The sequence below is a fragment of the Rattus norvegicus genome, chromosome 2 (assembly GCF_036323735.1).
Source record: "Rattus norvegicus strain BN/NHsdMcwi chromosome 2, GRCr8, whole genome shotgun sequence".
NCBI lineage: Eukaryota > Metazoa > Chordata > Mammalia > Rodentia > Muridae > Rattus > Rattus norvegicus.
This window is the reverse complement of record NC_086020.1, coordinates 10640072-10712160: the sequence shown is the minus strand read 5'-3', so window position 1 is coordinate 10712160 and position 72089 is coordinate 10640072.

Below are 72089 nucleotides of genomic sequence, written 5' to 3'. Positions count from 1 at the left end.
AGAAACACTTAAAGAAATGTTCAACATCATTAGTCATAAGGGAAATGCAAATCAAAACAACCCTGAGATTCCACCTCACACCAGTGAGGATGGCTAAGATCAAAAACACAGGTGACAGCAGATGCTGGCTAAGAAGTGGAGAAAGAGGAATACTCCTCCATTGTTGGTGGGATTGCAGACTGGTACAACCATTCTGGAAATCAGTCTGGAGGTTCCTCAGAAAATTGGACATTGAACTACCTGAGGACCCAGTTATACCTCTCTTGGGCATATACCCAATAGATGCTCCAACATATAACAAAGACACATGCTCCACTATGTTCATAGCAGCCTTATTTATAATAGCCAGAAGCTGGAAAGAACCCAGATGCCCTTCAACAGAGGAATGGATACAGAAAATGTGGTACATCTACACAATGGAATATTACTCAGCTATTAAAGACAATGACTTTATGAAATTCAGAGGCAAATGGATGGAACTGGAAAATATCATCCTGAGTGAGGTAACCGAATCACAGAAAAACACACATGATATGCACTCATTGATAAATGGCTATTAGCCCAAATGCTCGAATAACCCTAGATGCACAGAACACATGAAACTCAAGAAGGCTGACCAAAATTGGAATGCTTCACTCCTTCTTTAAAAGGAGAACAAGAATACCCTTAGGAATGTATCAGGAGGCAAATTTTAGAACAGAGGCTGAGGCAATGCCCATTCCGAGCCTGCCCCACATGTGGTCCATACATATACAGCCACCAAACTAAATAAGATGGATGAAGCAAGGAATTGCAGGCCGACAGGAACTGGATGTAGATCTCTCCTGAGAGACACAGCCATAATACAGCAAATACAGAGGCGAATGCCAGCAGCAATCCACTGAACTGAGAACGGGACCCCCATTTTAGGAATCTTAGAAAGGACTGAAAGAGCTTGAAGTGGCTCGAGACCCCATATGAACAACAATGCCAACCAACCAGAGCTTCCAGGGACTAAGCCACTACCCAAAGACTGTACATGGAGTGACCCTGGGCTCCAACCTCATAGGTAGCAATGAATATCCTAGTAAGAGCACCAGTGGAAGGGGAAGCCCTTGGTTCTGCCAAGACTGAACTCCAGTGGTCATGATTGTTTGGGAGAGGGTGGTAATGTGGGTAGGATGGGGAGGGAACACCCTTAGAGAAGGGGAGGTGGAGGGGGTTAGGGGATGTTGGCCCAGAAATTGGGAAAGGGAATAACAATTAAAATGTAAATTAGAAGGGTTGGGGATTTAGCTCAGTGGTAGAGAGCTTGCCTAGCAAGTGCAAGGCCCTGGGTTCGATCCCCAGCCCCAAAAAAAGAAAAAGAAAAAAAATGTAAATAAGAAATACCTAAGGTAATAAAGATGAAAAAAAATGTGCTTGGCCTTGTTTTTACTATTATCATTAAGTTACAATATATTCTCTTTTTTGCTAGATACAATCTAGAGGAAATAATTAAAAACAAACAAATTTTCCAACTCAATTATACTTAATAGATACTAATTCTTAATCGTGCCAGAGATCTGCTAAATATAATATCAAATGCTTAAGCTTATTATAACAGACTCCTGAACCCTAACAGTGGCCTCATGAGGTCTCCAAGAAGATATGAGCACAGCAACAAAGGACCCTACCTAGATTGTGGTATGATAACCACTGAAGAAAGACAGTTTCATTGTCTTGCCCACTGCCAGGGCATGACCTATTCTGTGGACAAAGAGAGGACACCTAGAGAATTAAATTCTCATATTGCCTATGAGAAGATAAGTCATTTCTCCTATGTTCTTTCTTCACAGGAAAACAACACCAACAACAACATGAATAACAATCAACCAACCAACCAAACAAACAAACAAAAACAATCTCGTCTTCTAGACCTCATGGCTAAACTGCCTCTTCTCCAGTCTCGAAGGAAACCACAGGGACCTAGGAAATCTTTTTGGGTAGTGGAATATAGAGCAACCTCTGTTATTTTAACTAATTTATGACATCTAGGTTATAACTTATTCTTCACAGATTTCTGATTTTTTTGACAGTCAATGGCAGTTTGATTGCTAGAAAACAAGACTACTAGCTCCTTACCATAAGGTAATCCCTGGTCATGTTAACTCACTAGTCAATCCATTAACTAGTTAAGACAGCAAGATCTTTTATTAAAAAGAAAGACAGGTTTGCCTTGCTCACAAGTGTCATGATAAAGGATAGACAAGTTCAGACATAACCTTTCACAGATGTAACTTTCTGCTACCTGCTCATCTAAACTCAATTCATAATGACTTTATGTTTCATATTTTTGCCCTTGCTATGCGACTATTACATTTGAGACTTCAAAGGTTCAAAATCCTAACATTATCCAACAGAATTCTTTTTTTTTTCTTTTCTTTTTTTTTTTTTATTAACTTGAGTATTTCTTATATACATTTCAAGTGTTATTCCCTTTCCCGGTTTCCGGACAAACATCACCCTCCCCCCTCCCCTTCCTTATGGGTGTTCCCCTCCCAAACCTCCCCCCATTGCCACCCTCCCCGCATAGTCTAGTTCACTGGGGGTTCAGTCTTAGCAGGACCCAGGGCTTCCCCTTCCACTGGTGCTCTTACTAGGATATTCATTGCTACCTATGGGGACAGAGTCCAGGGTCAGTCCATGTATAGTCTTTAGGTAGTGGCTTAGTCCCTGGAAGCTCTGGTTGCTTGACATTGTTGTACTTTTGGGGTCTCGAGCACCTTCAAGCTCTTCCAGTTCTTTCTCTGATTCCTTCAATAGGGGACCTATTCTCAGTTCAGTGGTTTGCTGCTGGCATTCGCCTCTGTATTTGCTGTATTCTGGCTGTGTCTCTAAGGAGCGATCTACATCCGGCTCCTGTCAGTCTGCACTTCTTTGCTTCATCCATCTTGTCTAATTGGGTGGCTGTATATGTATGGGCCACCTGTGGGGCAGGCTCTGAATGGGTGTTCCTTCAGTCTCTGTTTGAATCTTTGCCTCTCCCTTCCCTGCCAAGGGTATTCTTTTTCCTCATTTAAAGAAGGAGTGAAGCATTCACATTTTGATCATCCGTCTTGAGTTTCGTTTGTTCTAGGGATCTAGGGTAATTCAAGCATTTGGGCTAATAGCCACTTATCAATGAGTGCATACCATGTATGTCTTTCTGTGATTGGGTTAGCTCACTCAGGATGATATTTTCCAGTTCCAACCATTTGCCTACGAATTTCATAAAGTCGTTGTTTTTGATAGCTGAGTAATATTCCATTGTGTAGATGTACAACATTTTCTGTATCCATTCCTCTGTTGAAGGGCATCTGGGTTCTTTCCAGCTTCTGGCTATTATAAATAAGGCTGCGATGAACATAGTGGAGCACGTGTCTCTTTTATATGTTGAGGCATCTTTTGGGTATATGCCCAAGAGAGGTATGGCTGGATCCTCAGGCAGTTCAATGTCCAATTTTCTGAGGAACCTCCAGACTGATTTCCAGAATGGTTTTACCAGTCTGCAATCCCACCAACAATGGAGGAGTGTTCCTCTTTCTCCACATCCTCGCCAGCATCTGCTGTCACATGAGTTTTTGATCTAAGCCATTCTCACTGGTGTGAGGTGAAATCTCAGGGTTGTTTTGATTTGCATTTCCCTTATGACTAAAGATGTTGAACATTTCTTTAGGTGTTTCTCAGCCATTCGGCATTCCTCAGCTGTGAATTCTTTGTTTAGCTCTGAACCCCATTTTTTAATAGGGTTATTTGTTTCCCTGCGGTCTAACTTCTTGAGTTCTTTGTATATTTTGGATATAAGGCCTCTATCTGTTATAGCATTGGTAAAGATCTTTTCCCAATCTGTTGGTTGCCATTTTGTCCTAACCACAGTGTCCTTTGCCTTACAGAAGCTTTGCAGTTTTATGAGATCCCATTTGTCGATTCTTGATCTTAGAGCATAAGCCATTGGTGTTTTGTTCAGGAAATTTTTTCCAGTGCCCATGTGTTCCAGATGCTTCCCTAGTTTTTCTTCTATTAGTTTGAGTGTGTCTGGTTTGATGTGGAGGTCCTTGATCCACTTGGACTTAAGCTTTGTACAGGGTGATAAGTATGGATCGATCTGCATTCTTCTACATGTTGCCCTCCAGTTGAACCAGCACCATTTGCTGAAAATGCTATCTTTTTTCCATTGGATGGTTTTGGCTCCTTTGTCAAAAATCAAGTGACCATAGGTGTGTGGGTTCATTTCTGGGTCTTCAATTCTATTCCATTGGTCTATCTGTCTGTCTCTGTACCAATACCATGCAGTTTTTATCACTATTGCTCTGTAATACTGCTTGAGTTCAGGGATAGTGATTCCCCCTGAAGTCCTCTTATTGTTGAGGATAGCTTTAGCTATCCTGGGTTTTTTGTTATTCCAGATGAATTTGCAAATTGTTCTGTCTAACTCTTTGAAGAATTGGATTGGTATTTTGATGGGGATTGCATTGAATCTGTAGATTGCTTTTGGTAAAATGGCCATTTTTACTATATTAATCCTGCCAATCCATGAGCATGGGAGATCTTTCCATCTTCTGAGGTCTTCTTCAATTTCTTTCCTCAGTGTCTTGAAGTTCTTATTGTACAGATCTTTTACTTGCTTGGTTAAAGTCACACCGAGGTACTTTATATTATTTGGGTCTATTATGAAGGGTGTCGTTTCCCTAATTTCTTTCTCGGCTTGTTTCTCTTTTATAGAGGAAGGCAACTGATTTATTTGAGTTAATTTTATACCCAGCCACTTTGCTGAAGTTGTTTTTCAGCTTTAGTAGTTCTCTGGTGGAACTTTTGGGATCACTTAAATATACTATCATATCATCTGCAAATAGTGATATTTTGACCTCTTCTTTTCCGATCTGTATCCCCTTGATCTCCTTTTGTTGTCTGATTGCTCTGGCTAGAACTTCAAGAACTATATTGAATAAGTAGGGAGAGAGTGGGCAGCCTTGTCTAGTCCCTGATTTTAGTGGGATTGCTTCAAGTTTCTCTCCATTTAGTTTAATGTTAGCAACTGGTTTGCTGTATATGGCTTTTACTATGTTTAGGTATGGGCCTTGAATACCTATTCTTTCCAGGACTTTTATCATGAAGGGGTGTTGAATTTTGTCAAATGCTTTCTCAGCATCTAATGAAATGATCATGTGGTTCTGTTCTTTCAGTTTGTTTATATGATGGATCACGTTGATGGTTTTCCTTATATTAAACCATCCCTGCATGCCTGGGATGAAGCCTACTTGATCATGGTGGATGATTGTTTTGATGTGCTCTTGAATTCGGTTTGCCAGAATTTTATTGAGTATTTTTGCGTCGATATTCATAAGGGAAATTGGTCTGAAGTTCTCTTTCTTTGTTGGGTCTTTGTGTGGTTTAGGTATAAGAGTAATTGTGGCTTCGTAGCAGGAATTCGGTAGGGCTCCATCTGTTTCAATTTTGCGGAATAGTTTGGATAATATTGGTATAAGGTCTTCTATGAAGGTTTGATAGAATTCTGCACTAAACCCGTCTGGACCTGGGCTCTTTTTGGTTGGGAGACCTTTAATGACTGCTTCTATTTCCTTAGGAGTTATGGGGTTGTTTAACTGGTTTATCTGTTCCTGATTTAACTTCGATACCTGGTATCTGTCTAGGAAATTGTCCATTTCCTGAAGATTTTCAAGTTTTGTTGAATATAGGTTCTTATAGTAAGATCTGATGATTTTTTGAATTTCCTCTGAATCTGTAGTTATGTCTCCCTTTTCATTTTTGATTTTGTTAATTTGGACGCACTCTCTGTGTCCTCTCGTTAGTCTGGCTAAGGGTTTATCTATCTTGTTGATTTTCTCAAAGAACCAACTTTTGGTTCTGTTGATTCTTTCTATGGTCCTTTTTGTTTCTACTTGGTTGATTTCAGCTCTGAGTTTGATTATTTCCTGCCTTCTACTCCTCCTGGGTGTATTTGCTTCTTTTTGTTCTAGAGCTTTTAGGTGTGCTGTCAAGCTGCTGACATATGCTCTTTCCTGTTTCTTTCTGCAGGCACTCAGCGCTATGAGTTTTCCTCTTAGCACAGTTTTCATTGTGTCCCATAAGTTTGGGTATGTTGTACCTTCATTTTCATTAAATTCTAAAAAGTTTTTCATTTCTTTCTTTATTTCTTCCTTGACCAGGTTATCATTGAGTAGAGCATTGTTCAATTTCCACGTATATGTGGGCATTCTTCCCTTATTGTTATTGAAGACCAGTTTTAGGCCGTGGTGGTCCGATAGCACGCATGGGATTATTTCTATCTTTCTGTACCTGTTGAGGCCCGTTTTTTGACCAATTATATGGTCAATTTTGGAGAAAGTACCATGAGGAGCTGAGAAGAAGGTATATCCTTTTGCTTTAGGATAGAATGTTCTATAAATATCCGTTAAGTCCATTTGGCTCATGACTTCTCTTAGTCTGTCTACTTCTCTGTTTAATTTCTGTTTCCATGATCTGTCCATTGATGAGAGTGGGGTGTTGAAATCTCCCACTATTATTGTGTGAGGTGCAATGTGTGTTTTGAGCTTTAGTAAGGTTTCTTTTACATATGTAGGCGCCCTTGTATTTGGGGCATAGATATTTAGGATTGAGACTTCATCTTGGTGGATTTTTCCTTTGATCAATATGAAGTGTCCTTCCTTATCTTTTTTGATGACTTTTAGTTGAAAATTGATTTTATTTGATATTAGAATGGCTACTCCAGCTTGCTTCTTCTGACCATTTGCTTGGAAAATTGTTTTCCAGCCTTTCACTCTGAGGTAATGTCTGTCTTTGTCTCTGAGGTGTGTTTCCTGTAGGCAGCAGAATGCAGGGTCCTCATTGCGTATCCAGTTTGTTAATCTATGTCTTTTTATTGGGGAGTTGAGGCCATTGATATTGAGAGATATTAAGGAATAGTGATTATTGCTTCCCGTTATATTCATATTTGGAAGTGAGGTTATGTTTGTGTGCTTTCATTCTCTTTGTTTTGTTGCCAAGATGATTAGTTTCTTGCTTCTAGGGTATAGCTTGCCTCCTTATGTTGGGCTTTACCCTTTATTATCCTTTGTAGTGCTGGACTTGTAGAAAGATATTGTGTAAATTTGGTTTTGTCATGGAATATCTTGGTTTCTCCATCTATGTTAATTGAGAGTTTTGCAGGATACAGTAACCTGGGCTGGCATTTGTGTTCTCTTAGGGTCTGTATGACATCTGTCCAGGATCTTCTGGCCTTCATAGTTTCTGGCGAAAATTCTGGTGTGATTCTGATAGGTCTGCCTTTATATGTTACTTGACCTTTTTCCCTTACTGCTTTTAATATTCTTTCTTTATTTTGTGCGTTTGGTGTTTTGACAATTATGTGACGGGAGGTGTTTCTTTTCTGGTCCAATCTATTTGGAGTTCTGTAGGCTTCTTGTATGCCTATGGGTATCTCTTTTTTTAGGTTAGGGAAGTTTTCTTCTATGCTTTTGTTGAAGATATTTACTGGTCCTTTGAGCTGGGAGTCTTCACTCTCTTCTATACCTATTTTCCTTAGGTTTGATCTTCTCATTGAGTCCTGGATATCCTGTATGTTTTGGACCAGTAGCTTTTTCCGCTTTACATTATCTTTGACAGTTGAGTCAATGATTTCTATGGAATCTTCTGCTCCCGAGATTCTCTCTTCCATCTCTTGAATTCTGTTGGTGAAGCTTGTATCTACAGCTCCTTGTCTTTTCTTTTGATTTTCTATGTCCAGGGTTGTTTCCATGTGTTCTTTCTTGATTGCTTCTATTTCCATTTTTAATTCCTTCAACTGTTTGATTGTGTTTTCCTGGAATTCTTTCAGGGATTTTTGCGATTCCTCTCTGTAGGCTTCTACTTGTTCTCTAAGGGAGTTCTTTATGTCTTTCTTGAAGTCCTCCAGCATCATGATCAAATATGATTTTGAAACTAGGTCTTGCTTTTCTGGTGTGTTTGGATATTCCGTGTTTGCTTTGGTGGGAGAATTGGGCTCCGATGATGCCATGTAGTCTTGGTTTCTGTTGCTTGGGTTCCTGTGCTTGCCTCTCGCCATCAGATTATCTCTAGTGTTACTTTGTTCTGCTATTTCTGACAGTGGCTAGACTGTCCTATAACCTGTGTGTCAGGAGTGCTGTAGACCTGTTTTCCTGTTTTCTTTCAGCCAGTTATGGGGACAGAGTGTTCTGCTTTCGGGAGTGTAGTTTTTCCTCTCTACAGGTCTTCAGCTGTTCCTGTGGGCCTGTGTCTTGAGTTCACCAGGCAGGTTTCTTGCAGGGGAAAAATTGGTCCTACCTGTGGTTCTAATGCTCAAGTTTGCTCGTGGTGTACTGCCTAAGTCCTCTCCGCTGTGGCAGCAACCGGGAAGATCTGCGCCGCTCTTTCCGGGAGCCTCCGTGCACCAGGGTTCCAGATGGCGTTTGGTGTTTTCCTCTGGCACCTGGATGTGCACAGAGTGCAGTCTCTTCTGGTTTCCCAGGCGTGTCCGCCTCTCTGAAGGTTCAGCTCTCCCTCCCACGGGATTTGGGTGCAGAGAACTGTTTATCCGGTCTGTTTCCTTCAGGTTCTGGCAGTGTCTCAGGCGCAGGGGTCCTGCCGCTCCCGGGCCCTCCCCCACGGGAGCCCAGAGGCCTTATACAGTTTCCTCTTGGGCCAGGGATGTGGGCAGGGGTGGGCAGTGTTGGTGGTCTCCTCCGCTCTGCAGCCTCAGGAGTGCCCACCTGATCAGGCGGTGGGGTCTCTCTCCCACGGGGTTTGGGAGCAGAGAGCTGCTGCGGTCCGGGATCCGCCGGTGTGGGACTTCCCAACAGAATTCTTATAAATTAGCCTAACCCTAATCAAGAATTCCATTATATGATTCATTTTTATAATCACAAGTTCAAATGTTATTTCCTTTGATTGTCTTTTAAATAAATGTGAACCTAGAACTGTTTCTCACTTTGCTAAATTAATGCACTTTTAGGTAGAGGGAAAATTTCCTCTTGCCCCTTCTTCCATAAGCTTGCCTTAAAGGCTATTTATGCTGTTAAGAAATTTATCTCCTTTGTAAACCTACAAGCTTCAGGAAACCCACTCACATCTACCTCTCATGGAACAAATAGTCACCATCTAGATCTAACAATCAAAAGTCTAAGTTCCCACTTGCTCCCTATTCCAGGGGATGTGATTTCTCCCTTGTTCCCTGGTTTTAGGAAAACCGCAACCACCAAGACCTAAGGATTTCAAGTGTGTATGTGTGTGTGTGTGTGTGTGTGTGTGTGTGTGTGTGTGTGCGCGCGCGCGCCCGCGTATGCTCCTTAGACTTGCCCAACATTCCCTTTGCCATTTTTTTTAGGTTTCCCAGAGATATGTGGTCCCCAAAGTCAGCAGAAAGCAGCTAAAGATAATAGTGACCCTCTTCTTGCTCTACCATCACCACTTTCTAGTTTCTCATTTTTAAATTAAACCAAAATGGAGGAATACTAGTAGGTTAGCATTTCCTCTAGGCTCTGCCCATCAGTTACCTAAGCAATAGCTAGGTAGGAGCTTGGCTTGCTATAAAAAGACTTGTCTCTCCTGTGCTCTCTGACCCTTTTCTCTCTCTTCGACCTCTCTCATTCTCTGTGTTCTTTCTCTCTCCCTCTGACCTCCTCTCTTCTTCTTCTCCTTCTCCTTCTCCTTCTCCTCCTCCTCCTCTCCCCTCCTTCTCCTCCTCCTCTCCCCTTCTCCTCCTCCTTCTTCCTTTTCTTCAACCCCTTCTCTCTTTCTCTGCCTCTACTCCTTTCTCAACCCCCTTTCCTACGCCTCTAAATAAACTTCATTTTATACTAAACCTATCATATGACAAGTACCTCAAGGGGAGAATGCCTCAGTATTTGCTACTAAGGCATCCCCTCCCACTGTACCATACCATGATTTACAAAAACATATCAGTGACCCCTTTCTTGTGTGTCATTGTTGAAGAGCATCATTTGACTTAAGTTTCCTGGTACATTATTTAAGCACAGTGTATAAGAATTGTTGTACTGATTAGCAAGAATTGGGTATTTAAGTATTTAAAGATTCCATTGAAAAACCAGTTTCAATATTGCTCTCAGAAAGTCTAGGATAACTATAAAAAGATAAAAAGTCATTTCCATTTAGAAATAACACACATGAACAGATAGTATCAAGTTCTTACTGCAAATAACTTCTATGAGCACAATCCTATACATTAATAATGATGTCAATCAAAATTGTTCTTTCTTCAAACCAAGAACACTATGAGCAAGCTAAAGTCATTGAAGGCTACATGATTCCTACTCCTAGTTCTAAAACTGACTGGAGTCCTTTTAAAGCTTGGTTTATGTAAATGAAGAAAAATTTAGATTAAAAAGCATCCAAAGTCAGAAATGAAAGGGAGTCAATGAATCTTCTTGTCTTGGACAAAAAGAAAAAAAAAAGAGTTGAACTGAGTCAATGTTGACAATTATGCAGAAACAGGATGTTAGAATTATGAAAATAGTAACATGAAAGATAAACAAAGAACAAGTCAAATAATGCACAACAGGAAGGGATATAACCCAATACAAACAACTGTGAGGGGTCTTATTGGCAGACTTTCAGACATGGAATTTAAAAAGAATAGAAACATTTAATTGTTGAGTAATATTTCTAAAATGATGTTTTACCTCAAAGAAATCATCATATCAGGGAAGAATGTGCAAATGGCTGGGCAGCTGCGTCCACCCTGTCTAGCTGAAGCCCAGCTGCAGGAAGAAAAGCCAGAAACAAGGAGGAGACAAAGAATAATGAGTGAGAGAATGGCATCTAGAAAAGAGAAAGAAATTAAAATGAGACAGTGAAAAATTAAGCTGCAACTCAGAAAGATAGGCCAGGAAACAAAAAAAAAAAAGGATTTAAACAAACTGTAGTAAATGTAATTTAGAATGTTTTTAAACTCAACTATTGAAAACAAGGCTTTCTGAAACTCATTTGTAAAATTGGCAGATCTTTGAAGTTCTTGTCCCAGTGGTATAATGACTGAAAGATGCCGCTGTAGCCTCACCATGTGCCCCCCTGGACAGCAGAGATGGCTGGGAAGAGGACATAACATAAAATGGAGAGTATTCAGTTATTTCTTTTCCTCTGATTACTAACAGAGACAAAGTGCAAGATTTTGTGGGTCTCAGAAACAGCAAAAGAAAGAAAGAGAGAGAGAGAGAGAGAGAGAGAGAGAGAGAGAGAGAGAGAGAGAGAGAGAGAGGAGGGAGGGAGGGAGGGAAGGAAGAAAGGAAGGAAGGAAGGAAGGAAGGAAGGAAGGGAGGGAGGGAGGGAAGGAAGAAAGGAAGGAAGGGAGGGAGGGAGGGAGGGAGGAGACATGTGGACTGAGATCATGGACATGATATAGCACCTAAAAATTCTTACAGTAAACAAATCTAGACTATAAAACAGTTTTGCTCAGTAAATGGGCTGAGACTTGAGACTTTATTTGAAACCCATTGTATATATTTCCTTGGTGCCCTAAGGAAATTCCTTTGATCTTGGTCTGCTCATAACCAAAGAACTTCTCTTGGAAATGAAACTTGTTTCCCTGTATAAATCCTTATGTTGGTGTATTTGGCAAGTACCTAATGAATGACTGTGACTTTTGAATGAGAATGGTCTCCATAGAGTCATATACTTAAATATTTGGTTTTGAGTTGATGAAACTGGTTGGGATGGATTAGGAGGTGTGGCCTTCTTGGAGGAGGTATGTTACTGAGGGCCGGTTTGAGCTTTCAAAGCCCACATAATTCCCAACATGTTATCTCTGCCTTGTGCTTTAGACTGTAAGCTCTTAACTACTGCTCTAGCACAATGTCTACCTGCCTGCCACATGCTCCCCTCAATGCTGGTCATGAACTAATCCTCTGAAACTGTAAGGCTAATAAACTGTTCTATAAATTTCCTTTTCATAGTGTCTTAGCACAGCAATAGAAAAGTAACTAAGACAATGACTCTCATTACTCTAGGTAGCTTGAAAGTTCTTTCTGGAACCACTTCAAAAATATCTATTTTGCTTTCTTGAATACTCAGTGGTTTGTTGGTAGCACAAAGATTATGTTTAATAAATCACTGTCTAATCATAACCTGAGATCTTGTTTATCATTAGTCAACAAATACATGTGTATTAAACTATTTTCTGGGCTTAAATTGCAATGGAAAACCTAAAGAAAATGAGTGGTAACAGTTCAATATGTATTTGCTATGTGAAATGATCTGTGACCAATTTACTTTTAATTTTGAATGAGAACTTCAGAAGCCAGAAAGGGTGATACATGCCTGTATTTCCAACACTCTGTAACTGGAGGAATGTGGATCATGAGTATGAGGTCAGCTTGGGATACATAGGAAGTTCAAAGCTACCCCAAGTTATAAATGAGATCTTGTTTCTAAATAACAAGACCTATGGATGTATCTCAATGACTGAATGCTTCTCTATAGTATAGAGGCAATATTCGTTCCCATAAACACAAACACTCAAAAAACAGCATGAATATAGCCTAGGAACATTCGTGAATGAAAGGACAGTAAACTGAGTGGGTTAAATATTGTTTAAAGGTATTAAAAAACATGATCAAAGTACTCTTTATACATGAAAATATTACAATAGATAGAAATTATTTTGTACCATAAATGTACAGTAATAAAAATACATCATTAAGTAGTCCAAAAATATAAGTTGTGACAATTTTATACTGTAGATAAATCTGTGAGAAGTGACATTCAGAGAAGACTTTGGGGAACAGTTAGGATGTGTGATGCAACTGAAAACAGATTATTAAGAACCACTAAATTAAAACAAATCTTTCGAGCAGAGATAAGAGTAGATACGGAGACAAACACGAACAAAATTTGGAGAGAAATAAAAGCGGCTGGCCACAGCTCTCTCTCTCTCTCTCTCTCTCTCTCTCTCTCTCTCTCTCTCTCTCTCTCTCTCTCTCTCTGCAGTTGAGCTAGACTATGGCAGCCATGAGACAGTGGGAAGATTTTCACTTAAGTAGTTCTAAATGAAAGCTCAGTGTATTAGGTGTATTAGGTAGTGAAGCAGTGGAAAGGTGCTTCATAAATAGCGACTTGGCTTATGAAGAGGCAGACCAAGCTTGGGAGAGCGATTTAGGGAGGCTTGCAGGACACGGCAGTTACCTAGGCGTGGAGTGATGTGTTAACTGGGGATTCAAGAGGGAAACAATTATCACCAGAAATGAAACAATGTGTATACAAAAAGAGACTTTGATTTATTCTCCAATAGGTGGATCTAACTACTGGAGTATGTGAAGAAATGCAAAGGAATAACAGAATTAAAGCTTCACTCCTTCTTTAAAAGGGGAACAAGAATACCCTTGGCAGGGAAGAGAGAGGCAAAGATTAAAACAGAGACTGAAGGAACACCCATTCAGAGCCTGCCCCACATGTGGCCCATACATATACAGCCACCCAATTAGACAAGATGGATGAAGCAAAGAAGTGCAGGCCGACAGGAGTCGGAAATAGATCGCTCCTGAGAGACACAGCCAGAATACAGCAAACACAGAGGCGAATGCCAGCAGCAAACCACTGAACTGAGAACGGGACCCCCGTTGAAGGAATCAGAGAATGAACTGGAAGAGCTTGAAGGGGCTCGAGACCCCATATGTACAACAATGCCAAGCAACCAGAGCTTCCAGGGACTAAGCCACTACCTACAGACTATACATGGACTGACCCTGGACTCTGACCTCATAGGTAGCAATGAATATCCTAGTAAGAGCACCAGTGGAAGGGGAAGCCCTGGGTCCTGCTAAGACTGAACCCCCAGTGAACTAGATTGTTGGGGGGAGGGCGACAATGAGGGGAGGGTGGGGAGGGGAACACCCATAAAGAAGGGGAGGGGGGAGGGGGATGTTTGCCCGGAAACCGGGAAAGGGAATAACACTCGAAATGTATATAAGAAATACTAAAGTTAATAAAAATAAAAAAGAGAAACCTACTGAAACATCAGTCACAAGAATTCCAGAAGGTAATGATACTGATATTGGATGCTTGGATAGAAGAAGAGGTGACATATATGGGATTTAAAATTTTTAATTAAGATAGTGCAAAAGCAAAAGTTGTTCACCAGAAGCCCTATTTCACATTCTGATTGATTATTTTTCGCTGAGCTACTGATGACTTGTATGATATGCTTCAAAATTTTGGCAATCAAGGACAACAGGAAAAACAATGATCCTCAGCTCCCAATAAGCCCCAGTGAGCATTTCTGCAGTGTACTATGGGCCTAAGCTACAGAGCACTGTGGGTCTAAGTTTAGTATTCTGAGTGCATCAAATGCACTTTTCTTTATAATATGGTTGAGTTATAAGAAAGTCAAGTTGATATCCACAATGAGTATATTGGGAAGCCGAGCCAAAGGGAGATAATTTATTCAGTTTCTACCTTAATCTCATAACCTTGGAAGTCTTAACAATTTTGAATAAATGGCCATATCTTTCATTTTACACCATATTATATATATATATAAATATAAATATATATATATATATATATATATATATTAGACGACGTAGGAGAGAAGAGAGAAGGAGAGAAGTCTGATTACTCTTAGGTAGTTAGCCTAAACATTTAAAATAATTGATTTAGTAATATGTAAAAGAATTTATGTAATATGTAAAACAATAGAAACTATAGAATTATGGAGGTGGACACTCAACTTTTTGTCATATAAAATTTGATATGTCTATTAGGTATTCAAACAGAAATGTCTGGGGTTTAAAATGGCATTTCAGGCTGGAGATATAAATCTGAGGTCTTCAATATTTGAATGGTTTTCAAAGGCAAGAAGCTAAAACTGTTCTTCTATAAGATATGAATATGACATTGAGAAGTCTAATCATTTCGTCCAGTGGCATGCCAATGTATAGACATCATGCAGAAAACTGCCAACAAGAATAGGTAAGTAGGATCAAAAAAGATGCCAGAATATTTTTATTCTGTCATAGAGAAAACCAAAGAAACAAAATGTCCCAAGAAACTGATGATAAATAGTTCAAATAAAAATGAAAATTATTATTTGAGCACTGAATTTAGCATTCCTGAAGTTGTTTGTAAAAACCACTGTTTTTGTCCAGGAGTTATGGCAAAGCTCCATTACTTTAGATTCAAGAGAGACAGAAAGGAGACTGTTGGTCACAAAAGACAGAAAAAGCTGTCCTGTTGGTGAGACTTCATGGAGTAGTTTCTAACGTTACTAGGGGACATAATCCTACAGCACACTTCCTGATTCTCTGTCTCTTACAGTTATTCTGCTCCCTCTTCCACATTATTCCTGGAATTGTACTTACAAGAATGTTTTGTAGATGTAACTACTGGGATTGGGCTCCACACTTTGCACTGGTTCTTGATGATTTGTGTACTGGTCTTTTGTTGCAAGGAGAAATTTCCTCAATAAGGAGGGAAGACTACACTTATTTGTGAGTATAGGGAAAATTTGTATTGATTGTTGTTAGGGACTATGATGGTTTAGTAAATTGGTGGCTATAGATTTTTCCTTCAATAAACAGGATTACACTAGCACTGAGTAGCTAGCTAGGTTTCCAGTACAAGTCATAGTTTTCTTCTTGTTGAGCAAGTCAAAGTCCAATTAAAGAGCTATTGCTTATCTCCAAGGTATGCCTGCTTTCTTAGCATTATCGAGCCATGTTAATCATGGATGTTACATGTGACATAGTTGAATAGGACTTCCTTCCTTTAGAAGTTTGCACAAATCTGAGCTGAATAAGGGAATCAATGAGCATGCCAAAGCGGTTGGGGGAAAGTCTATAAGACCTCAATCATATGCAAAGTAAATAAAGCAACTTAGGAAATGTGGGAAGAAGTGGCCTTCTAGACAGAAGAACATAATTGGTTACACAACACTAAATGATCAGCCCTGAAAACATGCATACAATAACATTACACAACCTGAGAATGCTATATTTAGAAGTATATATGTACATATTTACATGCAATAACAATTAATGAAAAGGAGAATGAAGGGAAGTTGAAGAAGAATGGGGAGGGTTATGTGGAAGGTATTAGGTAGAAGAAAGACAAGGAAAAATGTTATGATTATATTAGAATGCATGTTTTAAAAATATTGGAAACTAGATGTATGAATAATTATTTGAATATTTTCCTTCAAATGTTGGAGACAAGGAAAAAAAGAGTAAAACTTGATACCACAGAGAGGGCAGGAAGGCTAGATGGCATCCAGTCCAAAAATAGTGTGTGATTTTTAAATTGCCAATTTGATTTTACATACATGCAATTTGAGATTGCAATGAGCCATGTAAAAGGAAATGTCCAGTAGGCATCTAGAAGAATGGGAATTGATATCTGAGAAGATAGAGTTGAAATTGTCCATACTTTAGAGTTTATTCACACCCAGGTGCAATTTGGGGTTGTAAAAATAAATTAGCCTGGAAGAAAAGTGTAGTGAGAACAGTAGAAGATTGAACAAGCCAATGTTCTGAGCAAGGTAGTAAAACAAAATCAAAAGCACTGGGCTATATTCTCAACCTGCACTTTGTTTAGGTGGCTGTATTTTCACTGGTAAGTTAAGGTAAGTATCTGAATAATTGAATAACTGCACAGAGTTTTAGTCCAAATTAAGTAGATATTTTTCACAAAAGACGTTCTATTATATATGAGATAGTCTACTATTGGGCTCAAGTCATCATCATGTCTCAGGCCACAGACTGGTTACAGGTGATTTACCGTCTTCAAAGCAGGTTCTTAAGGCTATTTAAGAAGTAAAACAAGCTAGAAAATGTTGCCTACTGACATACAGGACATTAGTTTTTCCTTGGATTTTCTAACTTTGGAATTTAGGATTTTATAATAAGGTGAATGAGCAAACAGGAGAGGATAATTTGTGTTAAAGTAGTTTGCTTGTTGCATTGTATGTAAGTCCCAGTGAAGAAACCTTCTAGCATGCATTGTCTCTTGTCAAGCACTCTGCAAAATCCTCAAAGCTCTCACTTAATGGGAATGATAACTTTTGAAGCAAAAATTAAAAAAAAAACATAGTTTATGGAAAAAAAAGCAATCCATTCAAGAGGCAAACAACACTACAACTGTAAAGTAATGCGTCTTGTCCATGGAAGGAGGCAAGTCAATGACCCACTGGAAGGACAATGATGCCAGCCATGCACACCTCAGCAGGTTCACACTGCTTTGAGCAAATGGAAAAGTTCAGATTTAGGCATTAGATACTCTTGCTTTCCATTGTTTTTAAAGATGAATCACACTGTCAATGATTACTGTCTAAGAATGGTAATCTAAGAAACATTCTAGAGAAGTGTAAGAAATATCACCTCTGAACTGACAAATGAGCCCTCTTATAGCTTTAACAGTTGGACCAAAGGACATTTTGTTACCGAGTTATGAACATTACTCTAGTAAGTAAAAGAATTTTGCAAATTTTCACCTCAAATTTACCTTTCCACCCTACTAATTGGGGGATTTCAATAAAAAAAAACTCAAGAAGGAGGTCGGGATGCTTCCAGAATAGATTGAACATAACCCAGCATCTTCTGGACCACAGAAGGTAAGAGTGACAACTTGTCTTCAGGGCCTGGTACAGAGTATGGATGGGAACAAGAACTCTGTACCAAGAAAACTAGCATATAATTCTTCAAGGCTGACAAGCATATTTTCTGTAATATCTTCAAAAACTTAGATACTATTTCATGATATTGGTTATTGATAATTTTCCAAACATTTGTTTTCTGTCACCTGACTTTGTAATTAGTATTCAAAATATTGGCACCCCAAGTTTCTCAGCTTCAGCTCTTTATCTGAGTCACAGGATACAGGAAATATCTCAAGTGAGAAAGTGAGCCTCGAGCTTGAATGAATCCCAAGTGCTAAGTCCCTCTGTATAGTGCAGCGGCGCTTAGAGCATTGAGGTAAAGTTAGAGCAACTGAGTAAAGTTGACTGGCCTGTGATTGGGGGCTAAGAGTTGATCCTATCAGAATCGTGGCTCTTAGGAGACAAGTACTTTCAATTAGGTTAAGTAGTATTGATGAAAACCTAGAACCACTGGCAAGGCTGTTTCTGAGCCACTGCATGTGAAGAGGGAATCTTCAGAGCAGTGAACACTTGGAACCAGACAGAACCTGAAAGCAAAGCCAGAGAGCACTGAGAGGTGGAGTCACTGGATCCATGAACACAGAATTCAAATCCATGTGAAAAATATTTTCTCTAAAAGCCATTTCTACCACATGAAACAGAAAAATTGGGAATAATATCATAGCAATATGTATTTGGAACAAATCAATAAATAAAATGGCCTTTAAATTATAAAACCATCCGGTCAAAACTAATATATGCAGTTTAACCTCTTACCTTACTTTGTATTAATAATTGCTCTTTACTTCTTTTCTAGCAAAGTTTTTCAGGTTTTATAATAATAGGCCTGTGGCAATCATAAAATTCACATCCATTTAGTAAGCTAGAATTTCCAACATTTGCATACAATTTCGGTTCAATGTGAAGTTCAGTGTATGAAACAATTCCCTACACATCAGAACCTCACTAACATATTTCAAATCTTGGAGAGCATTTTCAGTGGCTTGAGCTGTAACAGACTGCAGGCTTCTTCTTAGTTTCTTACTTTTTAAATATTTTTAGGGAAAAGGATTGGATTTTTTAAATTTTTTAAAAATTGTGTTCATTTATACGTGTGTGGATATACATGCATTCGTATGTGCACACATGCAGAGGCCAGAGATCAACCTTAGCTGTTATCCCAAAAGCCATTTTCTTCCCCCTGCCTGCTCTCTCTCTCACACGCATGCACGCGAGCGCGCGTACACACACACACACACACACACACACACACACACACACACACACACACACTCCTGCTCTCTTTCTTCTTTTTATTTTCTTTACTGTGTTGCCAGATTTTCTCACTAGGTCCTGGAGCTTACCAGTTAGCATAGACCACCTGTGGCTTGTTGTTTACACTGCAGGGGGAGGCAGGCTCAAGATAAGGCAAGGTCTGTGACTGGGCAGGGAAAAAGTAAGGTGGGCACTAAGTTTTGGAGAGAGGAGAGACAGAGAAGAAAGGAGAAAAAGAACGAAGACGGAAGCAGAAAAAGACAACCCAGACCTCTGTGGCCTTAGAGGGACACAGGTACTTACGAATATTTCATAAGGGATGGATTTTTATAGGACAATTTGTCTTATCTAGGTGGGCAGTTTATATCAATATTAATTGGTTCAGAGTGTGTTATGTGGATGTTTTGTGGGGTGAGAATTTACTGACATGAATCTAATTGATGAATTACAAGCTTCTAGAGTTTTTATTTTATCAGGATACCGGGAATTGTGACTGTGAACTCAGTTCACAGCAGAGAGTTACAAGAGGGAGGCTGCTGCTGGGGCCAGAGAATAGCTGGTGGCAATGTGGGGCCACCATGGCCGTGAGATTGCTGCAGGGCCCAGAGAGTAGCCAGTGACATTGTTGGATGGAAATTGGAAATTTAGCGAATTGTTGAGACTTTTTTCTGATTAGGATGAAAATACCCAGCAGATGCTATGTGCCCCACCGGTGCTGGCAATACCGTGGGTTGGTGATTTTTATTATTATTATTATTATTATTATTATTATTATTATTATTATTTTATCTCAACAACTCCTTGCCACCAAACCCTTGGGATTCTCCTGTCTTCCAGAATTAGATTAAAATTATGCACCTCTACACCTGGCTTTTTACATGGATCCAGTAAATCAAACTTGTGTCCTCATGCTTCTGCAGCAATTGTTTAAGACTGAGTTGTTTTTTCAACACTCATAAAATATTTTATACTTTAGTTTAATTAATTTTTAGTATTTAAAATAGATTTTATAATACATATGTTATGATATTTTGATTCATGGCAAATATTTGGTGATAATCTACTTAGGGTAATTAACATATCTTATTTCTGTAAGTAATGTTTATCCATATTCCTATATTCTAAGCATTTTCCAATATGATGCATTAGTATCGATTGTATCCACTGTGCTCTATCACAGAGCACCCGTAATTTCTTTCTTATCAAATAACATTGCGTGAGTTTAACAACCTCTAACCTATGCATTTTTTTCTACATTCCTCAAATATTAACCATTTTTCTCTCGACTTTTGTGAGATCCTCATTTTGGTACTATACCTGAGAGAGAGCATATGGTGCTTGCTTTTGTGGTTTGATTTTTGTCTGACATTCATTTTTTTCTTACTAGAGTTATATTTTATTATAAATTACTTTAAAATTATAGAAACAAGTGATCATAGGAGTTATTCTATCTTGAAATGTCATTTTAATGGAACTAAATTTTGTTTAGCCAAAGTTATTACTTTCTTTGTACTGACATTACAATGTGTGTGTGTGTGTGTGTGTGTGTGTGTGCGCGCGCGCGTGCGCATTTTATGGCTAAATAATATTCTTTTCTATTTCTATTTAGGAAAAATTAAATCCATGTTTTATAATACTAATGTGAAGCCACAAAATATATTTACCCCAAAAGGTCGGAGTGGATTTTTTATTATTTTTGTATAAAAGGAAAAAAAATAGCAGGGACAAATTTCCCACTAAGGGAGGACAAAATGATGTACAATTTTGAGTTAGAAGAGAAAATCGAGAAATTAGAACTGAAAGTCAGTCTTACTGCCCAAAGTCAAATGGGTAGAGTATCAGGATGGGTGAAGGAGGACCACTGTACCAACTTGGAGAAGCTCACACAGCTATGTCTAAGAACATCCCAAGGAGAGGCTGTTCCCTCCTTAGTGTGCGTTACATACCAAGAACAGGACCTAAGAAAATGTCTCTGTAGATTATTTTAAACAGCAAATTAAATATTTATATTGAAAATGTCATCTGTAGAGAGTGACAATAACAGATTAAGACATATACCTGCAGAAATATAACTAAAGAACAGTTTAAGAGGAAATATCTTTTTCTTATAAAACAGGTAAAATTGGAGGTTTGAAAATTTCTTAATTCCCCTCACTAACATGTAAGGAGACAGCTGAAAACCATTGATTTTTGACACTTTTTCAGCCATGGTACATATTTAAGTTCTTGTGTCTACGTTGACATTTTGGAGACATTTAAATTACAAATCCTACCTGAAGTCCCATGTATGCTTGGGTCAGGTCATTTTAACTTAGAATTCACCACTTTCTACAAAATTACTATTGTAACTAAAAGACAGCTAGTCACATTATGTTCAAAACATTTCTAATATCCTGATCTAAGTCCTGCTTCTTGTGTGACTTTTCTTGGGAGATGAAAGCATGCATGTATTCAAACTAGACTGGGCAGCAATGATAACCCCCCAACCAGCAGTTTCACCCTATGAAGCTTAATAAAACAATGAATTGTCGAATTTATTCACAGGAACATTGATGGAAGTTCTTATAGGAGCAACAATGACTGAAAGCCAACTATAGCACTGTGTTTGTTCAGTGATATATCTACACAAAGGCCCAGGGGTAATACCTCACCTAAATTGCTCTGTAGAATTCCACGGTACAGGCAGCACCAATGTCAGTCTCCTCTTCACAGAAATTGCGTGATCCATACAGAACCTTAGAAAGGAGACCTTGGAAGATAGAACCTTCTGAGTTTCTGAATCTAGTAAGGTTCATGAGCTTCCACAAGCCAGTAAGTATTGTGAGCTTCAGTCCTGTTAAGTCTTTTTCTGGAATGGTGCGGGGTTAGGGGTGTGCAAAACTTATTGATGGTATTCAAGAGTAGTGCTCGTTAAGCTCATCCTCTTACTCTGAGAGTCTGGGAACTGGAGGGAGATGCTCAGCATCAGGAGATGAGTTAGGACTGGGATTCCTCAGCAACCAACAGCCTCGCTTTCGCTCTCTTGTCCTTGTTCAGGTGGATTAGCCAGGGCTTCTAACTCCTTGGAGGCCATGTAGGCTTTTTTATACAACCCACAGTCACTGAAGGCCCGAATCAAATTGGTTTGTTGACATATCTATGGGAAATTGTTTTGGTTATTAATTGATTTTGGAACTCCTGGCCCACTTTGACTGGGGTCGTTCCCTGGGTAAATGGTCCTGAGCTGTACGGAAAAACAAAACAAAACAGCAAAACAAATCAACAATAAAACAAAAATAAACCAAAAACTAGCTAAGCATGCGCCTGTGTGCAAAACACTATCATTTCTCCTTAGCACTCTTGCTTCAATTCCTGCACTGACTTTTCTGAATGCTGTCACCTCCGAACTGAAATATACCCTCTCCTCCCAAAACTGCTTTTTGTTTTTGAAGGTTGTCACAGTAGAATGTAACTAGAATACTTTCTGAATCTGCTGGTTTCCTGTCTTCCTCCTGGAGGGAATGTTTCAATTAAGACGAATAGTAGGACTCGACCACTCAAATATGCCAGTTTAGAATTAAGCCAGAATATTTGTTTTAAAGGTTCTACAGTGATTTATATAGAATTAGAATTTTTCTTTTAATATGGGAAATATTGTTTTTCACAACTTTTTTTTGGTTGTCTAAGAATTTGTTATCAGAACTAGAAGCTCGACTAAGGAACATTGAAATAATAGTCAGAAAGAAGAATAGAAAGTTTCCCACATTTCAACCTAACATTAAAGAAGTTTACTTCACTGAAAGTAAGAATCGAGTTTCTGTAATAATGCATAAACTTTCTCTTTCCCTAAAACTAATGTTGATATAAGCAGTTTTATAAAAATTTGTGTACTCTCAAAACCAACAGGTAACTTAGGATCACTAAAATGCTGATAACCATTTTTTTTTTAGTTTTACATTTTTAAAAAATCTGCTGTGCCATCAATAATGTTAAACACTAAAATCTATTTGCTGCACTCTTGTTTCCAGTGCTGGTTTTTAGGGATAACCTGAGAGGATACTTGCAATACTCTCAGTTTAAAATATTTTATTATTCATATCATATTCCCTCACATGTTAAAGCAGAGTAAGGATACCGTACTTGATAAAACATTTATTGGGGTAATAATGCTTGAGCTCAGCACAATCTACTATCCGTTTAAACAAAACAAAACAAAAAGGAAATATGATGTAATGTAGAATTGATGAGTTAGCTGTTTCTTACAATCTCACTCCTAAATTCCAAGAAAGTTAAATAGCAACAAGGTAGTGTTTACCCAAAATTATTATTTAAATGTATAATAGCATAAATATCTTATTTTAAAACTTGCTTTGTATACACTCTCAGTTTCCTTTGTAAAATCACAGTATATTGATGACTGGAGACAAGAATATTGCAGCTTCAAAATTGGTCAGTTATTAGACCCACTGTTTTCTTTGATGAACAGAAATAACTAATAGAAAAACAATACTAAGAATATGCCACCCTAGCTGAGAACATATTGTCCATTGATGGCTTCTAGGGGGTGAAGTGTTGTTTACTTCAGGTACATCCCCAACTAGGCTCCCCTGGCTTCAGGAGAGGGCCTGACACTCACGTAGATACTGATCATACTAACTGAACTCAGAGGGTGGGAGAAGGCAGAAGGATATGTAAGGAACACAAGAGGGAAGAAATGAACTTTATCAAAACATTATATTTATGTTGACATTCCCTAACAGTAATGTTCTTTAGAAAGAATCTGTTTTTTACCTAAGTATGTTCAGCATGGTTTTATTTAGCTGCTTTTGAAACGATTTCTATGGTATAGCTCTTCATTTCACACTGTTAAGTGATTAAATATGTGCATTGAATCAAGTGTTTGGGGAAATTTATTTCAATATAGATATTTCAAGATAGAAAATAAGATTTTCTGTTTAGTCAAGACAAATATTCCTTGCTGGCTTATTCAAGCATTGTCTGAAGGAGATACAATAATACGTTATGTCACTGCAAGTCATGCAAGGTGTAAAAAATTCCAAGGTAACAGAAAGCTCAGCTGAGGCACAAACAGCCACATAAGTAGTAGATGTCAGAGGCCGAATGTATGTAGAGGCCAGTGTATGAATTTTCAGTTCTTTTATTTTTATATTGTAACTTTGTGTGTGTGTGTGTGTGTGTGTGTGTGTGTGTGTGTGTGTGTTTCAATGTACAGAGTCATGTACATGTACATGTACAGAATACATGTACAGAATCATGTGTGCAAGCATTTATGTAGAGATCAGAGATCACCCGTGAGTGTCTCTCCTCAGGTGACTGGGTTTTTTTGTTTGTTTGTTTTGTTTTGTTTTTTATCTTTATTAACTTGAGTATTTCTTATTTACATTTCTATTGTTATTCCCTTTCCCAGTTTCCAGGCCAACATCCCCCTAGCCCTCCCCCTCCCCTTCTATATGGGTGTTCCCCTCCCCATCCTCCCCCCATTACCGCCCTTCCCCCAACAATCACGTTCACTGGGGGTTCAGTCTTGCAAGGACCCAGGGCTTCCCCTTCCACTGGTGCTCTTACTAGGCTATTCATTACTACCTATGAAGTTGGAGCCCAGGGTCAGTCCATGTATAGTCTTTGGGTAGTGGCTTAGTCCCTGGAAGCTCTGGTTGGTTGGCATTGTTGTTCATATGGAATCTCGAGCCCCTTCAAGCTCTTCCAGTTCTTTCTCTGATTCCTTCAACGGGGGTCCTGTTCTCAGTTCAGTGGTTTGCTGCTGACATTCGCCTATGTATTTGTTGTATTCTGGCTGTGTCTCTCAGGAGAGATCTACATCCGGTTCCTGTCAGCCTGTACTTCTTTGCTTCATCCATCTTATCTAATTGGGTGGCTGTATATATATGGGCCACATGTGGGGCAGGCTCTGAATGGGTGTTCCTTCTGCCTCTGTTTTAAACTTTGCCTCCCTATTCCCTGCCAAGGGTATTCTTGTTCCCCTTTTAAAGAAGGAGTGAAGCATTCACATTTTGGTCCTCCCTCTTGAGTTTCATGTGTTCTGTGCATCTAGGGCAATTCAAGCATTTGGGCTAATAGCCATTTATCAATGAGTGCATACCATGTGTGTTTTTCTGTGATTGGGTTACCTCACTCAGGATGATATTTTCCAGTTCCATCCATTTGCCTATGAATTTCATAAAGTCATTGTTTTTGATAGCAGAGTAATATTCCATTGTGTAGATGTACCACATTTTCTGTATCCATTCCTCTGTTGTAGGGCATCTGGGTTCTTTCCAGCTTCTGGCGATTATAAATAAGGCTGCAATGAACATAGTGGAGCATGCGTCTTTGTTATATGTTGGCTCATCTATTGGGTATATGCCCAGGAGAGGTATAGCTTGGTCCTCAGATAGTTCAATGTCCAATTTTCTGAGGAACCTCCAGACTGATTTCCAGAATGTTTGTACCAGTCTGCAATCCCACCAACAATGGAGGAGTGTTCCCACGTGACTATTTTTTACCAATAGTTCTGAATAGAACTTTTTCTAAATGTTGGGGATTTTTCCTTTATAACCTTATTTCATGATCATCTAAATAGATTATATCATTAAAGATGAGTACACAAGGCCAAAGCATGTTACCTGTAAAGAGAAAGTCTTACTAACAGTCAAGTCACATAGTCCAATAGCTTAGACCAAGAACAAAACATTTTTCTAGTATTCCTTCTATTTTGTGGGATTATAATATAATTACAACATTCTTACCCTTTACCCTTCCTTCCTCTCTGTCAAAACATGCCATTTTCTATCATTAATTGTTACTTGCATGGATATATACAATATATATATATATATATATATATATATATATATCAGCGGCTTCATGCTTTCCCCATCTACTTTCTGACCCGCTGTCTGAGAGCCATTCTAGCACAGCATCCTGTCAGGCCACCCCACCCTCACTCACAGCTCTCTTGGCTGGTTCCTACCATGCCAGGCATACATATCTCAATTCCATGTTGGGCCTGGGCATCTGGCCACCATACAATCTCTTGAAGTCAATTAAGTTGCCACATAAAAGAACACATAACACAATATTCTCTGATCCAATTGATAAGATATAATTTGACCATCTAGACAACACAAAATCCTGTAAACATCTATCCATTAAAAATAGTTATGACAGTCTGTAATATGTACACAGAGGAATCCTAATGTCTGCCGCATGTTCTCAGCTCCTTCCTCCTCATTTTGGCCTCCTCGGCCTCTCTAAAACTTTTAGGGAGGAAAGAGGAAAAGAAAGAAAAAGAAAGGAAAGAAGGGAAGGGAGAAAATAAAGGAGAAGAGGAAGGAGGAGAGGAAGGAGACAGAGAGGGAGGAAGGGCAGCAGTGCATAGGAAAAGAACACGTATCCGTATTTCCTACATTTGTAATCAGACCTATAGTCTGATTATAGTCCTAGCCAAAGTCAGAAGGCATTGTCTTACTAATTTGTTAGAAACTCCAGTCTTTTTACCACACATCTGCTTGAAGCAGAGTCTGAAATTGAGTCAAACACTAAAGGCAAGGAACACTTTCTAGGGATACAAAGTTTCAAGTGGTACCTTTCCTTCCTTTGCCAACTAAGCCTGGGCTACATGCCAGAAAAGCACTCCAGGTCCTCAGAACCTCAGCTGAGGCTGAGTGAGGTATTGAAACCTTTCCCTTAGCCTGTCATTCTGGATCCCATGCTTCTCTTCCAATGTTGACAAGAGGAAGAGAGCACTGAGCAGAGTGCACAGTCTGGCTCTCAATTCCTCACTATTGATTGATTTCTCAACCAGAATAATTTTTACATTTTTAATTACTTTGGATTGACCTGCCTGTGGAATTTCATTTTTCTTTATTTATTTTAAAAATTTTTAATTGGATTTTTTTACTTACATTTCAAATGTTATTCCCTTTACCCATTTCCTGTCCATAAGACCCCTATCCCATCCTCCTCCCCTTCTTCTAGATAGGTGTTCCGCCTTCCTAAACACCCGCTTTCCCACCTCCCCATGCTGACATTCCTCTACACTGGAAGGTCCAGACTTGGCAGGACCAAGGGCTTCTCATCCCATCGGAGCCTAACAAGGCCATCCTCTTCTACATATCCAGCTAGAGCTATGGGTCTGTCCATGTGTAGTCTTTGTGTAGAGGTTTACTCCCAGGGAGCTATGGTTGGTTGATATTGTTGGAAAGCACTTTGGCTCCTTCAATCCTCTCTCTAATCCCCTCAATAGTGACCCCGTTCTCAATTCAGTGGTTTGCTGCTAACATTGGCCTCTGCATTTTACATGCTTCACTGTGCCTCTCAGCAGACAGCTATATCAGGCTCCTGTCAGCATGCACTTCTTGGCTTCATCAACATTGTCTAGGTTTGGTGGCTGTATATATATATGGACCAGATCCCCAGGTGGAGAAGGCTCTGAATGGCATTTCCTCAGTCTCTGCTCAAACTTTGTCTCCATCTTTCCTCCTATGTATATTTTTGTTCCCCATTTTAAAAAGAACAGAAGCATCTAAACATTTATCATCCTTCTTGAGCTTCATGTGGTCTTTGGATTTTATCTTGGTTAATTCGAGCATTTGTGCTAATATCCACTTCTCAGTGAGTGCATACCGTGTGTGTGTGTGTGTGTGTGTGTGTGTGTGTGTGTGTGTGTGTGTGTGTATGAATGTGTGTGTGTTTAGTGATTGGGTTAGCTCACTCAGGATGATATTTTCTACTTCCATCTATTTGCCTATGAATTTCATGAAGTCATTGTTTTCTATAGCTGAGAAATACTCCATTGTGTAGATGTACCATATTTTCTGTATCCATCCCTCTCTCCAGCTTCTGGCTATTATAAATAAGACTGCTATGAACATAGTGGAGCATGTGTCTTTATTGTATGTTGGAGCATCATTTGGTTATATGCAAAGGAGTGGTATAGCTGGGTCCTCAGGTAATGCAATGTCCAATTTTCCGAGGAACCTCCAAACTGATCTCCAGACTGATTGCAGCAGCTTGCAATCCTACCAACAATGAAGGAATGTTACTTTTTGTCCACATCCTTCCCAGTATCTGTTGTCACCTGAGGATTTGATCTTAGCCATTCTGACTGGTGTGAGGTGAAATCTCAGTGTTGTTTTGATTTTTATGTCCCTGATGACTAAGAATGTTGAACATTTCTTTAGGTACTTCATAGCTATCCAATATCCCTCAGCTGAGAATTCTTTGTTTAGCTCTGTATCCCATTTTTAATATGATTATTTAGCTCTCTGTAATCTAATTTCTTGAGTTCATTATTTCTATTAGATATTAGATATTAGATTTCTATTAGATATCTATTAGATATTGGATGTAGGATTGGTAAAGATCTTTTCCCAATCTGTTGGTTGCTGTTTTGTCCTAACAACAGTGTCCTTTGCCTTACAGAAGCTTTGCAGTTTTATGAGGTTCCATTTGGTGATTTTGGATCTTAGAGCATTGGCCACTGGTGTTTTTATTTCAGGAAAATTTCTCCAGTGTCCATTAGTTCAAGGCTCTTCCCCAATTGTTCATGTATTTGTTTGAGTGTATCTGTTTTTATGTGGAGGTTCTTCATCCACTTGGAATTAAGCTTTGTACAGGGAGATAATAATGGGTCTATTGGAATTTTTCTTTATGCTGACCTCCAGTTGAACTAGCACCATTTGTTGAAAATGCTGTCCTTTTTCCACTGAATAGTTTAAACTCCTTTGTTAAAGATCATATGACTATAGGTGAATGGGTTCACTTTTGGGTCTTCAATTCTATTTCATTGATCTACCTGCCTGTCTCTTTACCAATACCATAAAGTTTTTATCACAGAACAACTTTGTAATGCTGCTTGAGGTAAGGGATGGTGATTGCCCTAGAAGTTCTTTTGTTGTTGAGGATAGTTTTTGCTATTCTGGGGGTTTTGTTATTCCAAATGAATTTGCAAATTGTTCTTTAAAGCTCTATGAAGAATTGAGTTGAAATTTTGATGGTGATTGCAGTGAATCTGTATAATGCTTTTGGCAAGATGGCCATTTTTACTGTAAAAATCCTGGCAATCCATGAGCATGGGAGGTTTATCCATCTTGTGAGCTCTTCAATTTCTTTCTTCAGAGACTTGAAGTTCTTGTCATATAGATCTTTCACTTTCTTTGTTAGAGTCGCTCAGAGATATTTTATGTTATTTGTGACTATTGTGAAGGGTGTTATTTCCCTAATTTCCTTCTCAGCCTGTTTATCCTTTGAGTAGAAGAAGGCTACTCATTTGTTAGAGTTAATTTTGTATCCAGCAGCTTGGCTTAAGTTGTTCATCAGGTTTAGGAGTTCTCTGGTGGTAATTTTTGGGGTCAATTAAGGATACTATCATATCATCTGCAATTAGCGAATTTTGACTTCTTCCTTTCCAATTTGTATCCCTTTGACCTCCTTTTCTTGTCTGATTGCTCTGGCTATGTCTTCAAGTAATATATTGAATAATTAGGGAGAGAATGGGCAGCCTTGTCTAGTCCATGATTTTAGTGGGATTGCTTCATGTTTCTCTCTATTTAGATTGATGTTGGCTACTAGTTTTCTGAATATTGCTTTTTCAAGGTTTAGGTATGGTCCTTGAATTCCTGATCTTGCTAAGACTTTTAACATGAAGGGGTGTCGAACTTTGTCAAATGTTTTCTCAGCATCTAATGAGATGATCATGTTATTTTTTATTCTTTAAGTTTGTTTACATAATGGATTGTGTTGATGGATTTCCAGATATTGAACCATCCCTGCATCTCTAAGATCAAGCCAACTTGATCATGGTGAATGATCATTTTGATGTGTTCTTGGATTTGGTTTGCGATATTTTATTGAGTATTTTTGTGTTTATAATCATAAGAGAAATTGGTCTAAAGTTCTATTTCTTTGTTGGGTCTTTGTGTGGTTTAGGTATAAACCTAATTGTGTCTTCATAGAAGGAATTCAGTAGTACTCCTGATCCTACTTTGTGGAATAGTTTGAACAATATTGGTATGAGGTCTTCTATAAAGGTCTGATAGAATTTTGCACTAAACCCATTTGATCCTGGTCTATTTTATTTTTATTTATTTTTTTGGATGGGAGACTTCTATTTCTTTAGGAGTTTTGTAACTCTATAGAAAGTTTATCCGAGCCTGATTTAACTTTTGTACCTGGATCTTTCTAGAAAATTGTCCATTTCACCCAGATTTTCCAGTTTTGTAGAATATAGGCTTTTGTAGTAGGATCTGAAGATTTATTTTAATTTTGTCAGATTCTGTTGTTATATATCCCTTTTCATTTCTGATTTTGTTAATTTGTGTCCTCTCTTTGCCCTCTAGCTATTCTGACTAAGGGTTTATCTATCTTGTTGATTTTCTCAAAGAAGCACCTCCTGTTTTTTTGTTTGTTTGCTCATTTGTTTGTTTTTTTAATTTTGATTCTTTGTATAGATCTTATTTATATACTTGGTCGATTTCAGCAATTAGTTTAATTGATTATTTCCTGCCTTCTCCTCCTCTGGAAAATATTTGCTTCTATTTGTAATAGAGATTTTAGGTGTGCTGTCAAGCTACTAATGTATGCTCTCTCCAGTTTCGTTTTGGAGGCATTCAGAGCTATGAATTTGCCTCTTACCACTGTTTTTATTGTATCCCATAAGTTTAGTTGTATTGTGCCTTCATTTTCAGTATAAAGTCTTATTTTCTTTCTTTATTTCTTCCTTGACTAAGTTATCATTGAGTAGAGCATTGTTGAACTTCCAGGATCATGTGGGCTTTATGTCATTATATTTTAATTGAAGACCAGCCTTAGTCCATGATGATCTGATAAGATGCATGGGATTTTTTCAATCTTCTTGTATCTGCTGAGGCCTGTTTTGTGCCCAATTATATGGTCAATTTTGGAGAAGGTACCATGAAGTGCTGAGAAGAGATTATATTCTTTTGTTTTAGGATGAAATGCTCTATAAATATCTGTTAAATCCATTTGGTTCATAACTTCTGTTAGTTTCCCTATGTTTCTCTTTAGTTTTGGCTTCCATGAGTGTTCATTGATGAGAGTGGGGTGTTGAAATCTCCTACTATTACTGTCTGGGATGCAACGTGTGCTTTCAGCTTTAATTAAGTTTCTTTTATGAATATAGGTGTCCTTGCATTTGGAGCATAGATATTCAGGATTGAGAGTTCATCCTTTGATGAATATGAATCTTTGTCCTTTTTGATAACTTTTGGTTGAATGTCAATTTTATTAGATATTAAAATGGGTACTTCAGCTTGTTTCTTCGGATCACTTGCTTGGAAAATTGTTTTCCAGTCTTTTACTTTGAGGTAGTCTATGTATTTGTCATCAAAGTGTGCTTCCTATATGCAGCAAAATGCTGGGTCCTCTTTACTTATCCAGTTTGTTAGTCTATGTTTTTTTATGGGAAATTGAGCCTATTAATGTTACGTGATATTAATGAATAGTGATTGTTGTTTCCTGTTATCTTTGTTGTTAGAGTTGGAATTATGTTTGTGTGTCTCTCTTCTTTTCATTTCATTGCAAGATTACTTTCTTGCTTTTTCTAGGGTGTAGTGTCCATCCTTGTGTTGGAGTTTTCCATCTATTATTTTTTGTAGGGCTGAATTTGTAGAAAGATATTGTTTAAGTTTTGTTTTGTCATGGAATATCTTGATTTATCAATCTATGTTAATTGATAGCTTTGCTGGCTATAGTAGCCTGGGCTGGCTTTTGTGTTCTGTTAGGGTCTGCACGACATCTGCCTAGGATCTTCTGCCTTTCATAGTCTCTGGTGAGAAGTCTGGTGTAATTATTATAGGGCTGCCTTTATATGTTACTTGATCTTTTTCCCTTACGGCTTTTAATATTCTTTGTTTTGTGCATTTGGAGTTTTGACTATTAAGTGATGGAAAGTGTTTCTTTTCTTGTCCAATCTCTTTGGGGTTCTGTTTGCTTCTTGTATGTTTATTGTCATCTCCTTCTTTTGGTTAGGGAAGTTTTCTTCTGTAGTTTTGTTGAAGATATTCTCTGGCCCTTTAAGTTGGGAGTCTTCACTCTTTTCTATACCTATTGTGTTTAGGTTTGATCCTCTCACTGAGTCCTGCATTTCCTGGATGTTTTGGGTTAGGAGCTTTTTGGGTTTTACATTATCATTTATCTGATATTATCTCTTCTATCTCTTATATTCTGTTGGTGATGCTTTTGCCTATGACTCCTGATCTCTTGCTTAGGATTTCTATCTCCAAGGTTATCTCCATTTGTGCTTTCTTTATTGTTTCTATTTCCATTTTTAAATCTTGGAGGTTTTTGTTCAATTCCTTCACCTGTTTGTTTGCGTTTTCCTCTAACTCTTTAAAGGATTTCTATGGTTCTTCTTTAAGGGCTTCTACTTTGTTTCTTTGTTGTCCTGTGTTTCTTTAAGGGTGTTGCTGTGTCCTTCTTAATGTCCTCTATCATCATCATGAAATGTGATTTTGAAATCCAAATCTTGCTTTTCTGATGTGTTGGGATATCCAGTATTTGCTTTGGTGGGAGAACTGAGTTCTGATGATGCCAAGTAATCTTGGTTTCTTTTGCCTATGTTTCTGAGCTTGCCTATAGCCATCAGGTTTTCTTTGGTGTTAGCTTGTTTTGCTCTCTCTGAAAATGGCTTGATCCTCCTGTAAGCACTCCTGTAGATCTGTTTTCTCTCAGCTGGATCGGGGAATAAATAAATGCTTCTTGGTTTGTGTGTCCTGAAGCCTCCTGTTGGGTGTCTTGGAGCAGAAGAGTTGATCTTACATCTGCTATCATGTGTGTTGGCGCTCCAGGTTTTTAGCTCTTGGTGGAGGTAAAAACTGTAAGTGTCCTGCCCCTGCTTATTCCTAGGATCTTGTACCAACAGGGCACTAGACAGGTTCCTCTTGGGTCAGAAATGTTAGCAGCAGTGGTGGTCTCCCCTGAACTCTCCGGATTGTCCATACTTCTGAGAGTCCAGCTCTCTCCCCATTGGGATTTGGGTACAGAGAGCTGTGGGAGAGGTTCGGCTCTGGGTGCACGCTGAAACTGGAAGTGTCCTGTCCCAGATAACTTCCACCTTTGTTTCAGAATTTTCTAAATAGCACTATGCATAAACGTTTCTATCCAACATGTATTTAAGCAGTATTATATACTTTCTTTGTATGTAAATAAACCCTTTTGCCTCTTTGCTGGTATGATAAGAGAACCTGAATTTTTACTCATTCAAATAAAACTTAGACTGGGGAAAATCAGATAAGAAAAACATCTTGTGAGTAATCTTATCAAGTTGAACAAACATTAAGCAACCAAACAACCTACAAAGGGATAGCATCATAAAGTGAGAAGTGGAGAAACCTGGATCCCAAGTCAGGTTGGCCAAGTATGAGAGAAAGAAGGAAGAAATTACAATGTTTTCATTTCATTAATGAATATAAGAAGAGATTTGAAATTTGGACACCATGCCTGGGGAGTGTTTGGAGACATTCTACGAATTTATATTTTTGTGCAAGATGTATGGTGTGTATGCAGGATATACTGCTTCTCCCAAGTGATTACATAGCACAGCAGTGATTTCTACGTGGCATGCCAAGCACTTTCCTACTCTTCCTATGTTGCATGCTCATACATCTAAACATTTTTACAGGTTAAGTTACTTTCTATCTTATGAAAAATGCCACCATCTCTGCTCCCAAACCCCGTGGGAGAGAGCCCTCACCTCCTGGTCAGGTGGGCACTCCTGAGGCTGCAGAGCGGAAGAGACCACCAATACTGCCCACCCCTGCCCACATCCCTGGCCCAAGAGGAAACTGTATAGGGCCTCTGGGTTCCTGTGGGTGAGGGCGCAGGAGCGGCAGGACCCCTGCGTTTGAGACACCGCCGAAACCTGAAGGGACAGACCGGATAAACAGTTCTCTGCACCCAAATCCCGTGGGAGGGAGAGCTAAACCTACAGAGAGGCAGACATGCCTGGGAAACCAGAAGAGACTGCACTCTGCACACATCTCTGACGCCAGAGGAAAACACCAAACGCCATCTGCAACCCTGGTGCACAGAGGCTCCCGGAAACGGTGGCGCAGATCTTCCTGGTTGCTGCTGCCATGGAGAGCTCGTAGGAAGCACCCCACGAGCAAACTTGAGCCTCGGGACCACACGTAAGACCAACTTTTCTGCTGCAAGTGACCTGTCTGGTGAACACCAGACACAGGTCCACAGGAACAGCTGAAGGCCTGTAGATAGGAAAAACTACACGCCTGAAAGCAGAACACTCTGTCCCCATAACTGGCTGAAAGAAAACAGGAAAACAGGTCTACAGCACTCCTGACACACAAGCTTATAGGACAGTCTAGCCACTGTCAGAAATAGCAAAACAAAGTAACACTAGAGATAATCTGATGGCGAGAGGCAAGCACAGGAACCCAAGCAACAGAAACCAAGACTACATGGCATCATCGGAGCCCAATTCTCCCACCAAAGCAAACACGGAATATCTAAACACACCAGAAAAGCAAGATCTAGTTTCAAAATCATATTTGATCCTGATGCTGGAAGACTTCAAGAAAGATGTGAAGAACTCCCTTAGAGAACAAGTAGAAGCCTACAGAGAGGAATCGCAAAAATCCCTGAAAGAATTCCAGGAAATCATAAATAAACAAGTAGAAACCCATAGAGAGGAGTCACAAAAATCCCAGAAAGAATTCTAGGAAAACACAATCAAACAGTTGAAGGAATTAAAAATGGAAATAGAAGCAATCAAGAAAGAACACATGGAAACAACACTGGATATAGAAAACCAAAAGAAGAGACAAGGAGCTGTAGATACGAGCTTCACCAACAGAATACAAGAGATGGAAGAGAGAATCTCAGGAGCAGAAGATTCCATAGAAATCATTGACTCAACTGTCAAGGATAATGTAAAGCGGAAAAAGCTACTGGTCCAAAACATACAGGAAATCCAGGACTCAATGAGAAGATCAAACCTAAGGATAATAAATATGGAAGAGAGTGAAGACTCCCAGCTCAAAGGACCAGTAAATATCTTCAACAAAATCATAGAAAAAACTTCCCTAACCTAAAAAAAGAGATACCCATAGGCATACAAGAAGCCTACAGAACTCCAAATAGATTGGACCAGAAAAGAAACACCTCCCGTCACATAATAGTCAAAACACCAACCGCACAAAATAAAGAAAGAATATTAAAAGCAGTAAGGGAAAAAGGTCAAGTAACATATAAAGGCAGACCTATCAGAATTACACCAGACTTCTCGCCAGAAACTATGAAAGCCAGAAGATCCTGGACAGATGTCATACAGACCCTAAGAGAACACAAATGCCAGCCCAGGTTACTGTATCCTGCAAAACTCTCAATTAACATAGATGGAGAAACCAAGATATTCCATGACAAAAACAAATTTACACAATATCTTTCTACAAATCCAGCACTACAAAGGATAATAAATGGTAAAGCCCAACATAAGGAGGCAAGATATACCCTAGAAGAAGCAAGAAACTAATCGTCTTGGCAACAAAACAAAGAGACGAAAAGCATTCATGGATTTAAGTATTAATGAAAGGAAGATGAAAACTCTTTTATCAAGGTGGTCACATGGGGAAGAGGAACATAAATGTCTGTGTTCTCTAGTTCATCTTTCATGTGCTGAAATCATCTTTAGATTTAAATAAAGAAAGAATTGAGGCAGGGATAAGCAATATACACGACTAAATACTGCTGGTCAACTTCTGGTCTTGCTCTTCATTATATCATGCCTTGTTTTGCAAGGTAGCTGGGAATAAATTTTTATTGTTGGAAGAGACAGTCCAAGTTCTTTGGGTCATTGCTTCAGCTTGAGACAAGATCTCTACCAATTGTGGTCTTTTTTGAGACTGTGCTCTTCTTGTAATCTAAAGTAATTATGTGTAGGGAAATTTCCTCTAATTGATGAGATAATAAAGATGACAAGAAACCAATAACTGGACAAGGAGAAGGTGGGACTTGGAGCATAACAGACAGGTGGCATAATATCATCTGCAGGACACTCATGTTCTTTTTTTGTGGACTCCATGGGATTTTGGATTAGTATCCTGGCATGACAAATTAGAAGAGACCTAAAAATAGGCTCATAGAGTATTTGCTTAGTTTATTTCATTTGTTTTGAATTGTTTTATTTATCAAATGGGTGTGATTTTGAGTTTTGTTGTTATTTTATTATTCCGCTGGGAGAGAAGTCAAGCTACAAGTTTCATAGTTACTGGCTAAAAATTATGCTGATTTGAGAGAAAGGCTTTGTTTTTGTGTTTTTAGAAAAGGTGATTAGTGTCTGTGTATCTTCCAGAGTGGTATGGATCAAATTTAATAAAGGCAGACTCCCTGAAGAACTAGATTCAAGAAAATCAAACAAAAAAGCTAAAGATTCTTTGTGCCATCCCTCACATGACATGAATGAAGACTTATGATTGGAGCAGAATCTCACCCTAACTAGTCTGTACACCCTATACAAACTAATATGACAAAGAATTTGGTTTACTTACTTGTATATGGTGGAGTGGCTTTGTAACACTTGATAAACTGGTGAGTGCTATGAAATTGTTGCAAGCTTCAAATTCTTAGACATATTTAGGCTTTTGCCTGCCAACTACTGGGGTAACAGGCATGAATCAGTAAAACTGGACTATAACTGGAAACTTGGGGACATTTTCTAGGGTCCTGAATATCACATAGTAAAATCAGTTTAGATAGGACACAATGAAATATGAATGTGAACTATTGACACAGGTACAATGGTGTCAAAGATCCCAATGCTTAAGCCCCACAGGAAAAGCAAAGCTTTTCTGTGGTGCACAAGAGAATGCTCACACTGTGTGTAGAAAGCATCCACTGTATTTTTTCCCAACTAGTTGTATGACCTGAAAAGTGCAGAGACTGCTCCTACCAAGATTAACTAAGCCTGCCTGCTTGTTCACCTGTATATAATAGTACTGCCTTCCTGTTTATATAAATGCAATAATCCTTCTTCCTTGCTCAGTTTTATGGAGTTTCCTCACCTCCCTGTTCAAATGTGTATAATAAACATGAGCTTCTTGGGTTCTGCAGCTCCTCCATCAGACTGAGAACAGCCCACCAGTTCTCAGCCTCCCCCAACCCTGCTTCTCTGTCTCTCTTTCTCTCTGTCTCTCCATCTCTCCATGTCTCTGTTTCTGTTTCTATCTCTGTCTGTATCTTTGCATGTGTGTGTGTGTGTGTGTGTGTGTGTGTGTGTGAGTGTTTTTGTGTCTGTGTGTTTCCCTGGTGTCTATAATTTCATCATTCTTTTGCCATTTCCATTGAAACCACTATTCAGTGTCTTAAGACCCAAACCTTGCAAAGGCAGAATAATGTTTTCCGAGTGTATTCAGGCTTCACTGTGTGGAATAGGTTAGATAAGACTGGTTATTCAGCAGACATCTATTTAATAATTAACAGGCCTATAGGAGAAGTTAAGCAGAAGTCTGCCAAGTGCGGTGTGGACAGCTACAAAATTGAGGGAAATATTATAGGAGGTTTACCTACCTTTTGCTAATTTGTGTAACCAAGTGAAGTAACACTGTTCTTTGGCAAAAATGGTTTCTAAATATCTGTAACAGTCTTATAATTTTGTCTATTGAAATGTTTCTATTACTAATATTGATTTTTATATTATAGTATTTTTAATTATGATTGCCTATAATGCCTTCAATTATCTTGACCCATATCTCATAGTAATATAATGATAGTTCAAGAAACTGGGCTTTAGAAAGGCCAGACATTTCACTGAAGCTCACAAGTCCTGGTCAAACCGAATTTGAATGCAAACAGACAATGGCTTCACTAGACCAGGTGATATTCCTGGATACTTGAACTCTGTGCATTGAATGAGAAAAGAAGCAGTGTTCCTTTGGATATTGGTCATGAATGTTTCTTCATCTTTTGCTTCCTCATATTTCAAATGGTGCAGACAAATTTGCTTTATTTTTTGACACCACTAACTTAAAAGAATACTTAAAAAATTAAGGTCCAAAAGACAGTATGATAGCAACTGCTGATCTGAATATTAAATCCTTTCTTCAAATCTCTTGCACTAAAGAAATGAAAGGTGAGGTTATGTCAGGTGGATTAAAATTGATTTAAAACTCACTTTAGTTAAAATTATATTCTTTTTTTTTTTGGTTCTTTTTTTCGGAGCTGGGGACCGAACCCAGAGCCTTGCGCTTCCTAGGTAAGCGCTCTACCACTGAGCTAAATCCCCAGCCCCAAAATTATATTCTTAACCTTTTCGTTTCCACAAAAATACAAAATACCACAAATACGACCTCAACTATAAACAAGAAGGATTCTGGATAGCAGTAAAAACTTAAGATGTTCTTTTTATTGTTGGGTGTACAAAAATGTCTGGCATCTTTCTAACTGTATGTTTCCTACCCCAAGGGAAAATGACTTTGAGGAATGCAGCAAATTATTTTGTATACTAAATCCAAGACTATTGAACCAGAAGAATAAGGACATACTATTTCTAAGTTCAGCTGGATCAATGACTCACCCCTGGGATTTGCTTTTATTCTGGATACTGAATGAAAAGCAATAAGCTGCCAGTTTGTATTATGAATATTGAACACTGTAATACTTTGGTGGCATTTTTCTTTTTCTTTTTCTTTTTTTTTATTAACTTGAGTATTTCTTATATACATTTCGAGTGTTATTCCCTTTCCGGGTTTCCGGGCAAACATCCCCCTCCCCCTCCCCTTCTTTACGAGTGTTCCCCTCCCCATCCTCCCCCACTTGCCGCCCTCCCCCCAACAATCTAGTTCACTGGGGGTTCATTCTTAGCAGGACCCAGGGCTTCCCCTTCCACTGGTGCTCTTACTAGGATATTAATTGCTACCTATGAGGTCAGAGTCCAGGGTCAGTCCATGTATAGTCTTTAGGTAGTGGCTTAGTCCCTGGAAGCTCTGGTTGCTTGGCATTGTTGTACATATGGGGTCTCCAGCCCCTTCAAGCTCTTCCAGTTCTTTCTCTGATTCCTTCAACGGGGGTCTTATTCTCAATTCAGTGGTTTGCTGCTGGCATACGCCTCTGTGTTTGCTGTATTCTGTCTGTGTCTCTCAGGAGCGATCTACATCCGGCTCCTGTCGGCCTACACTTCTTTGCTTCATCCATCTTGTCTAATTGGATGGCTGTATATGCATGGGCCACATGTGGGGCAGGCTCTGAATGGGTGTTCCTTCTGTGTCTGTTTTAATCTTTGCCTCTCCCTTCCCTTCCAAGGGTATTCTTGTTCCCCTTTTAAAGAAGGAGTGAAGCATTGACATTTTGATCATCTGTCTTGAGTTTCACTTGTTCTAGGCATCTAGGGAAATTCAAGCATTTGGGCTAATAGCCACTTATCAATGAGTGCATACCATGTGTGTCTTTCTGTGATTGGGTTACCTCAGTCAGGATGATATTTTCCATTTCCGACCATTTGCCTACGAATTTCATAAAGTCATTGTTTTTGATAGCTGAATAATATTCCATTGTGTAGATGTACCACATTTTCTGTATCCATTCTTCTGTTGAAGGGCATCTGGGTTCTTTCCAGCTTCTGGCTATTATAAATAAGGCTGCAATGAACATAGTGGAGCACGTGTCTTTTTTATATGTTGGGGCATCTTTTGGGTATGTGCCCAAGAGAGTGTATAGCTGGATCCTCAGGGAGTTCAATGTCCAATTTTCTGAGGAACCTCCAGACTGATTTCCAGAATGGTTGTACCAGTCTGCAATCCCACCAACAATGGAGGAGTGTTCCTCTTTCTCCACATCCTTGCCAGCATCTGCAGTCACCTGAGTTTTTGATCTTAGCCATTCTCACTGGTGTGAGGTGAGATCTCAGGGTTGTTTTGATTTGCATTTCCCTTATGACTAAAGATGTTGAACATTTCTTTAGGTGTTTCTTAGCCATTCGGCATTCCTCAGCTGTGAATTTTGTTTAGCTCTGAACCCCATTTTTTAATAGGGTTATTTGTCTCCCTGTGGTCTTACTTCTTGAGTTCTTTGTATATATTGGATATAAGGCCTCTATCTCTTGTAGGATTGGTAAAGATCTTTTCCCAATCTGTTGGTTGCCGTTTTGTCCTAGCCACAGTGTCCTTTGCCTTACAGAAGCTTTGCAGTTTTATGAGATCCCATTTGTCGATTCTTGATCTTAGAGGATAAGCCATTGGTGTTTTGTTCTGGAAATTTTTTCCAGTGCCCATGTGTTCCAGATGCTTCCCTAGTTTTTCTTCTATAAGTTTGAGTGTATCTGGTTTGATGTGGAGGTCCTTGATCCACTTGGACTTAAGCTTTGTACAGAGTGATCAGCATGGATCGATCTGGATTCTTCTACATGTTGACCTCCAGTTGAACCAACACCATTTGCTGAAAATGCTATCTTTTTTCCATTTGATGGTTTTGGCTCCTTTGTCAAAAATCAAGTGCCCATAGGTGTGTGGGTTCATTTCTGGGTCTTCAATTCTGTTCCATTGGTCTATCTGTCTGTCTCTGTACCAATACCATGCAGTTTTTATCACTATTGCTCTGTAATACTGCTTGAGTTCAGGGATAGTGATTCCCCCTGAAGGCCTTTTATTGTTGAGGATAGTTTTAGCTATCTTGGGTTTTTTGTTATTCCAGATGAATTTGCAAATTGTTCTGTCTAACTCTTTGAAGAATTGGATTGGTATTTTGATGGGGATTGCATTGAATCTATAGATCGCTTTTGGTAAAATGGCCATTTTTACTATATTAATCCTGCCAATCCATGAGCATGGGAGATCTTTCCAACTTCTGAGGACTTCTTTGATTTCTTTCTTCAGAGTCTTGAAGTTCTTATTGTACAAACCTTTTACTTGCTTGTTTAAAGTCACACCGAGGTACTTTATATTATTTGGGTCTATTATGAAGGGTGTCGTTTTCCTAATTTCTTTCTCGGCTTGTTTCTCTTTTGTGTAGAGGAAGGCAACTAATTTATTTGAGTTAATTTTATACCCAGCCATTTTGCTGAAGTTGTTTATCAGCTTTAGTAGTTCTCTGGTGGAACTTTTGGGATCACTTAAATATACTATCATGTCATCTGCAAATAGTGATATTTTGACCTCTTCTTTTCCGATCTGTATCCCCTTGATCTCCTTTTGTTGACTGATTGCTCTGGCTAGAATTTCAAGAACTATATTGAATAAGTAGGGAGAGAGTGGGCAGCCTTGTCTAGTCCCTGATTTTAGTGGGATTGCTTCAAGTTTCTCTCCATTTAGTTTAATGTTAGCAACTGGTTTGCTGTATATGGCTTTTAGTATGTTTAGGTATGGGCCTTGAATTCCTATTTTTTCCAGGACTTTTATCATGAAGGGGTGTTGAATTTTGTCAAATGCTTTCTCAGCATCTAATGAAATGATCATGTGGTTTTGTTCTCTCAGTTTGTTTATATAATGGATCACGTTGATGGTTTTCCGTATATTAAACCATTCCTGCATGCCTGGGATGAAGCCTACTTGATCATGGTGGACGATTGTTTTGATGTGCTCTTGGATTCGGTTTGCCAGAATTTTATTGAGTATTTTTGCGTCGATATTCATAAGGGAAATTGGTCTGAAGTTCTCTTTCTTTTTTTTTTTTTTTTTTTGAAAATCTTTTTTTTTTTTTTTTATTAACTTGAGTATTTCTTATATACATTTCGAGTGTTATTCCCTTTCCCGGTTTCCGGGCAAACATCCCCCTCCCCCCTCCCCTTCCTTATGGGTGTTCCCCTCCCAAACCTCCCCCCATTGCCGCCCTCCCCCCATAGACTAGTTCACTGTGGGTTCAGTCTTAGCAGGACCCAGGGCTTCCCCTTCCACTGGTGCTCTTACTAGGATATTCATTGCTACCTATGGGGTCAGAGTCCAGGGTCAGTCCATGTATAGTCTTTAGGTAGTGGCTTAGTCCCTGGAAGCTCTGGTTGCTTGGCATTGTTGTACTTTTGGGGTCTCGAGCCCCTTCAAGCTCTTCCAGTTCTTTCTCTGATTCCTTCAATAGGGGACCTATTCTCAGTTCAGTGGTTTGCTGCTGGCATTCGCCTCTATATTTGCTGTATTCTGGCTGTGTCTCTCAGGAGCGATCTACATCCGGCTCCTGTCGGTCTGCACTTCTTTGCTTCATCCATCTTGTCTAATTGGGTGGATGTATATGTATGGGCCACATGTGGGGCAGGCTCTGAATGGGTGTTCCTTCAGTCTCTGTTTTAATCTTTGCCTCTCCCTTCCCTGCCAAGGGTATTCTTTTTCCTCATTTAAAGAAGGAGTGAAGCATTCACATTTTGATCATCCGTCTTGAGTTTCGTTTGTTCTAGGGATCTAGGGTAATTCAAGCATTTGGGCTAATAGCCACTTATCAATGAGTGCATACCATGTATGTCTTTCTGTGATTGGGTTAGCTCACTCAGGATGATATTTTCCAGTTCCAACCATTTGCCTACGAATTTCATAAACTCGTTGTTTTTGATAGCTGAGTAATATTCCATTGTGTAGATGTACCACATTTTCTGTATCCATTCCTCTGTTGAAGGGCATCTGGGTTCTTTCCAGCTTCTGGCTATTATAAATAAGGCTGCGATGAACATAGTGGAGCACGTGTCTCTTTTATATGTTGAGGCATCTTTTGGGTATATGCCCAAGAGAGGTATAGCTGGATCATCAGGCAGTTCAATGTCCAATTTTCTGAGGAACCTCCAGACTGATTTCCAGAATGGTTTTACCAGTCTGCAATCCCACCAACAATGGAGGAGTGTTCCTCTTTCTCCACATCCTCGCCAGCATCTGCTGTCACCTGAGTTTTTGATCTTAGCCAATCGCACTGGTGTGAGGTGAAATCTCAGGGTTGTTTTGATTTGCATTTCCCTTATGACTAAAGATGTTGAACATTTCTTTAGGTGTTTCTCAGCCATTCGGCATTCCTCAGCTGTGAATTCTTTGTTTAGCTCTGAACCCCATTTTTTAATAGGGTTATTTGTTTCCCTGCGGTCTAACTTCTTGAGTTCTTTGTATATTTTGGAAATAAGGCCTCTATCTGTTGTAGGATTGGTAAAGATCTTTTCCCAATCTGTTGGTTGCCGTTTTGTCCTAACCACAGTGTCCTTTGCCTTACAGAAGCTTTGCAGTTTTATGAGATCCCATTTGTCGATTCTTGATCTTAGAGCATAAGCCATTGGTGTTTTGTTCAGGAAATTTTTTCCAGTGCCCATGTGTTCCAGATGCTTCCCTAGTTTTTCTTCTATTAGTTTGAGTGTGTCTGGTTTGATGTGGAGGTCCTTGATCCACTTGGACTTAAGCTTTGTACAGGGTGATAAGGATGGATCGATCTGCATTCTTCTACATGTTGCCCTCCAGTTGAACCAGCACCATTTGCTGAAAATACTATCTTTTTTCCATTGGATGGTTTTGGCTCCTTTGTCAAAAATCAAGTGACCATAGGTGTGTGGGTTCATTTCTGGGTCTTCAATTCTATTCCATTGGTCTATCTGTCTGTCTCTGTACCAATACCATGCAGTTTTTATCACTATTGCTCTGTAATACTGCTTGAGTTCAGGGATAGTGATTCCCCCTGAAGTCCTTTTATTGTTGAGGATAGCTTTAGCTATCCTGGGTTTTTTGTTATTCCAGATGAATTTGCAAATTGTTCTGTCTAACTCTTTGAAGAATTGGATTGGTATTTTGATGGGGATTGCATTGAATCTATAGATCGCTTTTGGTAAAATGGCCATTTTTACTATATTAATCCTGCCAATCCATGAGCATGGGAGATCTTTCCAACTTCTGAGGACTTCTTTGATTTCTTTCTTCAGAGTCTTGAAGTTCTTATTGTACAAACCTTTTACTTGCTTGTTTAAAGTCACACCGAGGTACTTTATATTATTTGGGTCTATTATGAAGGGTGTCGTTTTCCTAATTTCTTTCTCGGCTTGTTTCTCTTTTGTGTAGAGGAAGGCAACTAATTTATTTGAGTTAATTTTATACCCAGCCACTTTGCTGAAGTTGTTTATCAGCTTTAGTAGTTCTCTCGTGGAACTTTTGGGATCACTTAAATATACTACCATATCATCTGCAAATAGTGATATTTTGACTACTTCTTTTCTGATCTGTATCCACTTGACCTACTTTTGTTGTCTGATTGCTCTGGCTAGAACTTCAAGAACTATATTGAATAAGTAGGGAGAGAGTGGGCAGCCTTGTCTAGTCCCTGATTTTAGTGGGATTGCTTCAAGTTTCTCTCCATTTAGTTTAATGTTAGCAACTGGTTTGCTGTATATGGCTTTTACTATGTTCAGGTATGGGCCTTGAATTCCTATTCTTTCCAGGACTTTTATCATGAAGGGGTGTTGAATTTTGTCAAATGCTTGCTCAGCATCTATGAAATGATCATGTGGTTCTGTTCTTTCAGTTTGTTTATATAATGGATCACGTTGATAGTTTTCCTTATATTAAACCATCCCTGCATGCCTGGGATGAAGCCTACTTGGTCATGGTGGATGATTGTTTTGATGTGCTCTTGGATTCAGTTTGCCAGAATTTTGTTGAGTATTTTTGCGTCGATATTCATAAGGGAAATTGGTCTGAAGTTCTCTTTCTTTGTTGTGTCTTTGTGTGGTTTAGGTATAAGAGTAATTGTGGCTTCGTAGAAGGTATTCGGTAGTGCTCCATCTGTTTCAATTTTGTGGAATAGTTTGGATAATATTGGTATGAGGTCTTCTATGAAGGTTTGATAGAATTCTGCACTAAACCCGTCTGGACCTGGGCTCTTTTTGGTTGGGAGACCTTTAATGACTGCTTCTATTTCCTTAGGAGTTATGGGGTTGTTTAACTGGTTTATCTGTTCCTGATTTAACTTCGGTACCTGGTATCTGTCTAGGAAATTGTCCATTTCCTGAAGATTTTCAAGTTTTGTTGAATATAGGTTTTTATAGTAAGATCTGATGATTTTTTGAATTTCCTCTGAATCTGTTGTTATGTCTCCCTTTTCATTTCTGATTTTGTTAATTTGGACATATTCTCTGTGTCCTCTCATTAGTCTGGGTATCTTGTTGATTTTCTCAAAGAACCAACTTTTGGTTCTGTTGATTCTTTCTATGGTCCTTTTTGTTTCTACTTGGTTGATTTCAGCTCTGAGTTTGATTATTTCCTGCCTTCTACTCCTCCTGGGTGTATTTGCTTCTTTTTGTTCTAGAGCTTTTAGGTGTGCTGTCAAGCTGCTGACATATGCTCTTTCCTGTTTCTTTCTGCAGGCACTCAGTGCTATGAGTTTTCCTCTTAGCACAGCTTTCATTGTGTTTGGGTATGTTGTACCTTCATTTTCATTAAATTCTAAAAAGTTTTTAATTTCTTTCTTTATTTCTTCCTTGACCAGGTTATCATTGAGTAGAGCATTGTTCAATTTCCAAGTATATGTGGGCATTCTTCCATGATTTTTATTGAAGACCAGTTTTAGGCCGTGGTGGTCCGATAGCACGCATGGGATTATTTCTATCTTTCTGTACCTGTTGAGGCCCGTTTTTTGACCAATTCTATGGTCAATTTTGGGGAAAGTACCATGAGGAGCTGAGAAGAAGGTATATCCTTTTGCTTTAGGATAGAATGTTCTATAAATATCCGTTAAGTCCCTTTGGCTCATGACTTCTCTTAGTCTGTCTACATCTCTGTTTAATTTCTGTTTCCATGATCTGTCCATTGATGAGAGTGGGGTGTTGAAATCTCCCACTATTATTGTGTGAGGTACAATGTGTGTTTTGAGATTTAGTAAGTTTTCTTTTACATATGTAGGCGCCCTTGTATTTGGGGCATAGATATTTAGGATTGAGAGTTCATCTTGGTGGATTTTTCCTTTGATGAATAAGAAGTGTCCTTCCTTGTCTTTTTTGATGACTTTTAGTTGAAAATTGATTTTATTTGATATTAGAATGGCTACTCCAGCTTGCTTCTTCTGACCATTTGCGTGGAAAATTGTTTTCCAGCCTTTCACTCTGAGGTAATGTCTGTCTTTGTCTCTGAGGTGTGTTTCCTGTAGGCAGCAGAATGCAGGGTCCTCGTTGCGTATCCAGTTTGTTAATCTATGTCTTTTTATTGGGGAGTTGAGGCCATTGATGTTGAGAGATATTAAGGAATAGTGATTATTGCTTCCTGTTATATTCATATTTGGATGTGAGGTTATGTTTCTGTGCTTTCATTCTCTGTTTTGTTGACAAGACGATTAGTTTCTTGCTTCTTCTAGGGTATATCTTGCCTCCTTATGTTGGGCTTTACCATTTATTATCCTTTGTAGGGCTGGATTTGTAGAAAGATATTGTGTGAATTTGGTTTTGTCATGGAATATCTTGGTTTCTCCATCTATGTTAATTGAGAGTTTTGCAGGATACAGTAACCTGGGCTGGCATTTGTGTTCTCTTAGGGTCTGTATGACATCAGTCCAGGATCTTTTGGCCTTCATAGTTTCTTGCGAGAAGTCTGGTGTGATTCTGATAGGTCTGCCTTTATATGTTACTTGACCTTTTTCCCTTACTGCTTTTAATATTCTTTCTTTATTTTGTGCGTTTGGTGTTTTGACTATTATGTGACGGGAGGTGTTTCTTTTCTGGTCCAATCTATTTGGAGTTCAGTAGGCTTCTTGTATGCCTATGGGTATCTCTTTTTTTAGGTTAGGGAAGTTTTTTCTATGATTTTGTTGAAGATATTTACTGGTCCTTTGAGCTGGGAGTCTTCACTCTCTTCCATATTTATTATCCTTAGGTTTGATCTTCTCATTGAGTCCTGGATTTCCTGTATGTTTTGGACCAGTAGCTTTTTCCGCTTTACATTATCCTTGACAGTTGAGTCAATGATTTCTATGGAATCTTCTGCTCCTGAGATTCTCTCTTCCATCTCTTGTATTCTGTTGTTGAGGCTTGTATCTACAGCTCCTTGTCTCTTCTTTTGGTTTTCTATATCCAGGGTTGTTTCCATGTGTTCTTTCTTGATTGCTTCTATTTCCATTTTTAATTCCTTCAACTGTTTGATTGTGTTTTCCTGGAATTCTTTCAGGGATTTTTGCGATTCCTCTCTGTAGGCTTCTGCTTGTTTATTAATGTTTTCCTGTGTTTCCCTAAGGGAGTTCTTCATGTCTTTCTTGAAGTCCTCCAGCATCATGATCAAATATGATTTTCAAACGACATCTTGCTTTTCTGGTGTGTTTGGATATTCCATGTTTGTTTTGGTGGGAGAATTGGGCTCCGATGATGCCATGTAGTCTTGGTTTCTGTTGTTTGGGTTCCTGTGCTTGCCTCTCGCCATCAGATTATCTCTAGTGTTACTTTGTTCTGCTATTTCTGACAGTGGCTAGACTGTCCTATAAGCCTGTGTGTCAGGGGTGCTGTAGACCTGTTTTCCTCTCTTTCAGTCAGTTATGGGGACAGAGTGTTCTGCTTTCGGGCGTGTAGTTTTTCCTCTCTACAGGTCTTAAGCTGCACCTGTGGGCCTGTGTCTTGAGTTTACCAGGCAGCTTTCTTGCAGCAGACAAGTTGGTCTTACCTGTGGTCCCGAGGCTCAATTTCGCTCGCGGGGTGCTGCCCACGGGCTCTCTGCAGTGGCAGCCAGGAAGACCTGTTCCGCCCCTTCCAGGAGCTTCAGTGCACCAGGGTTCCAGATGGCCTTTGGTGTTTTCCTCTGGCGTCCGAGATGTATGTACAGAGAGCAGTCTCTTCTGGTTTCCCAGGCTTGTCTGCCTCTCTGAAGGTTTAGCTCTCCCTCCCACGGGATTTGGGTGCAGAGAACTGTTTATCCGGTCTGTTTCCTTCAGGTTCTGGCAGTGTCTCAGGCAGGGGTCCTGCCGCTCCTGGGCCCTCCCCCACGGGAGCCGAGAGGCCTTATACAGTTTCCTCTTGGGCTAGTGATGTGGGCAGGGGTGGGCAGTGTTGGTGGTCTCTTCTGCTCTGGAGCCTCAGGAGTGCCCACCTGACCAGGCGGTGAGGTCTCTTTCCCACGGGGTCTGGGAGCAGAGAGCTGCTGCGGGCCGGGATCCGCGGGTGTGGGACTTCTGGTAAACACAGGACGTGCCCGGTCCTAGAGGAATTTTGCCTCTGTGTGTCCCGATTTCACCAGGCAGCTTTCTTGCAGCAGACAAGTTGGTCTTACCTGTGGTCCCGAGGCTCAATTTCGCTCGCGGGGTGCTGCCCACGGGCTCTCTGCAGTGGCAGCCAGGAAGACCTGTTCCGCCCCTTCTGGGAGCTTCAGTGCACCAGGGTTCCAGATGGCCTTTGGTGTTTTCCTCTGGCGTCTGAGATGTATGTACAGAGTGCAGTCTCTTCTGGTTTCCCAGGCTTGTCTGCCTCTCTGAAGGTTTAGCTCTCCCTCCCACGGGATTTGGGTGCAGAGAACTGTTTATCCGGTCTGTTTCCTTCAGGTTCCGGTGGTGTCTCAGGCAGGGGTCCTGCCGCTCCTGGGCCCTCCCCCACGGGAGCCCAGAGGCCTTATACAGTTTCCTCTTGGGCCAGTGATGTGGGCAGGGGTGGGCAGTGTTGGTGGTCTCTTCTGCTCTGCAGCCTCAGGAGTGCCCACCTGACCAGGCAGTGAGGTCTCTTTCCCATGGGGTCTGAGAACTAGATTTTTTATAAGACATTACTATCAACAGAATAATTAATGGCAATAGAGTTTAGAGAAAATAGAACCCATACAATAGAATTGCGATAGCATTCATTATTTAACCTAGTTGGTTAGTAAGAAAAAAGAGAAAAAATGAAAGAAATATATAGAGAAAAAATTTAATATTTTATATGTACCATCTTCAGATGAAATACAAGCTGTAAGAGTTAAAAATACTGCAATTTTTATCACCTAAATATTTAGTAATATCAGGAAATCAATGTAAACTTGATAAGCTAAAAATCCAGGCAGAAAACAATTCAAGCAAGAATTTGAGTAGCCTCAGATAGGTAATGTCAAGTGTCAGACTTTAGTTAGCTTCCTCAAAGTTAGTCAATGTAGCTTATATAAAAGAAATGGCAGGCATGTAATCCTTTTTACACAAAAGCAACATGGCATCAAACCTGTTTAATACTCGTCTGCTTTTAGTAGGTGCTAAGATTATGAAAGTAACACAGATATAGGAGAAGTGGAGGAAGTATTTTAAAGAAGATCTTATTAACTATAACAAGTAAATAGTATTTTATTAACATCAATTATTAGTGTCTATTATATTTATTTCTATTATGTATAGAATACTATTTCTTATTAGGGGCTGAGTTTCACAGCACCAATATAAACTTATATTCAGGATGCTCATATTTATTGCCCAACCCTTGTTTTATTGTAGTACTCAAATTCCTGAAATTTACATTAGAGATTTTATAAAAAGATTTTTAAAGGACAGTATTTTGTAGTGTCATGACTTTAGCATATATATTAATTTACTACCAAAGGAAGTATTTAAAATCAGGGACATCGCAGTAAATATTAGAGAAATAAATCTGTACATGCTAAAAATTACATGTTTCATGAAGCTTATCTATTTAAGAAAAGTTTTTTTGATGAAACAAAAACACATAAAGAAATTTTTTACAAATCTGTCTTAGTTATCGGTTACTTTTGCTATGTTAAAACACCATGATCGATAGTAAGATTGGGAGTGGGGAAGAAGGTTTTGGATTATATTTCCACAGCACTATTGATCATCAAAGAATGCCATGATAGGAGCTCAACCACAGCAGAAACCTGGAAGTAGGAACTGGTGCATAGGCTATAGAGAAACTGCTCAGCTGCACTCTTGTCAAACCCAGGACCATCTGCTCACATGTAGCTCGGCCCACGATGGGCTGGATTCTCTCACATCAATCACTAATGAGTAAAATAACCCAAGGCCTGCCTTTAGCCTGTTCTTTATATATTTCATTTCTTTCTTTTTTGGAAGTTTTATGTATTTATATTTCAAATGTTATCCCTTTGTTGTAATATTATAAAACTGCTGTCTTTTACCCCACACTAGGTCCTGCACTGTAGTGCCCTAAGATATCTGATAATATCTTAAATCTCAGTCAGCAAAGCATCTTACCCGCTCTGCTCCATCTCATATCACACTGCCGATAGCTTCTCTCTGAGCCTGGCAATGATCTCTCTACCCATCCAGTTCCCTAGGCAGGTTGTCACTATGCCAGAAATATACATCTCAATTCCATGGCAACCTAGTGTCCCAGCCAACATATACTCTTTTAAACTTAAATCGCCACTAGAAAGAACACACAACACAATAACCTCTGATCCAATTGATAAGATATAATTGCTCATCTAAACATACACATTCACCCTTTAAAAACATAGCAACCTATAAAGGTACAGTGTAGAATATTAACATCAGCCTCCATGTTCTCTAGGCAGCTTCTTCTCCAGCTTCTTCTTCCCTCTAAAACTTTTCTCATGCCCATTTTTCCTTCTCATCCAATGACAGGCCTCATTCTATCTTGCTCCAGCCTTCACCTGCATGACTTTCTATTTCCCCTTTCCCCGCTTTCCCATCCACTCTCTCTCTGCTTCTATGAAGATGCACCCACTCCAATCCACCCACTCCCACCTCAACACCCTGGCATTCTCACGGGGAAACGAGCCTTCACAGGACCAAGGCCTTCTCCTCTTATTGATGCGAGACAATGCAATCCTTTGCTACATATGCAGCACATGGGTCCCTCCACATGTACTCTTTGGTTGGTGGTTTAGCCTCTGGGAGCTCTAGGGGAGTCTGGTTGATATTGTTGTTCTTCCTATGGGGTTGCAAATCCCTTCAGGTCCTTCAGTCCTTTCTCTAACTCCTCCATGGGGTCCCCATGCTCAGTCCAACAGTTAGCTACAGGCATTCTCATCTGTATCAGTAAGGCTTTGGCAGAGCCTCTAAGGGAACATCCATATCAAGCTCCCGTCTGAAAGTACTTCTTAGCATCAGCAAGATTGGTGGCTTCATATGAGATGGATCCCCAGGTGGGGCCATCTTTGGATGGCCTTTCCTTCAGTCTCTGCTCTTTTTTCTCCCTGTATTTCTTTCTGTGAGTATTTTGTTCCCCCTAAGAAGGACTGAAATATTCAGTTTGGTCTTCTTTCCCCTTGAGCTTCATATGGTCTGTGAATTGTTTCTTGGGTATTCTGAGCTTTTGGCTAATATCCACGTATCAGAGTGAATAACATGTATGTTCTTTTGTAACTTGGTTACCTCACTCAAAATGATATTTTCAAGTTCCATCTACTTGCAATCCCACCAACAATGGAGGAGTTTTCCTCTTTCACCACATGCTTGGCAGCATCTGCTGATCCCAGAGTTTTTGATCTTAGTCATTCTGACTGGTGTGAGGTTGAATTTCAGGGTTGTTTTGATTTACATGTCCCTGATGACTAAGGATGTTGAGCATTTCTTTGAGTGTACCTTAGCCATTTGATATTCCTTGGTTGTGTCTCGGAGCCAGTTGTCCCATTCAGTTGTTCTGTCCTGCAGGACAGACAATGAGGGTGCAGAGGGTACCTGGAAGAGAATGAGGGACAAGAGACACAAAGAAGGATGCCAAGACAAGAGTCTGATCAAGGCGACAATTTTATTTTTTCTCAAGGCCGAATTTATACCATAACAGGAGTAACAAAGAGAGAGGGGGGACGTGGGAAACATTTATGCAGGCCAAGGGCACAGCTCTCTTGTGGTCAGCTGATGTCAACAGGATGCTGGTTTCTCAGAAAGGTTACAGGTTTGTCATATCATTGAGCCTCCTGATATCAGATGTATTTCTCAGTAAGGTCACAAGTAAGGTCATATCATTAGTCATGACCACCAGATTTGTATTAGTCTTCTGCAGCTGACCAGGGATTTTTCATGAACCCAGTCATACTTAACTTTAACTATACTTTTAACACCAATAATGGAGGGTTTTAAGGGCATCACTCCCAACACAGTTAGAATTCTTTGTTTAGCTCTGTACACAAGTTTTTATAAGGATTATTTGGTTCTCTGGAGTCTAACTTCTTGAGTCCTTTGTACATGTTAGATATTAGCACTCTATCAGATTTAGGATTGGTAAAGATCTTTTCCCAATCTGATGATTGCCATTTTATCCTATTGACAGTATGCTTTGCCTTACAGAAACTTGGCAATTTTATGAGTTCCCATTCGTCGATTTTAGATTTTAGAGCATAAGCTACTGGTGTTCTGTTCAGGAAATTTCCCCTTGTGTCTATGCGTTCGAGGCTCTTCCCCACTTTCTCTTCTATTATATTCAGTGTATCGGGTTTTATGTGGAGGTCTTTGATCCACTTGGACTTGACCTTTGTACAAGGTGAAAAGAATGGGTCAATTTGTATTCTTCTACATGGTGACCTCCAATTAAACCAGCATTCATTTCTTGAAAATTTCTTTTTTTCACTGGACAGTTTTAGCTCCTTAGTCAAATATCTAGTGACCACAGGTGTATGGGTTCATTTCTCGGTCTTAAATTGTATTCCATTGATCTACCTGCTTGTCTCTGTACCAATGCCATGCAGTTTTGATCACGATTGCTCTGTAATACATTTGAGGTCAGGGATAGTGATTTCCTCAGAAGTTTTTCTATTGGTGAGAATAATTTTCATTATACTGGGAATTTTCTTATTCCAATTGAATTTGCAAATTGCTCTTTCTCAGTCTATGAACAACTAAGTTGGAATTTTGATGGAGACTGCATTGAATCTGTAGATTGCTTTTGACAAGATGGCCATTTTTACATTAATCCTACCAATCTATGAGAAATGGGAGATTTTTCCATTTTGTGAGATCTTCAATTTCTTACTTCAGAGACTTGAAGTGCTTGTCATTCAGATCATTCACTTGCTTGGTTAGAGTCACACTGAGGTATTTCATATTATTTGTGATTATTGTGAAGAGTGTCATTTCCCTAATTTCTTTCTCAGCCTGTTTATTCTTTGAGTAGAGGAATGCTACTGATTTGTTCAAGTTAATTTTATATCCACCCACTTTGCTGAAGTTCTTTATCAGCTTTAGAAGTTCTCAGGTGGAATTTTTGGGGTCACTTACGTATACTATCATATCATCTGGAAATAGTGATATTTTGACATCTTCCTTTCTAATTGGTATCCCTTTGACCTCTTACTGTTGTCTAATTTCTCTGATTAGGACTTCATATGATCATCTCATTAGAATCTGAAAAAGCATTTGGCAAAATTCAACACTCCTTCATGATAAAAGTCTTGGAAAGATCAGGAAGTCAAATCCCATACCTAATCATAGTAAAAGCAAACCAGTTGATAACATCAGACTAAACAGAAAGAAACTTGAAGTAATCCCACTAATATCAGGGACTAGACAAGGCTACCCACTCTCTCCCTACTTACTCAGTATAGTAATTGAAGTTCTTTAACCCATTTTTATTGAGGCATTTCCTTAACTGAGTCTCCCTTCTCTCCAGTAATTCTAGTTTGAGTCAAGTTATCATAAAACTCTCAATGGAATTCCAAATTTGAACAGAACATGCAATGAGATTGTAGTTTATTGAAATGACTGTGTGAACTATGTAGGATACAAATGTATCAAAGAAGACAGAACATCAACTGGCAAGACATGATACCAATATAGATTTGAGGATTTTCAGAAAAATAGGAAGAATAATGTCTAGAAATGAGTACAAGTCAATGAATGAGTGATGTAATTGAACAGCACCTACAACAATGTTAAAATGATTTCATTATCAGTGTAACAGAACTTTACTATAAGAAGTGTAAAGTAAATTTATAAGATGATATACTTTTATAAGACTTTACTTTCAGGACTGTGGGAATAGTGTTGAGATTAGAAGTCATACTTTGATGTCAGAGGACCGAAGTATAATTCCTAGCACCCACATCAGGTATCTCAGGTACTGTAACTCCCTCTTCTGGCCTCAATGTTCAAGAAAACTCAGTTACACACACACACACACACACACACACACACACACACACACTTAAAAAGTGCAGCATCTTTTTAAATAAAAGGATTGATCAGATTGCTTATGGAGAACTTATAATATCAGGTCATGTGGAAGCACTAAGATACATGAAGAGGCTATCATGACACTGATATGAGATGATAATGATTATTTTCAGGCTAAACGTGATTTGGAAAGTCCACCTGACAAAGACGGTGAGAGATAGTGTTTATCTTTGTGATTGTGACTCCTAAAGAGTCATAAAACTGAGCCCAGCCTGCTATAAACAATGGACAGGGATTCACATTTTCTAAACACAGCTACAATGATAGGTATCATTCTATAGGTTCTTCAGTAGATGAATTTCAGCTTCTTCCCCCAGTGCCCACATCTCAATCTTCCTGAAGGGGAGGACCCCTGTGATTAAAAAGACTACAGCAGCAATGACTTCTCCCAGTCTTGGATGCAGTCACAGAGAACCTGAGACATTTGGTTCACTGTGTTTCTGAAGCTAACTGCCCAGAATTTCAAGTACCCCAAGACTCTCTAAACACTGTATGTAAGCTAAGAACTCATGAAACTTGTGAACAGTTCCCAGAAATGAAAAGAGAAAGAAAGAGAGACCATAATATAATGCATGTAAGAAGCAAAGCAAACAAATATATTTTGGCTATGGATTCTTTGCTACAGCTGCTCTTTACTCATGTAAAGTTTCCAGAGTATCTGACCAACAAAAGTGCAAAGGAAAGATTCTTTTGTTACCCTTAAGTAGTGTCTTTGAAGCAGGTTTTCACTATCTGCTGATGGCTGTTGTGTGCTTGTACATCTTCCTTCATCTAAAAATGAAGATTTAAAAAAACACTACATTTCTAAGTTGTGGTCTCAGGAAGTTACCACTGTTAAAATCAATAATGTACAGCTATCAGAAATGGAGAACTACTCAGGTAAAACGAAAATTTCTTGCAATGTGGGGATTCTAGATGCCGAATATATATAACTTGACACTAAGGACACCAGAACTCAAATAATGTTCCTAAGGTTCTTAAACTTGAAGGAAAGGTAATTTACAGCTTCTGAAAATTGTTAAAAGCTCACTGGAATTTTAACAAATTAAATATAATAAATGATGAAAAATAAAACCATGGACAAGGAATAACAACAGTTTGCACAGAAATTTACTTCTCCTTGTTTTCTGCCTGATTTATTTGTTGAAAACAATACCATAATTTTTTATGCAGTAATCCCTTTAATATGCTTTTTAATTTTTAAAAGCAATACATTTTCATAAAGGTAAAAAAGGCCTAATATTTTTAATATACCAAGACTTCATTCACACAATAAATAAAATTCTAACCACTTTTGTAGAGAAAACAATGGGGGTGGGGCAATAAGTAGAGATACAAAGGAAAAATTAGCAAAGAAATTATTTAACTTATCTATGAAAGAAATAAAAATTAAATTGTCATGAAATCCTATAATAAATTGCTTAGCAACAAATAATTTTATTTTTATTCTTTTTTTCGGAGCTGGGTACCGAACCCAGGGCCTTGTGCTTGCTAGGCAAGTGCTCTGCCACTGAGCTAAATCCCCAACCCCGCAACAAATAATTTTTAAAGGTTACTTATTGTTAATAATTGGTGATTTGCAAGACAAAGTCTAGTGTCAAGGAATGCTTTAACTGCAGATTTTCTTCTAGAAAGTGACAAGATTCCCTAAAATCTAACACATGTAAAATAAAGTTAATTTACTTCTATCAATATTTGTACAAAATAAAGATTTAGTTATTACTATATCATTTTCTAACACTTCAAATAATCTGTTTGCTTTTCAAAAGCTCATTTATAAATAATTCTGTATTTTTATGACAATTGATAAGATTATGTCATCAGTGTAACCATTTCATACAGTGAAGCCTTATGTTGTCCATAGTTCTCACTGAGACTTAGATCTTGGGGATATTGATTTTGTAACACAGTACCAGGCTTAGCTAATACATACAAAATTGACTCAAAATTAAATAAACAGGGGAAGCAATACTTTCTGTGACTACCACATAAAAAAAAGTTCTAAACAAAGAAGCATGGATGGGAAGGAGATATTTCTCCTGATTAAGTACTCTGAAAACTCACCCTTGGAATACAGAGATGCGAACACTCCTAGGCACTTTATCTTTAATACTTATGATGGCTTCCCAGGCAGTCCTGGGCACTGAGGTTGGAGTTTCTTCATCTAAGAACTCCATGAGTAGAACTAGTCACCAGAAAAATCTTAGTAAGGTGAGCAGGAGATGGGCATCTCGGTCCTGACCATACTTTTACATCACCATCAACACTGGATTCAACCCTTTGTCTTATTCTTTTCAAAGATATCGTGGGTCCAGTTATCTGAGGCTCTGATTGTTGTCATATCTTTCTGTCATCCTCTGTGACTATGAGTAACGTATCAATAAAAATGAGTACATACACAACCTCTATGAACAGAATAAATAATTTTTTTTCTTTTTTGCAAAAGCAAATAGTTCCATGAGATAGAGGCAGGTAAGTGGACAATATAACATCTGATATGGCAGTAGGACAGTGACAATAATAAAATGTAACTGGATGTCTGTCAACCTGGATGTGGCCTATTTGTTCACACTTCAGGCCAGTTTCATAAAAGAGAATAATAGAATTGTATTTTTCTATTTGGATAGCTGTAAAAAGGAAATGACATTTTTATTTTTTATATGAATAGTTTTCTATTGGTCTTTAGTTTCTTCTGAAGCTAGTTTTCACAAAAAAAGAATATGAGAATTTTAATAAATACTCTCTTATAAAAACCGTTCTATTGTCTGTTTTTTATGTTTTTTTTTTGTACAGATAGGACTTGTAACATCATCTGAGCATTTCCCTGAAATCCTAAATGTAAACAAAGAGTCAATACAAATGCTATGAGTCCTTTAATATTCTACAAATGTGTGTGTCCACTACTCACTGCCCTTTGCTTGAATCAGGCTCTTTGTGTTGCCATCTCTCCCAACACTAGCCAAGAGAGTTTGTCTTTCACTAGTGCCTTTACAATGCTGATATAATGGTATGCATTCATTGCAGTGACTTGTACACCCCTGTGGTTCAATATCCCTTGAATATTTCCTGGCATTCTCACTCCTAGATGTGTTTGCCCATGTCCTGCAGAAGGGAGAGCATATGATTTTGACTCTTTTGATGACTGAAAGTATCTTTCATTTCAAAGGTTTAATGTTCATGCAAGTACAAAACATTTTTCAATAGTATGCTTGAAAACATAAATTATATTATCTTTGCTTTTAAAAATTATATATATATATATATATATATATATTTGTGTGTGTTTGCAAAGTCTTGTAGGTATTTAATTTTATTGTAATTGTTGTGAAGAGGAAATTGAATTCTGAATCTATATAAAATGATGAAGTAATTCCAAATAGCAGTTGTATCCATATTCATTACTGGTTACCAAATAAGACTGATAATAAACGTACTAGGAGACTATCAGGAAGCCACTGTTGATTTACTTTACATAGATAAACAAGCCACATAAAAAATGAAAGCACAGTGCTTTCAGAATTGTAAGTGATTAAACATTAATGATGGCAAAGCTTAGTCAAACACTGGAAGTCTTAAAGTCTTCCACAGTACATCATGTTGCGTGTCAGCGGATAAAGCAGAATGCCAATAACAGTTGGAGTCTTCTTGAAAAGACTTAAGCTTTGTCAATAGCTATAAATGTGCATGTGCCAATATCTAAAACCCCATCAATCTCTGCGTAGTGTTTGTAAAAGCTTGATCAGGCTAACCATACTAAGAACATTCTAACGCTAGTTGGCACTGAAAATAAACAGGTCTGAAAGTAGATTATATTTGCTTATTTGTTCCTTCCTTAGTGTATATGGATTTGGATATCAATGTCATGAAATACCTGTTTTTTTTTCACGACAGAAGTTAGAAAAAGATGAAAAAATAAAATCTTTGTTTTCAGTTGCTGTATTTATTTGTCTAGCGACACAGCTGAATAACTATATTTAAATACCTATTTATCTAGCTAGTATTAATCATGACCCAGTGTAAGAGAATGCACTGAGTTTGACTCATTAGACCTGGCCTGACATTCACTCAGCTGAAAAAGAAACGACTTAATCCTTAATCAGTCTAGAACAATTGCAGTTGCTGTAAAATAGAATATCTCTGGTAAATTAAACATTTTAGTTATTTTGAAGACTCAAAGAGGCAATAAGTCAACTGCGGCATACATTTGAGATAACTGAAGAGTTACATAGGACTCTAAGAAGATTACAGCCCAGAAATGCAAAGAAAGGGGAAGTTGCAAATGTGCTCCTGAAAGTATAATGACTGACAACTAACACCCAACTTTATTTGAGGAATTGGTTACAGTTTTCAGGGGAAATGCATTAAAAGGTGGCTTAGTGTGGAAACTAGCAAGAGAGATCTCTTTGTTCTGCTTGGCTGATACTGAAATCTTTAACTGCAGGTGAAGGGAATCCTTCAGGCAGTGACAAAGAAGGGGACATTCAAGGACTCGTTCAGGGCAGAAAAGGTTTAAGGGATCATCAGCTTCCACTTGTCTCTCTGCATGCCACATTTGAAACCCACTTGAGGAGAAAAGGAGGGAGGGAGGGCAGGGGAGAGAGAGAGAGAGAGAGAGAGAGAGAGAGAGAGAGAGAGAGAGAGAGAGAGAGAGAGAGAGAGAGAGGAGATCCAACATCCTAGCAGAAGGAGCAGTATTTATTGTCTTACTAAAGAGAAAACTCAGAAACACACAAGAATTAACTAGATCCATCATGGGCTTTATGACTTTAGATAGAGCCAAATTTATCGTAATCCTAAAGGCAACCAGAGACTTCAGCCATCCACTGGAAACAACATTAAATCTGATACCTATTAAGTAAGAAAAATACAAGGAGACTCATGAAATTATAACATATTAAAAGTTAGATTATTACTTTAGGTTGAACATAACTAAAATTTTCAAATGAGAGGTTGGCGTATGGTTTTTTTTTTTTTTTTGCTTTTTTTCTATGGTTTATTTTTGTTACATTATATCTTAATTTATGAACAAAACTAAAGATTTAAAACTCACAAAATGTATTCCCTTTCAAATGAATTTCCAGCTATTACTATAAGAACTTAAAACTCACCCAAGAGCTCCATCGTGTTTTTCCTTTAGTCAGGACATCTTTACTTACTCTGCCAAAAGCCTTTAACTTCATTATTCCCACTGTCTTCCAAACATGGCGACTACATTCCAGTGAGGAGTTTGGTTAGCTTGCTTTCCAATGTACATTGCATGATAAACATCAATCCCCAAAAGCATCCGCAGTTGAGGGGATCCTCTGATTTATGTTAAAAGTTTATAAAGACCATAAAGAATATTACTGAATTTCATTCTTTACAAACTAAAACTGTGCAGATACTTTTAAAGGTACGTCTTCTAAGATAGTTATCTTACAGGACTTTCTAGTTCCATCAGGAAAATACATTTTGAGACAAAACTACAAACATCAAAAACCTCACCCACACCATTAAAAAAAGACTAAGATGAGATTACTCAGGACAAAGGAATTTACAAAAAATATAATTTAAATTTTTTGATTGATAATCCTACAGTGTAATAATGTGATAAACCGTGAAAACAAACAATAGATCTTCCTTGAAATGATGTTTCTCACAATAAATAAACAAACTCATGACCCAGTTTTTAAAGAAAACTCTGCCATAATAAACCATGGTCTATTTGAATGTTTCTTTTGAATTACAAAAAACTGAGCCAGGGTGAAACTACGGGTCTTCCAGTCAACATGAACAATAAATTTACATAAATAGAGGTTGTTTTTTTTTTTTTTACCATTTTAGCAGGAAGGAAATTGTTTATTTATGAGTACATAAAATTGTAGTAAGTTATATTGTTTATAGGTTGATGAGAAATTGTAAAATATAAGCACTCTTCATGCTCTGTGGATACTTTGTAACAAAGGCTTTTTTTAAATTCAGCAAGGGAGAGAAGAAGAACAAAACAAAGATATATAGATGAGAATACTCAAAGACTCTCACGAGTGTGGATAATTTTCTTCATTGCAATATTCTTTGGCTGACAATTCCTGCCACATAACATAGGTAGAACATAAAGGACCAAAGCAAAGGTTTGGCCAAGCCACCATCTAAATGTGTTCCTTGTGGGATTTATAATACCCTGAGGTACATTATGCAGCTTCTTGCAAACTTAGCCCTGCCTCAGAGTGGGCCTGAGTAGGCTTTGTATTGTATTGTAGACCTCAAGCCTGTAGCTATCAAACCGCAATCTCCTTTGTTTTAAGACAAAATGTTACAGCTTAAGTATTGCTTTGAGGAAAATAATATGTTTGACACTGAATTTAAAATGACAAGCTGCCTAAAGGCAAACTTCTCTTTCCCTTATCATACTGTGAATATCTGTGTCATGCTTAGCACTTTTTCCGAGAACATTCCATCTCTAGACACTGGGGACAAAAATGAGACCAGAATGACTGAAGAGCCCGTGAGAGGAAGAAGGTGTGGAAATGACCTCTTACCCACTGAAAGAAATTAGGCTAAATGAATAGTTGTTAGTCACAAACAATGTTGGCAATGATCAAAAGATGCAGTTTCGTGTTTTAGTGCGATCTCCATTCCATCTGTGTTTGTATTTAAAGAAATTCAGTCTTACAGAAAAGTGACTTTGATTTTAAGACATGATTTTTGAACACAGTGGAAGCAATATATAATTTTATTAGACTGTAAAAAATTTAAAACAACTCTTTTATTTACTTATTAAAAGGCTCTGGTGTTAAATATATGGAAGGAAATATAATGTGTGTGTATGTGTGTGTGTGTGAATTAGTGATATGGTGTTGTATTTCATGGTATACTGTTATAAATCTCTCATAGGAATTGAAGAAATGCGTATGCAGGCTCTTTAATTTCGTAGCAATATGGGAAAGTAATGGTTGTGAAAAAATACTTCAGATGTTGCACCACCAACCTGGTACCAAACATAATCTATTTTCAAATAAACATTATATATGGTAACATGTATGACAGCAGCTGTAGGGTTGTTTTGCATAGTACTTAGTGTTATAATTTTTGTTTACTGATTAGGCTACCTATACTGAATCCTAGAGATCACATAACCTTCAATAAATCAGAGCACGAAATAAAACAAAAAGAAAAATATGAGCTTGAAATGTGCTTCTGTATGATGGTGTGCCTCCATAAGCCAACATTTTGCTACATTAAAAGCCTAAACAATGGTTCACAAAACGTAGCCAATCAGCTATCCAACTCTATCTTGTGACCTGTTTTATTGTGGTTTTTTTAGCTGAGGATGATTTTTAAAATTTTAAAGGGCATAAAACAAAATAAAGATGAATATGTAACAGAGACCCTACAGAGACCACAAAACCTAAAATATTGATTATCTGGCCATTTTCAAAAATACCCTGCCAAATCTGGGTTTGGATTCTGGGGGCTGCTAGATGGCCTAATGTGCAAGTCTGGATTAGAATGGGAAGCCACCTGATTAAACCTGATCACACCTGATTTTTCCTGATGCCACCATTTTCATATTGAAAACATGCAATATTTTACCCACAACAAAACTAGCTGCCCACATTTCTAATAAACTTAAGTTGCATTATGTGTGTGTTCTTTATTCCCACATCAAAACTGGTGAAGAAAAAGGACTGTGCATGATAACCATGCACATGGCAAGTTACTCAGAGTTGCTGAAGGAGCATGGATGTGTCATACAAAAGTGAGATTTACAAAAATGATGAAAATTCTTCTAACCAATTTTAAAATTACTTCCTCTATGTCTTCAGAATAAACATATCTTTCCACATGTTCTAGCACATAGTTTCACATAACATATTTAAATATTTTTTAAATTTGGAAACTTTAAATATTTGTTTATAAAAACTAATATTCTCATTTGTTTTAGAATTAATGTCATATTGTAAAGAACTCATGGTAATTTAATACAGTTTTATAGTTAACAATGATGTAATCCACATTAGATTAGACACACAGGAATCCAGGTATCATAATAGGTAACCAAAAAATAGTTGGTAATGAGTAACGAGTCCTTTATTATAAGGTAATGATTTACTCCAAAAAAAATGGCATTTTGCAGTGAGTCATCAAATATTTTTAACCAAATAATTTTCTTCGTTTTTTTTTTAAAGTATGTTTATATTGTACTCTCCAAAGTCATATCTTACAAATATAGAATGATTAATTGGGATCCTATCCCTAAATATAACATTAAAAGGAATGTAAAAATAAAAATACCACAAAAGAAAATATAATTAGAAAATGTTTTTATGAACAAAATGTAATCATTTGTTTCCTTAAAACTGTTACCAGAATTAAGAGAAACATATTACAGTTTAATAAACTGGCATAACTCAGCAGGAAACTTTTTTCTACTTAATAATTTATTAATCAATACACTACTTTGATACTAGCCATAATTAAACTTTAGGGTTTCTTTGATATCTTTGATACCTTAAGATGACATAACAACACTTAGTACAAACACATAGGCAATTTTAGCTTTTTAGGTGTGTGTTCTGCTGTTTTACTCTTGGGAGATATATTTGTAAGTTTCTTAGTTTAAATCTTAGGCAATTTTCCCCACAAGATCTTTTTCTTCCCCATCTTAAAGCAAATGCCCATCTTCTGTGGTTCAAACAGCCCAAAGCAGTCTCTTTTAAGCCATCTATTCTCATAAACAACAAGCCTTTGACATCTGTGACACCGGAGACATGCAGAAGTCATTAAGGGCATCCCGAGGGGATTCCAACAGTTGCTTCACTTTAGGGTGGGTGTGAGAAGGCTTAAAATTAAATTACTCAAAAATAAAGTTAGAGCACTAAGCAATTTCCTGCTGTCCAACTCAGTAGGGTTTCCCGTGAGAAAAGAAAGTGGGCAAAAAGCTCAGACAGACAGACAAACATATTTACCCCTAGGTGGAAGGTACAAATTAAATTAGCCTGCTACAAAAGGGAGATGTTTTCTCCTTCTGTTCAGATGTCATGGTACTGAGGAAACATAAACTGGGGCCAAAAAAAAAAACCCTCACAAATGCATTCATTTGATCTAGTATTCATCCTGATCCAAGGTCTAAACAGAACACATAAAAGCACAGCACTGTGGAAGAACTTCCTCTCCCTAGTTACCAAGTTGGGAGTTGCAAGGGAACATGGGAACAGGGGGTGGGGATCTTTCTAGAATGTTTCAGTGTTGAGGAACTGTCAGAGGATGTTACAGAGTATATGACTGAATCTGAAATCACATCAGTATAATTCAATTCCATATTTCATAGAAAAAGCTCGGGGGTATGTGTGCACAGTATGGTGTGTGTAAAGGTACGTTGTGAACTTTCTTTCTCTCAGTAGCTGGAAACCAATATAGGCACTTCCAAAGAGTCAAGTATCTATTATAGTGCCTCATTAATATGCATGTTTTTGGCACTCGGTTTGGTTCAGCTGGTATGCTTTCCAGTATCTCATTCTTTATTTATATGAGACTGGGAGGTGTGACCTATGGAGCCAGTTGGCTGTCATGAATTGGAATATTCATTAAGCCTCATGAATTATGCATTAGACTGCTTATAATACTGAGATCCACATTTGATCTAGCCAGAACTCTCAACTGCTTCCCATTTGATGGAATGATCCACATTTTGGTCAAACTATACATGTGTTCCATATAGTGCAGAGGGAGCGAGTGTACATTTGCTACCCAGAAAGGCTTGGAGATTTTGCAGCTCACATCTGACTAAGTGAGTTTCATATTTTTGCATATAGAAAGGGCACAGCAGACAAGGTTCTCCTCGAATAAACTAGATTACAGTAGCGTTCTTCTCTAGCCTGAATACTGTTTCCGTCCATTACTGCCCTTGCCTATAAAAGTCAGCCATGACTGGGAAGCGGCCAGAATTATAAACGGCATATAGCTATCTCCTGGTGACCCACATAAAAAAGCAACAGCAAGTACAAAGAGCGTGGAAAGGGCTCTTAAGAACTTAGCTTCTCTTATGGAAATCAAGAAAACACTTTTATGATAACCTTGTTTTCTTACTGAGTACTGGTAAGTATGCCTAGCTTACATAAAACCTAATTTTAAGATTTTGCTGATGATATAAAATGTTATAAAGAGAAAAAAGTGGTTAAATTTTAAATATTTTTATTTTGAAGTGTATGTATCAATGTTAAATTTTTATTCTATTTAAACCCATACCTTATACAAAAGAAAAAAACAAACTGAGATGAACCACTATATATTATGTTTCTTATATACATGAACAAATTCAAGAGCTAAATACATGCCATTTTTACATTCTTAGCATATGCTGTTCAACACTGTTCTTACAATCCACTCTTAATAAAAAAGAGTTTTATATAGCTTCAATATTAAACCTTTGATCATTTTCTATGTTAGAATGTGTCTATTATTTTCCCTAATGTAGACATGCCTAAGAAGGCACTCTTATTCATGAAGGTAATTATTACCACAATTAAAGCCTGGGACAGAGTTTGAATGTGGTGAATTCCCTTTGCTATATTCTAGAAAAGTGGCCTAAAGAATCTATAGCCTGCTCTATAAAAGGTCATGGGTGAGTCCTGGGTAAAATGGCATTGTTTACAGATTTTTTAGTGAAGAGATTAGCTGTCATTTATTTTCACATACCTAACTGAGGCGCCTTGTGGTTCCCAGCAAGAGCGTGTTCTCGTCTCTTTCTCAGCCTGTCACATCCCTGTCAGTTTCAATAAAATTACTTACCTGAATTATGCAAATGAAGCTTTGTTATGTCCAGATCCCAGCATTGTTCATCTCCACTATAGCTGAAAATTCTAGCAGTCCCCTTGCTTACACTGTCTGATTCCAGGACTCCTTAGGTCAAGACCTTTGAACCTCAGAGCTTGACTTATGCCACAACCATTTGACAAATCGCCCAGACCCTCACAAAAGCTGGTTTAGCCCCAGAGTGGCTGCTCTCTCTATACACCACTGTTTCTCTGTTTTGACATTTCCTTCTCACTTTTCCTCTCAGTAATTAGACAAAGGGAGAAAAAGACATTTGTGTTTAAAGAATGCTTTCATTTAGGACTGTGATAAATGGCTCCCCTTTCCAAGAAGCTGCAATCCCACTGCAGGACAGAGGTTTCCTTCACAAGGGCCTGGACAAGGAAGGCCTCCCACCAAAGCCTTCCCAGACTTTAGCTTTGTCTATAAAGAGCCCACAGAGAGGGTCTAGTGATTTGTTCTCTTCTCAGTACTACAAAACAATTGGAAAAATGTAGCATGAACTTCTATGTTAAAACCATCATGGTTGTAAAAACAAAAATATTGAGTGTTTAATCTAAATAATTCTAACAAAGCTGGAGGTTAAAAAAAGGTACTATGATTTTTTAAAGCAATTTCCCTATCATTAAATATCTCTCTGTTCCAATAATATATTACAGATTGAAATATAACCCACTCTTTGACATCCCATCTAGGATCTTGAGGAAGAAAGCATCAACATGACTTCAGAGAATGAGTAAATCTGTGTTTTAGAATAAAATGTGAGCTTACCTTGGTGCCAAAGGAAAGCTTGTCATGGTGCAGGAAAATGTTAAAAGAGTGGAACTTATATCAACTATGTTTTCATACGCTTCTTTTAGAGTGGTGAGTTAATTTTTATTGGTCTATGGAGTAAGTGAGATTGTCAAACATGACAATAGATTGAAACTGCATGGGAGCCTGTAGTGCCCAGTTTGGGTGAAGCATGATCACGTTGCCATTCAGGCTGTGGTTAGTGTGTTGCTTACACTCAAAACCATGTTGCCTCAATCAGAGTATCATTTCCCAAAGCAGGCAAATTACCTCAAAATATCTCATTTTAATTCATTATTAGACCACAGAATAATCCTATGATTTGGTTTTATCCACAAGTTAAAGAATAAAAACACAGGAAAACTTGAGACTCAAAAAGAAAAATAATGATAAAGTAAGGGAGTAACCACGTGAAGTGGCATGTGGCATCTATGTGCTTTACAGGAAATTCCCCTACACTGAGACAGGTTCATACTGCGAGATAATAACACTTTACATGCTTTCAAATGAGCATGACTTTTATTTCGCTTATTTTACTTTATTAGATAAAATAATCCCTAAAAGATATCATTAAAACAGAACTGGCCGAGAAAGCTAATTCAAGTGAACACTTTGAGCTCTTTTCTCTAGGGTTAGTTGAAGAGCTAAAACTTTATAAATGAATGAGCACATCTGAGTTTCTATCCCTATATCAAAACAAAGCAGAGGAATCAACTGTGTTTGGAATTTTACTGAAATCTTTATGAGGGAACAGGGTCTTTACATGATTCCCATGAAAAGGACACTGGGCCAACAATATGATAAACTTGAAATAATGAAAGCACAGGCCTAAAAGGCTGCAAAACATTCTGTTTCTGAGACTTTCCCTCACATGCAGGCATGCATTTAGTGAGAAGAATGAACCATAGGAACTTGTTTGGTAAACTTTAAATGCTGCAGTATGTGCTTGGCTTATGGTTCCATTCATTCTGTAAATGGAACAGAAGCGAGCCTGCTGATGCATAATTGAAATGAGTATCAGTAAAACTTTATAGTTCTCAGGTATAAAAGGAGAACAGCTTAATGTAAAAGGTAGAGGCTTATCTTTGGCAAATACAAAGTTATATTAGACGTGTAAGTTCTTCTTATGTGTTTTTTAAAGTCTATAACTCTAATTGTACATAGATCTAACTGAAGGTGTTTATGTGCTAAATAGGATTTTGAAGATTCATGAAACTTTTCTCTTTACAAGTCCTTGTGGGCTCCAATACGAACACACTCAGGTCTTTATAAATGCTATTGTCTTTCCTTTAAGTAACCATTGTGCTCTTATGTGTATTTAGTCAGCCAATGTATTTCTAGAGTAAAACACCTGCTTTCCTTGATGGATCAGGATGACTTGCTCATCTATTTTCAGAGAGGGAAAAAAATCTTTACTTAATATAAATTTCCTCCAACACAGGTCCTTTTTATCCAGAAAAGCTACAGACTAAATCTTTTATTCACTACCCTTAAAAGCAAAACACCCATTTCCTAAGCTCATCACTCACATTTAGATAGTATTTGATAAGAGATTATTTTTATTAGTCATCTATTAAATTCTACTCATTCCTGCTCCTGGAAAGCTTAAGCTATAAAAATAAGAAAAATAAGCTCAGGGAGATGAGTCAGTGGATAAAGTGATTTCTACATAAGCATCAGGATCTAAGTTAGGATGTATATGCTATGGAGTGGAGTGAGACCAGCAGATTCGGGAGGCAGTACTCTAAGTTCAACAAAATACCCTGTCTCAAAATACAAGGTGTAGACTCATTAAGGAAGACATCCAAAATTGATCTAAGGCCTCCACACAATGATACAAACAAATAAGAATAGTATAAAATAATCTTGAAACAAACATTGAAGAAAGCTCAAAACCTAAATTAGCAATATTATAAATGTCATAAATAGCTGACATCACTTACAATGAAAACCAATGAGGTTGTTGAGTAAGATCACTGATGATGAAAACAATGCGCATTTCAGTCATTCATTAGAAAAACAATTTTCTACTATTCAGTGAATAGATACACTGGTACAGGTTGAGTTGGCGTTTTATAATTTTATTATTATTATTCTTTAATCTTTTATTTTACAGTCCAGTCATCATCTCCCTCCCAGTCCACTTTCCCACTGTTCCACATCCCATTCCTCCTCCCCACATCCCACCCCCATCTCCAAGAGAATGTCCCCACCATCCACCCCCACCCTACCAGATGTCCCCACCCCCTGGGGTCTCAAGTCTCTTGAGAGCTAGGTATATCTTCTCCCACTGAGGCCAGACCAGGCAGTCCTCCACTGTATATGTGTTGGGGTCTCATATCAGCTAGTGTTTGCTGCCTGATTGGTGGCCTGGTGTCTGAGATATCCGGGGGCTCCAGGTCACTTGAGACTCCTGATTTTCCTATAAGGTCACCTTCCTCTTCAGCTTCCTCTAGCCCCTCCACAATTAAACCAGAGGTGTTCCCAGACTCTATCCATTGATTGGGTAGAAGTATCTGCATCTAAGTCTTTCAGCTGCCCATTTTGCCTCCTGGAGGGCAACCATGCCAGCCTTCCATCTGCAAGCACACCATCGCATCAGCAACAGTGTCAGGACTTGGAATCTCCCCTTGAGCTGGCTCTTAAAGCACTCTGCTAAAATCAGGGACAAGACAGGGATTCACACTCTCTCCGTATCTATTCACTATAGTACTCAAAGTTCTAGCCAGAGCAATCAAACAACAAAAGGAGATAAAAGGGATATAAATTGTTAAGAAGGAAGTCAAAATATCACTATTTGCAGATGATATGATGGTATACTTAAGCTACCCTAAAAGTTGCACTAGAGAAATAAATAACTTCAGCAAAGTGGCTGGATATAAAATTATCTCAAATAATTCAGTAGCCTTCCTTTATACTAATGCTAAATAGGCTGACAAAATATCTTGTGATAACTCTAACCAAACAAGTGAAAGATCAGTATGACAAGAATTTCAAGTCTCTGAAGAAAGAAATCAAATAAGACCTCAGAAACTGGAGATATATCCTATGATCATGGATTGGTAGAATTAACAGTAAAAATGGCTACCCTATCAAACGCAATCTACAGATTCACTACAATCCCCATAAAATTCCAGCATGATTCTTCAAAGACAGGAAAAGAATAATTCTCAACTTCATATGGAAAAACAAAAAACCCAGATTCACAAAAATAATTCTTTTCTTCTTAGCATTTTTTAAAATTTTTTTCTTATTTATAGTCCTCCCGGTGCACCCTCTGACAGTTCCACATCCCATACCCCCTCTCTGCCCACTCCATCTCCACGAGGATATCACCACCCCACCTCCCCACCTTACTTCTAAACTCCCTGGGGCCTCCAGTCTCTTGAGGATTAGGTGCATCTTCTCTGACTGAACCCAGACCTGGCAGTCCACTGCAGTATATTTGTTGGGGATCTCATATCAGCTGACATATGCTGCCTGGTTGGTGATCCAGTGTCTGAGACATCTCAGGAGTCCAGATTAATTGTGACTACTGGTCCTATTACAGGATCACCCTCCTCCTCAGTTTCTTCCAGCTTTTCCCTAATTCAACCACAGGGGTTAGAAGTTTCTGTTCATTGTTTGGGTGTATGTTCACAGCAGCATTATTTGTGATAGCCAAATGTCCCATGAAAGAAGAATGGATACAGAAAAAGTGGTTCATTTACACAAAGCAATACTACTCAGCTATTAAGAATGAGGACATCCTGAGTTTTACAAGCAAATCAATAGAACTAGAAAATCTCATCCTGAGTGAGGTAACTCTGGCCCAAAAGGACATGCACAAAATGCAGGAATGGAAATGGAGAAGAAACCAAAGAAAAGAAGGTCTAGAGACAGGTCAGAAGTGAGATCCAGCAAAAATTATTCTTAACAATAAAAGAATTGCTGGGGGAACCACCATCTCTGACCTCAAGCTCTACTACAGAGCAATAGTGATAAAAACTGCATGGCACTGGTACAGAGAGAGACAAGGTGAGCAACGGAATAGAATTGAAGACCCAGAAATACAACCACACACTTAGGGACACTTGATCTTTGACAAAGAAGGAAAACGTTTACAATGTAAAAAAGACAGCATCTTCGATAAATGGTGCTGGTCTAATTGGCAGTTGGTATGTAGAAAAATGAAAACAAAACCATATTTTTTACCTTTCACAAAGCTCCCATCCAAGTAGATCAAGGACCTCCACATAAAATGAGATACACTGAATCTAATAGAAGAGAATGTGGGAAAGAGTCCCAAACTCATTGGCACTGAGGGAGGGGGTGGGTTTCCTAAACAGAACTCCAATGGTTCAGGCTATAAGATCAGGAATTGATAAATGAGACCTTATGAAACTGAAAAACTTCTGTAGAACAAATTTTGAACATCTAAATACTATGAAATGTTGTAGAAGTAAGGAATAATTTAATTTAATTTCAAAAAGATTATTTCTCAAAACCTAATCAGGCAGAACTTTCAATCTAGGTTATTTTGATTGCTATGGTATTTTTTTAAAATCTGGTCTTCCTGATTTTTGCTCTAAAATTGGTAGAACTGTGCTAGGTGAATAGGATACAGTCTCTATTCAGAAGTATGGTCTGAAATAAAAGACTATTTGATTTTTGCAATGAATTTATAATAATGGCTTCCACTTTCTGCTCAAGGAGCTTTTAACAAACTGTATAACCTAATTTATTAACATGATGTTAACAACTTATATCTCTCTATACCTGCTTTTCCTCTTCAGGGAATTTTAGAATACTTTATGGAAAGCCTTATTTTCCTTTTCAAATATTTCAGTAGAAGATTATTGAGCTTCCACTCTCACTGTGGCCCACAGTCACACCTCAGCATGTGACATCCACATTTTCTACCATGAGTTCTCATAAACAAAATTCCTGTAACTGAATTCCTACACCTTTTCTTTACAGACACTTCAGAAAGAAATATGTACATTTTATTATGCTATATACATCCCTGCCACTGTCTCAGTCTGAATTCTTCTAAATTTCTACCTCCAGAAGTAGCTGAATCTTATTGTCCATTCCTCATATCTATCAAGAGAGTCTCCGGTATAAAATTCAAAAATGAGTCTACTAAAGCTTAGTACCCCTCAGTAACATCCACATAGAACATAGAAACAAATTTAAGTATGTAAGCAAAGCTGAACCTCATTGTTGCAACATGACTAGTATTTTCTTATATTGAGCCTTCATGATCCTCTTTCTGTTTCCCTAATCTTCATGACAATCTAAAAGCCTACAACCTCTGTACTTAATTGTGTCAGTTTTACCAGAACTTTCACACTATCTGGAGTCTCAAATGATTTCATGTACTCTGCTACCCTGTTGAATCATGCATCATGGAACTTGTCTATTTACACTGTAGAGCCAGGGACTCTTCTAACGTTGGAAAATTACTTCATTCTCTTTCTGTCAATTGCCTAGAAATCATTTGGTGTTTGTTTAATAATTATCAACTTGAAAGTCATTCAAAAACAGAGAATTTGGTCCTATGATGTGAGCTCTCTAATGAATATATGCTATCACTAACATGAGAAAGAGAAAAAGGTAGGAAAATGTAGTAGAAGTAGGTCTAGCAAGTATTACTGAGGTTAAACATTACATATAGGGTGGAGGAAGGACAGTTTTTAACTCAGCACTCGAGATTCAGCCCTAATAAGTAAAGAGCATAAGGGTAATTGACACATTCATTGAACAGGGAAAAGCCAGCTAATCTAAAACTCCAAGACTTCTATACCCTGAAACAGTGAAAAATATGCCTTTAAGACTTGGGAAACAGAATCCAACACCATGAGATGCTGCACTGAGATGGTCCTTCTAGAGCAGAAACTGCTGAAACTTAATCTAGTAGGGAAACTTTTGACTAATCCAATATTAACTGCAGGGGACTAAGAAGCTCCTAAGGATGCAAGTTTTCAGCATAGTTTCCTACCTTTTACTTCCAGAAATGACACCAGGGTCTCAGTGTGGAGATCCAGACTCTCCCTACATATGAAACTAAGGAAGACTAATCACCAAGAAACTCTATTGAACTTTTCACAGTCAAAAAGGCCTGGCTCATAAGAGGAAGGTTTATCAAAGGACACACTTGCAAAGAAAGCATAACCATACCGAAGTTACAAATAAGGTATTCCATTTTGTACCAATGGTTTATTTGAGGAGGGAGGGAGAGGTGTTCTAAAGAATCATGGCTTCCAAGAAATAGATTGGAAAATTTGCCGTCCGGGAAAGAATATAGGGAGGAGGTATAATGATAGACACAATTTTGAAGATCAAAGCTATAGAATTAGGCCCTCTAAAACATCAAGGCTTTATCAGAAGACAAGTAAAATTATAACCTTCCACATACTTTGCCACCATGGTGTGATAATAATTAAATGAATCTAGGATGCAAAATATATACAGAGGGATGTCAAGATACCTCAAAGGCAGAGAGGGGGTGGGGAGAGAGACAATGGAGAAGTGAATGAAGGGAGTGCAGGAGGAAGAAAGGAAGAAAGGAAGGAAGACAGAGACTCATTTGTCCTCAAAATGCTGAGAAGATGCAACTGTGAGGCCTCACCCACAAATG